We start from the raw sequence: 70,994 nt of genomic DNA on the forward strand, positions 1-70,994 counted from the left end.
AGCTGTGACGGTGATTTGTTTTGTCCTGTTTGTTTCAGACTGACAAATAACTCTGGGTTTTCTGACACCTGTAACCTTTCTCTCCCACAGAGGTGCTGTGTTCATTTTAATGCCATCCATCTTAGAACAGCCCTCTATACTTTTTGTGTCACACTGTTGCACTTGAATGATGTCAGCCTCTCCCTCCAGCAGATGTATAGTCAAACCCTAAAGCTCCCGCAGAAGAGCCACCATCACCGTCATCCAGATGAGTAAGATGACGAAGCTTCTGAGGAGACAGGCAGCGAGGGCGTGGGGAGATCTGAGACATTGGTAAGGATGGATGGGAGGGAGGGGGGAGTCCTGGGTGGGGGTCTGAGGCAGATAAAGGGAGGGAGAGAGTGTGGCTCTCCACTCTGAGGAGTTCAGGATCCCTTCATGACTGACTGTAGAGCTGACTGAGTTTGTGGGCGACTGTGAACAGCTGTTGATAAGCAGTAAAAGCTGTTGAAAGAGTCCAGTTGTCCTGTTGCTGTGATGAGCTTCAGGGCGGTGCTGCTGTCCTTCCTCCTGCTGTCTCTGAGCTGCTCCAGGGGAGCCGTCATCACAGGGGTGAGTCAAGGTTTCTGTCTCTGCTTTACGTCGTTACTTAACACTTCATCAGCTTATAGCCAGGTTTGGGGAGGGGTCCTTTTACTCATCCATAACTCTTTCTCTCTATCTCTTCTTTGATTCAGTTCCTGTGGGAGTTTATAGATCATATAAAATGTTCTTTTCCTCATCCTCTAATTGTTTTTCAATTTTTACTTTACTGTAACAAAGTGGTTACAGATGCCCTAAGGTGCCTGAAATGATGTCCGCTGTAAACTGTCTGTCTGTAAGCCATGCTAACTCTAAACTATTCCATTTATAAAAAGATAAAACAGGAAAAAGCAGAAAGTTGTAACACCTGAGACTGAAAGAAAGAAAATATTTGGATGTAATCTTTGCTAAATGACTTAAAAAAAAACACTTGACGTAAGGATCAGAATGTTAACAGTTTATTTCCTCACTAATCATGAGTGATCTGTGTTTTCTGTTCTCCACATATTGGGTGTTGACCATAACATTCATAACAAATAAAAGATATCACGTAAGCAGCAGTGATAAACTTTCAAATTTGATTAGTCATGACTGACAGGAGACCACATCCTCCTCCGCTTCAGGTCCGCTGGAAAACGAAAAGGAAATTATCCCAGTGGTTGATATTCATTTCTAAATGAATTAGAGAGATGATGAGTGGTGAATGAAATGGATTTGACTGTGCAACCACGAGAGGGTTTTTCTATTTGCATAAATAAAAACTGGTTTACTGAAATTAAAAGGCATCCCTACTTCTTCTTTTTAACCCTCTCTATCTCGTCTTCATTCTCCACCTTTCCTGCAGGCCTGTGAGAGAGACCTACAGTGTGGTTTTGGTCTTTGCTGTGCTGTCAGTCTGTGGCTAAGGGGTCTGAGGATGTGTGTCCCCAGAGGAGTTGAAGGGGATGAATGCCACCCGTTTAGTCACAAGGTAAAGAAAAATGTGATGTCACTTATCTCCCTGCGTCGTGCTCACACACACCACCACCACACGCACTTTCCCTTCTTTCGCCCACACTCTGCTTTAGTGGAAATCCAGATTGTATCAAGTGCTGGCAGGCTGGCTAAAGCTGTAGAAAAGCTGCTGATAACTGCAGAATCTATCGATCTTTTCCACAGTGAAGCAGCCAATCAGAGCCGTATATCACTTTGATTATCAGGGGATAGCAACAATTAGTTCTGCCAACACCAATCCTGCCTCTCACTTCAGACTTTTAAGACTCCACTTGTCAGCTGAGGAAGGATTTACACTGCTGGATTATTTCTGCTTTCTGTTTTTCCCACTAACAGGTGCCGTATCTAGGAAAGAGGCAACACCACACATGTCCCTGCCTGCCCCACTTGGTGTGCACCAGGTACGCTGAAAGCAAGTATAGATGTACAGAAGACTTCAAAAACATTGACTTTTAACAGACTCAGAGATGGGGCTGAGCACTGAGGGGAAATGCACATGTTATCCATACTGTAGTCTTCATTTGTGTACTCTATGCACTGTAATACAAAGTGTTCATTCTGTCAATCCACACTTCAGTGACAGAAAAAGAAATGCTTGGGTGATGTAACATGTTCAAAGAGCAGCAGCAGAAAGACAGTTTTGTTGGATCAAAGTTACGACATTTGTGAACAAATGGGATGTTTGCTGTTATCAGTGTGCACTTTATGTTAATTTATCTAGAGAAATGTGTAATTAAAATTGTCAATAAAAGGATAATATCAGTAATGTTCATGTATATGAGCTCTGTGGAGCATTTTTTCCATTCACTCGTGTGATTAAAGTTCCTTGGAGGATTTTGCTGCCGTTTACTCAACAGACTAAAACGTTGATGTTGTCACATGATTTATAGAAACAGGCTATAATAGAGTAATTTTTAATAATAAGGGAAAACAAATCACAAGACAAGTAAAGGTGATACCTATGAATGAAAAACAAAAGAAATATTCTACTTCTAAGTAAGTTTGATACCACAGGTAACTAACTGATGTTTGTTTACTGTATGTTGAGTGAAATAAAAGACTTTAACATGTATCACAGCACTTCTATAATTTGACATACCTGTTCAGAGAATCATATCCACCATATGCTAGAGGTAGTAAAAATGTGTCATAAAAAAGACTGAAGTAACGTATTTTGTAAAATAAAAGTTCACTCAAGCTTGTTTAGAAAATTGAATACAAAGGCCTCTATGGTAAAAAAAATTTAAAGCATGGATTTTATAACTGTGTTGTGAATTTATTTCAAGGCTAACACAGGCTAACATGACAACATGAATACAGGCTGTTCAGGGTCAGAGCACAAAGCAGGTCTATCACATACAGTGGGGAAAATAAGTATTGAACGTGTCAAATTTTTCTCACTACATTTGTTCTCAAAGCTGCGATTCAAACGAAATTTCTACCAGACATTGGTATTAACTCAAATAATCCACACATGAAAAGAAATCATGACATTCAAGTCCATAAATAATGATCATGTGGAATTAAGTACGATAACACAGGAAAAAAGTATTGAACACACCATGGAAAAGCTGTATACTTTGGCAAGGAAATGCCCCATACCACCTGAAATCTGTCTGGAATTATTACTCGAACTTCCAATTAGTGCAAACCAACATCAGCTGGGCTAGAGCAAATTGATGGTCCTATAAAAAAGGTTGTTTTTTCACCAAGCAGTTATACACAACACACCTCATGATGGGTAAAGGCAAAGAGCTCTCTGAAGACATTCACAACCTGATTGTTGCTCAGCATCAGAATGGAACTGGTTACAGACTTATATCAAAGCACCTGATTATTCCAGTCAGCACCGTTGGGGCCATTATTCACAAGTGGAAGAAGCACCACCTTACCATCAACAGGCCACGCATAGGAGCTCCTTGCAAGATTTCTGACCAGGGAGTCAGAAAGATAGTAAGGAGAGTACTCAACGAGCCAAGGACCACTCTGAAAGGCAGCAGGTACAATTGTTACAGAGAAAACAATGGGCAATGCACTCCACCACCATGGCCTCTATGGACGCTCAGCCCACACGACTCCATTCCTCAAGAAAAGGCATGTTGAAGCTGGTTTAAAGTTTGCTGAACAGCATCTTGACAAGCCTGTAGAATACTGGGAGAATGTTGTCTGGTCAGATGAGACCAAAATTGAACTTTGGACCTGAATGCTGTGATTTCTTTTCATGTGTGGATTATAAGAGTTAATACCAATGTCTGGTAGAAATTTTGTTTGAATTACATCTTTGGAAATAAATGTGATGAGAAAAAAGTTGACACGTTCAATAATTATTTTCCCCACTTTAGAATCAGTCAACCAGTCTTTATTTATATAAATCACAACAAATGATTTCTTAAGATGATTTCCAAAAACCTGCAAAACCCAACACTAAGACGAGCCTTGTGCACTTCAACCCAACACGAACAGCACACTTTGCTCTTAGCAAGTCACAAAGGCAATGGAAATTTTCTTTTAACACAGAAACTGTGCTCAAGAACAGAAAATAAAATTTTAAACCAAGTGTTCAAAAGTAGACTAATTTAGGAGACTTTTTAAAAAATCTTTTTTTCCCCAGGATTTAAAGGCAAAATTAGCAAGCTTGAACACATCACACAGCCATTTTAGTGTTTGTATATCTGATCAACACAATATCTCAGGGTTTTGAGAGGGGATTTCCTTTTAAATCATCATATTGTGTAAAGTGCAAAATAAGATGGGGCTCAATTTCCCCTTCCTTAAAATGGTATAACTCTGTTTCTACCCTGAATGATTATGAATGGCTTCAATGGCCAGAGGAAGAATCAGAATTAGAAATACTTTCACATGATACATTTAAGATGAATAGATCAATGAGATTACCACATCTTCACTCATCATCTTTAAGTCAAATCACAGTACATGATCCTGTCAATAATTCAGCTTGTTAAAGCTGACTGACCATTTGATAAAACTCACTCCCAAATATTCAGCTGTGTCCTTTGTTTCATGCTGTTATCAGATAATGCTGCTAACTTTCACTCTTGGAAAGCCACACAAAATCTCCAAGTCATCTCTTAAACTTCATGTCTGCACAAAAAGAGTGGTTTGCTTTTGTTAAACGCTGTTTTGTACTTAAAGATCTCTCAGATTATAAAAGGCATCGATTTCCTCAAGTCAGACCTGGAGCATCAGTTTCATTTATCTGTGGACTGTTAAGAGTTATGTCTGAGCTGAGACTACAAGCAGACCACCTCACCAGTATTTGCAGGGTCACTTTATAATGACCACGTTATGTTATCTGGGTGAGAATTTTTGGGACATGACCTTGTTGTGTGAGGTACAATGGTAAGACAGAAATTGATTCCTGTAAAGGGAAGTGATTGACACCCTGTTGCAGCACTTTATCTTTTCAGCTCCTGTAGCTTTCTGTCTTTCATAACAAAGCCCAAGCTGACTGTTTGAAAAGAGACATGCTCCTTCGTTTCTTTGACATTTCAAAGCTGAAAAGGATGAACTGTTTGAGGCTATCTCCATGTAAGACTCTGGAGAGGAAAGTCTAAATGCCACTTTGCTGTGAGCTGTCTCATCTCTGAAACCAGCACAAAGCTCAGAGGAGAGGGTACATCCTGGTTTACTCAGCTGAAACATGCTGGACTTCTGTCTGTGTGTGGGATCCCACTGATCAGGGGAAGACAGCCAAGCCAGACGAGCCCTGAAGAAGAGGGGCTCAAAAGAGGACGACAGAAAAAGCATCTCACAAACCTGACATCTTCACTGGCTCTAACCCAGTGGCTCATAATGATGTGACACATTTCAGGTTTAGTCCATCTTGTTGTCTCTGTGCATGGAACATGAATGTATTATATTTATCTTATAGCACAAATAAAATATATAACAATTCTAATTGGACACTAACAGCTGAAGACTTTGCCTCTTGAGCCCAGAAACTGCTGGGATCGCTTCAGTGTTTATAGTTGAATATTTGAACACATTGGTCAAAAATGATGAACTACATTTATTTCAGTTCAGTTTAAAAGTACAATTTAGTGATACCTCAATTCAGTTCTTGCCACTGTATTTATCTCTTGTTGATTCAGCTGCCATTGCTTTGGCCTTTTTTCACTAAGTAGACAACTATCATTTAGAAACCAAGGTTATGATAGTTAACTCAAACTAATAAAAACTGGAAAATAAAACAAAAATGATAAGTAAACTAAAACTGTATCTTGTGTTCACAAAACTAACTGAAACTAACTAAAATTATAGATAAAATGTCCTTAGTTATCGTTTTTGACAGTATTAATAGCCTTTAGGATTTAAATTAATCCGACACATTTTCCCAAACAATTTTTGGGAACAGTTTTAGGCAGTTGTCAGTGTCGCACAGCACCATCGTAGCGATGTACTGGCACATGCTTGTTTACTACACTGACTGGCTGTGCACTGTGCTGTGACAAAAAGTAGTGGAGCAATGAATCAGAGCATCTGTAATAGTTTAGTTTAATGTGAGTCTGAATAAAACACCATAAAACTAAATAAAAACTAGAATGCCCGCTGTAAAACTAAACTGTAATGGGAAAGAAATGTCAAAACTAACTAAAACTAAACTATAATGACAAATCCAAAACTATTATAACCTTGGTAGAAACAAGAAAGTGGTTGAACATTAAAAGGTCAGTTTTTGATACAGTTTAACTTCAGCTGATAGCTGCAACATTAGAGTGCTTGACACTAAGGCATATCTTGAATATTATCAAAACATATCTAATGAATTTAATAAATAAAAAAGTAATGCAAACTTTAATTGGCCTTGGTGTTTGAGTATGTTTTGCTTCTGATAAGTCTCAGGTAAATTGATGTGTTTAGTATTTATTTTGCCTGTTAGTTCTGATGACACGAAATAACTCTTATCTAAGAAAGAGTTTTCTTGTGTTCACCTATTTGACTGCTGAATAAGCTGGAATAAGACAAATGTGCAAATTCAAATCTTTTTCTTGAAAAACCAAGAACTGTTTAAGATATGGTCATAAAGCCCACCTCCTCCATGTTAACAAATGGCACAGGAACGTGGGAGCAAGTGTGTTATTCCAAGCTGTGGTTTGTCAGAGCAGCAGTATAAAATACATGGATGGGAGGCGACTGGCCAAACTGATGAAAAGAGCTGGAGCTGGGATTGAAACCAAGCTGGACTCACTGGGGACTGCGGAGGAGAGATACACACAGAAGAAGGCCTTTCTGAATTACACTGATCATCCACTTCACAACATCTTTGTGGACCGGAGAGAAACAGCAGCAGTGGAGTAATTGACATCAGGCTTCATAACTCTCAAGCCAGTGGGAGATGAGCTGATAGACAACTGAATTTCTTGTTTTATGTGTTTTTTTATGATTTCATCTGCCAGACACCAGAATTTTCCCTTTAGGGTTTAAAATCAGAAGTGATTTTCCCTTATCTATATCCACAAATCACCATCGCATGGGTGCTCTACCACAATACAATAACCAATGGCACTACAACCATTGGACTATCTACAAACATGAAAGTCTGCTGCAGATTGGCACAAGAATCTGTGTTTATGTGGACTGCACCATATCAGTATTATTATCTGTTTTATCAGTAAGCTGTGAGTAGGCTTTGGTTTATAAATTGGGAGTGGCACCGGTCCTTTGGTTCCACCATCCACATCACTTCTGCACATGCCTTAGTCACAAAATATGTCACATGTAAGTACTCATGCAGGCAGTTTTTGGCTTCACTTTTTTTTTTACAATGACAAAAGGTGGTCTTTCCATATCAGTGTCTATGGAAAATAAACACCAGTGTGACTTTATGTTTGTTCCAGATGTATTTTTTTGTGATATCCCTTAAATTCTCATTTGATGGAGAAATTATTGTCCCAGTAGTGAAATTAGTTTTTTCTTTTTAAATGGGAGATCAGCTTCTGTCCAAACAGAATGACTGAATTTCTGGTTGGTGGCGAGTTAAGTGTTGGGGTAACCATAACGTAAGGCACGATCAATTTATTTACACTTCAACAAGGCACGTGTCTGTGTTCTGTTAAACTATAACTGTCAGCTGTCCTCTGCCTCCAGATGTGAGCATCTCTGCAGCCAACCAGGTGTTAAAAAAGCCAGAGAGTGGCCTCCTTTATGGCTCACACACATCATGGGTTTGCCCTCAATACCTTCTCCTTTGACATCTTGACTGTTTGACAACACGATCAAGCCAAAATTGGTGGGAAAAAATGTGGACTGGTGGTGTACATTTCATTCGCTGTAACATTAAGTTGAATTTTGGCGTTTGTTTTATTTGGCTTTCTTAGCAACAGTGAGCCAGCTGTGCATTGGCTACTAGAGGTGCTGACAGCAACCAACACCCTGGACCAACCACATGGTTCACCTCTGCCAACAAAAGAGTACAGGCAGGAAGAAACACAAATAAGAATGCCTTAAACAAACTAATGTTCATCAGAGCTTCAAAGAATCCACCCTTTTCTGTTCTTCATGAACGTCTTTCCACCAGTGGTGTCATCAACAGCGTGAATGCCTGAACTGGAGCTCAAACCAACCAGTAAGAAAAAACTGAGTCATACCATCACCCATAGTGGATTTTTCCTGATTTTGAATAAACACACATTTGATGCTCTGACGTAAAAGCTCTTCAGTAAAAATAATTAAGCAGCACTCAGTTAGTTTCTTCAGCTGAAGACCTGTAAAACACCAATAAACAGAAAATCTGATGACTGCGCTGTATTCACCTGCACCTGCAGTTGTTTTTTAGGTCAGTTTTTCCCACTGCCACAGGAAAGTTTCCAACACCGTAATGAAGAGACCAGAAGAATGCATCTTTTGTTTCTTTTCCCTCAGCATGGAGCATCTACAGCTGCAACAGTAGCTCTGACCAGCTCTGGGTTCAGGGAGGAGGTGTACTGCCAGGGCCGCAACCAAACTTCCATGACGAGGCACTGACTTATATGTTCGGTTGAATAAAGAGCAGTGTTTTCCCCTGTCTATCGCCACAAATCATCATCATGTCTGTTTTTATTGCTATTGTGCTAAATCTGTGTGTTTATTTGTGCACTTTAAAAACAACACATTTCAATCACAACAGATTTTAGGTTTTTCATCAGCGTGTCCATCTGGAAACAACAGATTCTGTGCAGCACACATCCTCAGTCACATCAGATTCACACTAAAATGTCACAGGAATAAGAATCCATCAGATCTGATCGTTTATCTGCTCTTAAGAGAAACTTGACCTTTGGGAGACGATACAAAAAGAGTTGGCACCAGCTTTTGAGGAATAAAAGAAGAGAAGGCTGAGAATAGATTATTGAGCAGTTTGAGATAGCAAAAAGAGAGCTACGCTTGCTTTAGGGTCGTAACAAAACAGTGATGTAACAAAAGATAACCACAAAGAGGGGCATGTGGAGGCAGTCAAAGAAAAACAAGATTTGACACAATTTTTGTGTCTTTATTTAAAAGATAAAATGTTTTAAAGTGGAGATCTTCATTTCTTACATTGCATTAATATCTGGAAATAAAACATGCTGTTAGATATTTGTTAAAAAAAAACGTTTAGGGGGGTCTCGATAGACAGAATAGGTGAAATAAGACTTTAAAAGTCTGATTCTGATTCTGTGCAGTAAATGCCTTTCATTTCCCAGGCTAAGAGACACTAACACAATTCAATCAGACCTGAATGTTAATGGTGTACAGCTAGTGTTGAGTACTCCACCATCCCATTGTGCTCTGCCCTCCAGGTGGTGTCAGGGGCTCTTGATGTGATTTTGTGTGTCCTCAGATTTGCATACACCTCTGCTGGTTTCTGATGAGCTCTGAAGTCTACGGTGGTGTAGACAATGCCACTGTTGTCCTAAAGGGACGACAAACAAGAGACGGTGATCTGGAAGTTTTCAAGAATAAACACTTGAAAACAAGTGATGATGAATCACAGAGGCGTCAGGTTCCCTGTTTAGCACTCACCAAGGCCTCTTGTTTCAGTGACTCATGCTGAGTGTCTACAAAGAAAACAATAAGTCTTTGAGTGCAATGAAATAAACACAGCATCATGAATCATTGATGGGCATGCAGGTTTTTGTGGATTCAAGAAAAAAAGCTCACCTGACTGTTTTTGTTTTACCTTGACCTTGCAGAAAATGACACCAATGACTGAAGTGATCAGGATCATCGCTGTAATGGACACAACCACAGCCAACAGCAGGCTAAAACTCCAGGGAACTCTGCAGGGAAAAATACATGCTGCAGTCAGAGAGAGCTGTGAGGTTAGTGAGCAGAAGAAATTGAGTTATGTGCAGAGTGAAAACCTGGGACTGCCACTGTGATCCTGTGCCAGAACAGGCCCGGTGGATTCTGGGAGATTTGTGGTAGTATTTGGAGCTTTGATGGTAGTCACTGCTGAGAGCTGAGTCTGGCTGTGGTGGCGTGAAACCTCTGCAAAAAACACGAGTATTGTAAAAGTTTTCCAAGGTGAGGGCTTTTGAGTGCTTTAACAAATTTTGCTACTTTCTGAAGAACAAATTAGCATATTATTTAACAAGTTAACATTAAGATGAGGAATTTTCATTGATAACAACAAATTATTTAATCAATTAATAACAGGTTAATGATCACAGTTCTTACCAGATACCTCCACAAAGTAATCTCTGTAGATGTGGTTTTCAGTTCCAAGCACAATACATCTATAATATCCTCCGTCCTCTAACTGCACATTGGATATTTGAAACTCTATCCACCCATCATTCTCTGTTTTCGTGACTCTTCCTTTCAGTGAGTCGCAGCAGGTATATCCTGTACTGTCCAGCAGCTTGTAGCATCCCCCTGGATACAGTTTGCAGCACGACTTGTTGTAACTGTTGTAAAAAGACGGGAAGGGTAGCCTCAGCAGGATGTGTTCAAACTCCTTGATCCTCTGCTGTCCTCTCAGAGGAGGGATACCTGAAAATGAAAAACAGTTCTTATTAAAATGTCATTGCAGGGACAGAGCAGGTACTGTTGGATATGGAACAGACCTAATAATATGACCACAATGAGTAAAACCTTCATCTTCACTGTAATGCTCACCATGCTAATCATTTTGTTTTCCTATAGGTTTCGTCTTTTAGACAATGTGAGGCCCCTCCCTCCTCAAGAAAAAAGGAAGTGTAATTTCATCAGATGGAGGGTCAGGAAAGATGTCCCTCACGTGGCTGCAGGATCCTTGTGGGTTGCTGCGGCACATTCCTGGAATATTTATATGATGAACTTCTTCTTTTATGTCCACATTGCCTATTTTTATCAGGCTACCATACTGAGGGCAGACGAATGAGCAGCAAATCAGTGCAGCCCAATGCCACATCCCACCTACTCCTCTAAAACTGATGATGTTGTTAAGGGGTGCAAATCCTTGTTTTTAAAAAAAATAAAATTAAAGTAGCATCTTCCGGCAGAGAGATTCTGTTGTAATTGCTTTCTTTTGATTCTATCTTCTGCATTAAAATAGTAATAATTTTTCCAAACAGACAAATAAAAAAAATGGACAGAGATACACAAAGAGATTTATTTGGTGTCAGCTTTCAGCTTATCAAACATTTCCTATTCACCAAATCATCACCATTCTCCATCATGGAGCAGAAAACATAATCAAAAGATATGTACATATCGATGAATATTAAGTAAAAACAATAATGTGGCATTCACGTACTAACATACGTTATCACAGATCAGAAATAAACACTGCTCTTCCATTCATATCACCCCTTTCAAAAACTAATGGTCCTTTGGACACTTGGTATAGTTTCTGTTACATAATATAAGCCTTAAATTTTCATTTGATTTTACTGTACTGTAAATGGAGGCAGCTGAGGCACATAAACATGAACAATTATCATTGATAAAGGAAGAAACCAACCGTGCTCAAACTGCCTTGAGTGCACAGCCCCTATGATTAAGTTAGAAGCGATGGGTGCAATCTAGATTTACAAAAGACTTTCCGAACAGTGCAAAAGCAGGTGAAAATGTGAAGTAGAGAAAGTTTTTGTTCAGCTGAATGCATAAATAAGTTGAGGTCATTGTACTTGTGGTAGCTCATAGTGGTTTGTACTGGTATGATCAGAGAGTAGTCTATTCCCCCGTGAAGGTGATGACGTCGTAGTGGATGCCCTGCTGCTGCAGCTGCTGCAGTTGCTCCAGCTGTTCAGGTGTAGCTTCAGTGTAGACCGTCTGGGTCCGCGCCATGGCTGCATCTGCTACAGCTGCAAGAGTAAATATCACACACTGAGTTTAACTTGTTGACATAAAGCTCAGTGAATCGCCACGCCTATATATTTTTTTCTTCATAGAAAGGATAATGAACGGGCCATACAGCGCACAGACAAGCCGTACAGATGGTTTGGTTATTTTTAATAATGATACTGAAGGGGTCTAAAAATCAATCCTTGGATAGTGCGATCAAGTGTGCACATAAACCTGTTTTGTTTATGAGTCGGCCACTGCTGAGTAACATATTCATATCCAAAATGTCCCCTTTTTTCTAAAGCATGAAAATAAAAACAACAACAACAAACAAGGACCAGGGCCAACTCCTAAATAAATCACCAAACAGCATACAATTACTTTTTTGCTTTCACCTGAAAGATTTCAATAGCAACATGAAATGAATCTAACAGCTGGGAGATTCTTTATCATCATGTGAACTCCAAAACTGCTTCATGCACTATCAGCTTAGTTTGTGATGCATTTGGTTGATGAAAGTAATAATACACTGCACTTGAGGAGTAAAAATAACAAGATCTGTACTTCAAGACAGCCAACCTGTGACAGTAGAGTGTGCAGCAGCCTCCAGATCCTCAGCGTTCACCATCCGCTGCTCTGAGCTCACCGGCAGATACTGGATGTGACCGTCATGACTTACAGCAATCTGGACACATTTAGAAGACGGAGCAATAAGTTTTAATCAAAGTACAACTTTCACAATAAACAGTATTAGATTATCTGCCTTGCTTTGATTAATCCAGCTCAATCTCTAACTAACGACTGATATCTGCCTCACCTGTTGCTCCTGCAGGAAGGCTCCATCATTCTCGTACTGGATAATGTGCCCATCAGGCATCTGAAGCGCAAACAAAGGATGTTAAACAGAGATATCTTAAAAACATAAACATGTATCCAATAGTTCTCTCCTTAAGAGGTGGCACGCAAACCTGTATTTGTTGTCCTTCAGATACAACTACATATTCCTGAGGGATTAAGTGCTGCACTCCATCCTGTGAGATGATATACTGAACCTGAAAGACAACATGTGAAGAATTAACTGAAGGAGGAAGCTAGTAAAGAGAGAACAGATTTGAGAGCACATGTTTCACATTAGGAATGTGCAGACAAATATAAACAGAATTACCTCAGTCATTTGGTTGTCTCCTGTCATTAGGTGTTGAACAGTTTGTCCGTCTATGGTGGTTATCTGCTGGATGTATGGGCCATCCTCCTGATAATGAAAACATTCATATATTTAGTAGGGCTGTGACTTTAACGCGTTAATTAGATTAATTAATTACACCGCACATTAACGTGTTATAAAAATCAACGCAAGATTAACTCATTAGCTACCGGCCATTTTCAGAGCATATTGAATGATCTTTTAAGACCCAAATAATCTTGGTTTCTCTGACCATGTAAACACCAAAGTTACCTAAGAAGAGTGGACTCTCTTCTTTTATGTCTCTCTTCCTGTTTTTGGTCCAAAATACAGACAAATCAAACTTTTTTGATTGCTTTCATCTCGGGCGCTCCATCCTTTGATCCTCTCCATGATCTCCGTCGTCTTTTCTCACAATGGCGCCGCTCTTTCTCTCTGAGCTACAGCAACACATCCTCAGTTGGAGCGTGAGCTGCCTGAACTTTCCTGACTTGCAGCGTCTCTCTGTGTCTCTGTCATCTCACATTTCTCCTCATATCCATGCTGAGCTCTAGTCTAAAGAGCGCACCGCTGTCACCCACAGTAGTTTACAAGCAGGATTTTGATTGACAAGCTCCGCCAGACCCCACCTCCCTCCGCTGAAAAATATAATTTACTTCTATAGACGCGGTAAACAGTAATCGAATGTCAATGGCAGGGAACACGGACATTTTAATTAATATTGACCAGTTGAAAAAAAAATGTGATTAATAAGATCAATTAATTACAAATCCTGTACTTAATAATATTATTTTTTTAATCTCCTGACGGCACTATTTACCATATAACGGCTGATGAATGTACTTGACAGTAGTGTCCTCAAAAAAACATCTTCTAACCAAAATAAACAGGATTTTGTTGTTTAAACTTCCGTATGAGAATATTCAATGATTTAGTCTTCTACCAAAATCTGTTTAGCTTGAAAAGTGTTGCTTCTGATGTTGAATATTGATGTGATTAAAATGTGATTAATTACGATTAATTAATTACAAATGGCATAATTAATTTGATTATTTTTTTTAATCAAGTCCCACCACTAATATTTAGTTATCAAACCTGAGATGTTTTCAAAGTGATGGCAAAAATAATCTATGTGTAAGTGTTTTTTTTTGTTTTTTTTTAGTTCCAGGTATGTCCAGTATCATCATATCTTGGCTACCTGGTCTGATAGAGCCTGTTCTTGAGCGACGATGATGTGCTCCTGACCCAAGGCCTGCAAACGCTCTGGAGTGATCACTGCCTGATGTCCCTGCAGAGCTGACAAACACACAAATATTTACATTATATTTTACACTGAATACAACCAAGATTTATTGTGTTGTATGTTTAGCTTTGCTGCGATCCTTACATTGTAGCGTGGCCAGCGCCTCCTCATCGCTGTTCACTATGATGGTCTGCTGAGCTGTGGGGGTTCGGCTCTTCCAGTTGGGATGTTCCAGACTGTGAAGTCGCTCCATGTGAAACTTCAAATGGCCATTGCGGTTAAACCTAAAATATTGAGCACGGGAAACAGCAACGTTGACCTGACAGCTCATTGCTCCCACTTCGCAGTCTTGTGCTACAGTTAAGCTGCATTAAAAAGTTTGGTTATGATTGTAATCATTCCCTCGTACCTTTGACCACAAAGGTTGCAAGCGAATGGTTTCTCATTGGTGTGTGTCATCATGTGCCTGCGCAGGTCTTTCTTGTTCTTTGAGGCAAAGCTGCAGCTCTGGCACTTGTGAGGGCGAAGATAGGAGTGCAGCTCCATATGAACCTACAAAACAGACATAGATTGGGTTCAAGGTGACATGAAGTTATGAAGAGAAATATCTGAAGACATATGAGCTGGCTAAACCTCTCTGTTTCTCTCTATTAGATGAGCTGAAAAATCTCAATAGAAAAACTTGGGTCTTGTTGCAGCACAGGATCTCACGCTCTGATCACTTTATGTGCCTTTTTAACAGAAATCAAAACTTTATTGAAGATTTTTGTTGAATTGTGCAAAGACTACTGCACAAATAAGTTGCTCACCTTAACCTCAGGCCAGGAATTCGATGTAAAGTCACAATCAGGACACTTAAAGGTGCTGGGATCCAAGTGTGCTCTCTTGTGGTTCTCCATGTCTGAGCGTCCGTGGAAAGACTCCATGCATATTCTGCAGGAAAACCTCTTGGTGCTCAGACTGGGCGAGCTCACAGACGAGGGGGAGGCTGAGGCTTCGCTGCTCAGCTAAAAGATGAGAAAAAATCTGTCAAAACATGAACACTCTAAGGATTTATTAGGGAGGTATCACAATCAGTCAGATTTATCACCAAGTAGTTTTTACATCACACAGAATTTGCCTTGGTCTGTTGGTTTAAACAGTTAAAAAGTAGAAAAGCATAGAGAAAATATTAAGAATACAAAAAGAGAAGTGTGTGCTTGCTGAAAGTGGAAAGAGAAATTGTACACAAATATTTACCCTAAGATAAGATGGGATAAACATTTGTGAAGAATAAGTGTTTGCGGTTATTAAGGCTGAATTAGGGATTTGAAGATCCACTGAGCTCATGACACAAGACGATACATGATACTGGGTTCATGAGAAAGAGACAAAAGGATGTCTTATCACTACTCTAAAAAAACTTCAATGGATGAGATATAAGATAGGACAAATTAAATTCTCAAAAAACAAAAACATGCAGGTCCACTTTGAAATGTTTGATCTTGTCATCATCTTTTTTTATAATTGTGTAATCATTCACATTGAAGTCCTAAGGATTTATAAAGAAGTACAAACTGTGATAGAGATCACATTTGAATTATCTTGCCCACAAATACATGTTAATTTTTTGACACAGTTACCAGTAGCAATTCCCTCGCCCGTGGTATAATTAATACAGTCTATGCAGGAAACGTTTTGCTTTTCCTTTTTTTGGGGCAGTTTTGGCTTAACTTTATTGGATGCATTAGACCTATTTTCAAAGAGTGCTACCAGCACATTGACATGATGCAAATTCTTCTCATTCTGTTCTCTGCAAATGTTGTCCTCCATGAAAAAATATTCAGGCTGTGTTGAGAGCCAGAGGCAGTACAGGAGTAAGGCCAAGGTGGGTATCACATAGTTTAACAAACCTTGTTATGTACTGATCTCACTGGACAGCTTTTTACCTCAACAAGAAATACTTGACGACCAGGAGTTCTGACAGGGTATATGCTGAAATCCTGAGGTTAAATTCAATACCTTTTTAAGACTTTTTAAAAAACCTTTCAAAAAGTATAAGACCTTTAAGCTGCTGTTAGCAACCAATCTTTGATGATTGTAGTTTTCATTTTAACATAAATTAGGTAAGCTGAGAAGGAATAAAGCTTGAAAGTATAAATGAAACTACATGCAGGTTAATTGACATTCCTATTACCACAACATATAACAGTTATTTAAGGCCAACTTGCATAAAATACATACAGATGGCTACTAAACTACTGTACGAACTGAGTTTGTTGTCACATTAGCCTACGGATATGTTGGGCTGCTAACGATACATATAGCCCACGGCTCACAAAATTACAACTTTTCTTGTTGTCACGTCTCAAACAACAGTGCTACGTAACTGTATTGATAAATACCTTATCTCATCACGTAGTATCCAGTAAAAAGATTATTTCAACAAAGAAAATTTGTTCCCAAACATCTGAGATCAGGGGAACCTGGGGGAAGCCTTCTCTAAAATCATAAGAATCCAAAATCCCAGGTCCTCAAAAGTCCGAGAAATTTTCTCAGGAGGCTTGAGAAACTCTAATGATCTAGAGTGAAACATTTTGAGACGCTAAAGCTTTTTCTAGATCCTCACGCTGGTCTGTGATGAATGTGACGAGCAGAATGATCGTCCAATCATCAGGCGTGGTTATTTTTGAAGGTTCAGACCCTGAAAACATTTTCAAAACAGATGGACTATTTCTGTGGCGGATATATGGAATTGTCTGTCTGGCGTGTCAGGTTAGTTTGTAACAGTCGCTAGGAGGAAAATAATTATTCATGGATACTTTTAGGGTCAAAGCTTGAATACCAATAAAATTTAATACCTCATAACATCACGATTAAGACTTTTTAATACTTTTTAAGGGCCTTAATTTTCCCACATATGATTTATCAACTTTTAATACTTTTAAAGACACCCTGTCTGATGTCATGATATCTTGTGACATCTCTAATTATGATGCAGAACTCATTTTTCTCTTCAGCAGTTACCTCCACCTGCTGCAGAACACCATCAGGTAGGGCTGAGGAAAGGTAGAACTTGTCACTTTTCAGGCTCTCTGATCCAGATACTTCTGCAGCCTGAGATGGACTGCTCTCGACATTACTGCAAAGACACAAGAAAAATCATAGAAAAAAAATACAACATTCAATCTCGTCATAGTTCTTGCTTTTCCTGCCTCAAACAACAGTCACACTGTGTGCTCACTTACCTGTATTCAGGGCTTTGATTCTCTTCAGAGGACTGTTCCACTACGCTGAACTCTCCTCCACCTTCATAGCCTTCGATGGCGATCTGGGTGAGCTCTCCTGATTCAGAGGTGGCTGCCTCATAGGCTTCTTGCAGCACAGTCTCGCCATTCTCTGATACATGGAAGGTCACAACCTTCTGGGTCTGGCCTGGTGCTGACGTCACTGTGCTCCACACGCCCTTTTCCAAAACTTTACCTTCAGACTTCAGGACTGCCACCTGAGAAGTCAGACAATTTTTGACACACAGAAATTTTAGTGCCTACTAGAATTTTTTTTTCTTGTTGCCAAATACGAGCACACTTTACATTGATATGTATGTGAAAGGTAAATTCCTAAGAAGCACAACAAACCTGTAAGCCATTTCCAACCAACTCCCGGGCATTGCTCATGTTCAGCAGTAGGTCGAGGGCATTCTGGGCTGACATGTCACTCGATTCAGCTGAGGAGCACAAGCAGAACAAAATCAACACCACAGACACACACCAATAAAATACTGAAAAGTGTCTCTTAAAGACATCAAGACTGACCTTGTTCATAAATGATGGTGGTATTTCCTAATGCATCCTGGGCGACGGATGCATTTTCCATACCATGCATGGCCTGTAGTGTTGCAGAATCAACTGCAACCTGATGAAAATGAAAAAAAAAAGATTCAGATCATGTCTTGATGCAAGAGACAAAGCTTACTAGTAAGAAAGAAGTTCTGGATCAGGGTTCGGAAACCTTCTAAAACACTCACAATAGTGTTCTGCAAGCCCTGAGAGTCTTCATGCTGCTGCTGTTGTTGTTTGAGCTCCTCAATCTGTTGCAGGGTGAAAAAGGGTCTGCGTCTCCTCCTGATGGGCTCCTCAGGGTGAGACAGTGACCACTCCTCAAAAGCCTCAGGGTGACGACACTGCACATGAAGGCGCAAGTTTTTCCTGTGCTTGGTCGTGAAGTGGCACATTTCACAAGAAAAAGGCTTCTCTCCTGTGTAGATTACAAACAAACATCACACTGAGTCGTAAATAATTAACAATAAAGCAGATGTGATTGGATTGCTCAGGTAGGATGAACGCTGTGAAACCTGTGTGTTTGATTGCCAGGTGGGAAACGAGGAACTCTTCTTTTGAAGTGGAGTATTTACAGTAGTCACACTTGAAGGGACGGTCGTTGGTGTGTGAAAGCTGATGGTTCAGCAGCAGCTTCTTGTTGTCGCAAGTGTAGTCGCAAAACTCGCATTTGAACCTATGAGGAAGCACATCCAGAGGTTAGAGTGATGATACTTAGAAACAAGCTTCCTGTTTGGTCATTCCTGTTTGTGATGTGAAACTCTGTTACAACCATGTGCTTTAAATGCGCACTGTCAGAATTAAAGAGGTAAAATAAACAGTTGATACTGACTTGCTGTCTCCAAGACTCTGGATGTGGGTTAGTAGGTGCATCTTGAATGTGTAGCGTTTCTTGAAGGATTTGCCGCACTGCAAAGATAGAAAGATGTCCTAAACGTCCATAGACCTCTGAAGACTTGAAAACTGTATGTTATTTGACTTCTCTGTAAGAACTGAACATTTATACACAAAAACTTTTATATGAGGTTTCTACATAGAAGCTTTTTCTCTACCACTTCCCAGAAATAAGTTGCCTTGAACAATCAAAATACAGATTTGTATCTCAGACCTTGTCGCACATGTGTGGCTTCTCTGAGCTGTGAGTCTTCATGTGCTGGGTCAGTCTCTTTTGCATGGGATAAACCCTGTGGCAAACGGGGCAGAGGAATTCTGACACCTTTGGTACCTGCGAGATAAATTAAAATGCACCAGTCACGATGTTAAACAGTTCACTACAAAAGTGATAAACTGCCAAACAGAAACGGACAACAAAACTGATGCTACAAAGTCTTACGCAGAAAAAATGTCTTACCGTTTCTGTCTTTTTTTTCCTGGGAAATGACAGAGAAAGAGAAGTGAAAATACTTTTAACACCTGTAAAAAGTGTTGTTAATCTTTGATACTTTCTGATAAGCTCACTTGTCTTTGTTGTGGACTGCTGAGTGGCGAATGACATCTTTCTTGTAAACACTTGTGTAGTCACACTCCTCACACTTGAAAGGCTTAGTGCCCTCGTGATTGAACATGTGTTCCTGCCAAAAAAAGCCAAATTCTTTAGGAAACTGAATAAAGATGGGACTGCTTGCTCTGACTATTCTTGTTGTACTGACCTTGAGTGACGACCAGCGCTTGCAGCGATAGTTGCACTGGAGGCACTTGAAGAGCTCGGGGTCGCTACCTTCATGGGAATCCACATGGAAGCGCAAATCTTCCTGTGTGAGGAAGCGTGAGCCGCAGATCCAGCAGTTGTGAGGTCTCAGGAGTGGTTTAAGGGATCTGTAGTACCGGCTGCAAGATTAGGAAGAAGCAATTAAAATTTTGTGAAGGTAATGTCATTCTGTTTGTGACACATTTTCACTTGGAGGTGACACCTACTTTCGGTTTATGTATTTCTTATACTTCTTGCGAAGAAAGCGCTTAGAAGGCCGGCCACGCTTCTTTGGGTAGAACTCCTCTTCTGGCTGTGAGTTGGATGAAGGGTCTTTGTTCTCAGAGTCTGATTGGCTTATTGCTGCCTCAGCTGTGTCTCCATCAGTTTCCATTACAGGACTATTATTTAGCCCAGAAGAGCTTGCCTCGTTAGGTACACTAACATCAGAGCTTAACCTCGGCTTCTTAGCGAGACTCTCTGCCTCTGAAATAATCATTTAAAAAAGAAATAAAAACACTGACATGAAGTGTAAATATGGTGATTAAAGCAGCACTCCTGTGCAGTCTGTCCTCTCACCTTTTCCATTGTAGCCTTCCTCTAAAAGACTGTACTTCCTGGGACGAGCGACCTTACGTCGAGGACGCCCTTGGGTTGAGGAAGATATTGGAGGTGTAGGTTTCTTCAGAGCCACAGGTGGTCTCCTGTTGCTGTCCTCATCTGCTGGGTTGTAATCACTATCCTCTGAGGATGTACAGGGGATTGTTTCAATGACTTATTATCCTTTGACAGATTCTTTTGATGAGAAAATAAAAATGTTCATTTACAACCCTCTTCCCTAACCTTCAAGGTCATCAATAGCACCAGCATCCACAAGATCATCATCCTCTTCCTCTGCCTGTTGAGGCTCAGGAGTCTTCACCTTTGCTGCCCTCTTCTCTTGTGCCTCCTTCTTCTCTGCATTGCGGCGAGCCAACGTCTCACTTTTAGGAGGTCTTCCACGTTTGCGCTTCTTCGGCATCTCCCCTGAAACCAGAGATTTAGCACAAAATTAATACTTCAGAAAGAGAGGAAAGAGTTAGTGGTGTCTTTCTCATACATAACCAACTGTATAACTGTGCTTTACCTGCAGGTTTGAAATGTTTGTCTCTCATGTGGTTGATAAGTGTGTCTTTGGAAGCACTCTTGTATGGACACATTTTACACTTGAACTGGTGCACAATCACAACTTCCATCATCTCTTCCAGCTCAGCCAGGTTTGGTGCTCTATCACCAGAACCTTCATCTACAGTTGATGTCTCCATCTCCCTGACCATTCTAGCTTCATCCTGAGGCCCCTGGGAGCCTTGAGGTTCCTCTTGGCTGGGTGAGCACTGGTGGGCTAGCTCAGGCTCTGGATTTGAGGTGTAGGTCCCGCTGCTGCTAATGAAGGGCCCAGGCTGGCTCTCGCTGCACTCCAGCGCCTCAGGCAGACCACCTGAACCTGCCGTGTCTGCCAGAGGGAGATCTGAGGAGGAGCTGTCGTCATTGTAGAGGGAGGCTTCAGGGCCGTTGCTGCGTTCCATGTAACATGAGTGCTGGGGCTGCTGTTGAGAGTGCTGCGGCTGATCTGGATCCTGGTTCTGCTCATCGTCGTCATCATCTTCATCATCATCATCTCTCGCTCCATACTGAGAACAACCTGGCTGCTCAGAATCTGCAGCTGCAACACACTCCCCCCTGTATTCAGCCCCGTACTGACGACTTGTCTGAGTCCTGTGGTCTGCACTGCTGTCAATGTAACTGCGCGAGTGATGCGGTTGCTCTCCATCATCTACTGCACACTCTAGATAGCCAGCACTGCACTCTACCACATAGTGCCCCCTGCTAATAGGGTTCGAGTCTGCCCCACTACATTCCACATACCCAGGCAGGTCCTGGTCACTGTTATCACCACTGTAGTCAGGAAAACTTGACCTTGAGCGAGTCTGGTCGGGTTCCTCACTTGAACACTCTACATAGGAAGATGAGGATTCTCCTGTCTGGTCTGGACCATCTGCACTGCAGTCTAAGTACTGTGAGGGGTGAGAGTGTTGAGGCTGGTCGGGGTGACTGCTGCTGTCCTCTGGGTACCCAGAGTGACCAGGTTGATCATCAGGCTGGTCGGGATCAAGGCTGCTCTGAAGGTCTCCCTGGTCCAGACATGTGGATGTGGGGCCTTCTGCAAGAGCCTCTATGGCGATTCGATCAGAGAGGGCTGAAGATGACATCTGGGCTACCATAGGAGCACCTTTGACAAATAAATAAATTCAGGTTGAATCAGTTCAGTTGAAAAGAGACTCTCATCACCTGAAATAATCTCAATAAATTCAATGCAAACTAAAATTCAGAAACTGTTTTACTTCACTTCAGTTGTCATTGAATTCCAACTGTTTGTCCTGAGTATAAGTACAGTGTGTATTCAGTTTATTCTTTATATTGAGCACAAACTCCCACACACTTACCGTCATCTGGTCCTTGTAATATCAGATACTGGGTTGTTTCTGCCCCTCCATCCTCTGCACTGGTCACAGCTATACAGCCTTACAGAGCAACAGCAGACAGAATCACAGATCTGCTAGTTTATGTGTAAATGTATTAACCAAATTCAACACTTGTGTTTTTCTGAAGATACACTGCAAAAAACTGAAATCTTATCAAGTGTTTTTGTCTTTTTTTAAGTAAAAATCGTTTTATTATACTCGATATGAGCCACTTTCAGCGTATCAACCCAGAAAAATGTCTTGTTTCAAGTTATCAGAGTACAAAAATGAAGTTTGAATCGCTGGTAACCAGTAAAAAATCTGCCAATGGAACAAGAAAAAATTGCTTGAAAATTTCCTTGAGACTAGAACAATGTCTTAATACAAGTAACTTTTCTCTTGTTCCATTGGCAGATTTTTTTTACTGGTTACGAGCAATTCAGATCTCATTTTTGTCCTTAAATAACTTTAAACAAGACATTTTTCTGGATTGGTCATGTGAATTTGGCTCATATTGAGTCTAAAAAGGAATTTTCTAATGAAAATAAGACAAAAACACTTGATAAGATTTCAGTTTTTGCAGTATATGATGAAAAGAAAAAGGCAGTGTCACTGGAAATACCATTCATGATGTCAGGGCCGATGGTCGACTCTATGATCTTGTCAATGGCAGAACCCAGGTCTGACGAGGTAGAGGCGGTTGAGTCAGAAACCATCATGGCTCCCTCAGAAGCGGCACTGGAGTGGACCAAGACTTGGGCTGACTCAGACACCAACACTGACTGAGTCACTGTGGAGACGCTGGACACACTGGTGGACTGGGCCACTGAGGAGGAGTCTGGGAGGTGGATAGATGAAACTCTGACGTCTGTGCTTGAGCTGGTTTCTGGGATGAACACCTTGACAGAGAGGAGCACACACACACTTAACACCACTTAACTTGAAGATTGTTTTTTTAGTTTCATTTTTTGTCAAATAAAGCCCAAAAAACAACTTTTTAATTGAAGTAAATAAACAAAAACAAACCACAAGTCCTTCTGAGCTCTGTCCCACGTGGCAGTCAGACTCTGGGGTGTGTGTATGGGAGGCAGCAGCATCACTGCTATCTGCAGACATGGCCTCAGATGACTCCATTCCCATGCCACTTTCAGATGGCTCCTCCATCCCTGAAGGACCTGCATCACTGCTGCTCTCTACCTCATTCTCCTCAGAATCCATAACTATCTCCAAAAACAAAACATAAGCTTAGTATCAAAGTTTCAGACAGACATTTCTTCTGGAAATAAGCTTTGTTTTCACAAGTAGCCTGAAAGATATACTGTGATAACTGTGTGCCCTGACATCAGCCATATCTTTTGGAAATAAATTTTGTTTTTCCAAGTAGCCCTGAAAGATAAACACAACTGGTGTCCAGTTCCTTGAAATCTTGCAATAGGGCAGATCTGATTGTTGTTACTTGAAAGATTGTTGGCATTTTCAAGGTATTTTTAGTTCAAGCTAACATGTCACAAGAGGAATGACTTCACATGAGGTATATTCGACTAGCAGACATCCGGAAAAGAGGAACACTGGTATATCATGACTCTGTCTCGTGAGGAAGCCATAATATAAAAAGCTAACACAAGTCAGGTGAAGTGTGTTTGTGTGCACGTATTAATAACAAAAAGCATGAAACAGCCCTCTGGCAATTGACCCTGGAGTTTTGGGATCTAGTTTAAATGTTTTTCAGTCTTCTTGATTTATTTAGTTCACTTTAAATGTGGCCTGGCATTTATGGATTTAAATTATTTGGTCATAAGGATTATATCATGAGAGATTTTAATTTCTGTTGCAAAAAATAAACAAAACAGGAAAATTCAAAACAATCTAAGCCAGAGATAAAAAATAAAAATAAGAAAAGTTGCAATTTGTACCTACTATATAATCTGTCATGCTAACTCTCTAACTTCAAACCACTTTGGACGCACTGGAATATATTGATCTGTTTTACCCCCTACTTATTTCTGCTAAATATTATGTGTGGGTTGGTGGGTAGGAAGATGTGTCTGTACTTGATTACGAGTCATTTGCACCTTTTGTAATACACTTCAGACAATATGCATTACACAAAGGTGTTTGGTTACCTACAATTCACAGGAAAATGTAGGAGATCAAGTCAGACTAAGCATTTAGCCAGTAACGTGTGCGTTGGCTAAAGATGAAGCTTCTTATGTCTTGGCTGTGCTCAGGGATTTCACCAAGGCTCGTGAATATTAGTGTTTATGGATATTTGTGCCGTACATATTGGCCTTGAAAGAAGTGGGAAGATGACAATACAGGTGGGACCAAATAAACGGCAACACTTCAGTCACAACGCGAAGCAGAGTTTTAGCAACAGCTTGTATTGGTTAAAATGTAACAAGTTAGCAACAGCAGCTAATGCTAGCTAAAAGCTGCCTGGCTACCGTTTTCAGCCAACGAAACAGAGGCGATAAACCTGCTAAATCTGTTAACGCTTTTGAGTTGTTGAAATGGGTAATGTTGACGAAAAAACACATGTCAATGGCACAGCATTGTGAACACAGCAGGCAAAGCACCATCCAGCACAGTGTGTGTTTAGGTTTGCGGTGTTGTAACAGGCCTAGCTGCCCTTCATCCTGCCTGCTCGGCGGAGCCATTTTACAGCAGGCGAGCTACTTTTCCACTCAGGCGTTCTCGAAGCTCTACTGGGGACCTCGAGGGCCTGAGCTGCGGCAGACCGCCCTCAATCTCTCCCTGAAGAAAATTAAAACTATTTCCCTCCTTAGCAACAGAATCTCCAAATTTTTTTCTTACCGTGTATTTTCGAATAGGACGGTATCCTTTGGTGTAGATGCGCTAAATCGAAGGGAAATTAGCAGCCGATAATTGTTGCCTCATTCTAGTCGGGCGCCATGAGATTCTCCTTGTTTCCTGTCCGTACAACCGGATCTTATTTATTGTAAAAATTAAAAATGAAGTGTGTTGCGTCAAAAAATCAGTATAATTTTCTGGAATGTATTGTTCAATGTGAAAGAGATATCAACGCTTTTTGATTCCTTTGGATGATTTGTAAATACGGTGTTTAAATTCGCTAGGTGGACTACTGTTTTTGGAGGAAGACGCATTACACACTGGGTGCGGAGTAATCTGTGTTAACGTGAGCTTTCCATGTTCGTTTAGTCGACTGCACAGAAAATAATAAACTTTAGTTACTAAAACCAATGAATTGACTTTGTTTTTCTTTACATGTCATGACCTCCAAGGAACGAAGGACTTAATGGAGTAATTGACTGAGTATGGTTGTATTGAGTAACTCGTGTGTGTTATTTTTGATGATTGAGTCAGATGACAGCAGCAAGTAATTGTCATGAATGTTTATTGCATTTAAATTTAAGATATTAATACAAAATATACGTCTAATAAATAATTTCAGTGAAGGAGACAAGCAATTGTCTTCCAGTGCAAATAACGGGCTCTTTATGCCATCAGAGAAATAACACAGTCTTTTACAAAACAAACAAGCTTCAGGACAAAAAAGAGATATTGTTATAAATACCCAAAAAATAATCCAATACTGTTGACCGTCTGAACCAGTCAGACTTTAAAAAAAAAAAAGAAAAGAAAAGAAAGAAAAAAAAAAATCACCTGGAATGTGATCCAGGTAGCTTTTGAGGATATTTCATATGAATTTCTAATGAGACCACCATGGTCGGTTCACAGATTTCTCCTACATAGGGAAGGGCAATGCTGAAGATCTTAATTTGCTTTCTTTGGGGCCTTTACCTTTGTACTGAAGGCAAATGTTGTATTTGATAGAATAGGCCAAAATAAATATAAAGGCCAATTATTTGCATCCCAAATAGCACACACACATCATACAACAGCTGCTGTACACAAATACTGCATCACATTCTCCTTGACCCCTGCGCAGAAGAAAAAGAAGGTGCTACAAATTTACAGATTATTTTCAGCTCTTCCCCCTGTGAGTTGTTCTTCTCAGTAGTGAGTTACTGAGTGGTCTGTGCACTTGAGAAGGTCGTATTTTACATAGCCAACACGATCCACTTGTCTGCGGGAGTTCATACGCCAGTAGAAGCGGTCCCGGCAGAAGTAGATGTGACCTAAAAAATCATAGTAAGATTAATACAATGTTATTCAAAATAAAAACCCAGTCATACAATATTCTAATTTTGTTCAGTGAACAAAAGGACTTGTCTGCATACCTTTGTACAGGAACACATCATGAGCATCATTGGGGACACCACCAAAAACAGCATCTGTGTATCTGGGGTAACCTTTGTCTATTTTCTGAGCCTTTACATCAAGCCTGTGTAAAGCAAGTGCAAAAACATACCAGAAAATGTTAGTAAAAGTTACTGACTATGTTAAGTTGCTTCTTAAAGCTTTAGGTGAGAATCAAAAATTCAAAAACAGATGGGATGGCTAAAAATCTTCCCGTAAAAGACATGCTAAATGTAGCAGAGCCAAAACTTTAACTTACCTCCAGAAGTTCTCTCCACTGAAGAGCAGCACTTTGCCTCTGCCTCTCTGCAGAGCTCCCTCCACCTTCTGAATACTGTTGGGGAGGCCAAGCTTTTCAACGCTGCGGGGACCCAAAACATTATTTGCGGTGTACACCCAGAATCTGTTTCCTGTAGAAAGATAACAATCAGTATGTGTGCACCTTGAGCTTAAATGGTGAGACTCAGCTATCTCATTTTATTACCTGAGAAGAAATACAATTTCCTGGTCATAACATCCTCAAAGGCAGAATCGATAACTGCTGGAAGAGCTGGCCACCTCTCAGAAATAGAGTATGGTCCCTTGGGTCCTCCCTCATTTCTGCTGGACATCTTCCAGTAATATCTGTTCAAAAGAACGCACGGGTCAAACACTTCCACATACATATACATTTACATATACATATACACTGTGTTTATTCCTGTTATTACAAGAAGTTTAGGCTAATTTTCTCACCCATCTTTGAAGAAATGGAGTTCTCCGCCAATAGTGGTGATGGTGTCAAATTTGGTGATCTTGCAGGCATCTTTGGTGGGGTCTACAGGTGGTGTGATGGTGGTGATGGAGGGTTCAGTGGGTTCAGGTTTATCTGTGGGGTACTGGGTGGTAGTGGGGATGTCAGGCTTAGGTGGAGTGGGATCAGGGCCTGTTTTGCGTCCTGAAAAACAAAAGAGAAACAACAAAATCTTGTTGAGCTGTTAACTGTTAACAGGGCGGTGTTTACATAATGAATTAGGTTGGTTCGATCGTACCGTAGAGATATTGAATGCCTTCAATGTCATCTTCGTGCAGGGAGAAGTCTTTCACATAGCTGTATGTGGGGAACATTAGAGCCTCCCTGATGTTCGAGTGATCCAGGCCGAGGGCGTGGCCAAACTCATGGGCTGCCACCAAGAACAGACTGTAGCCTGTAACATAGCCAGTAATGTACGTTATTAGCAACTCCCAAGGGTTGAAATGGCATTTTACCTTGTCTGCTTTGTCTTACATGTACTCACCCTTGTCGGGACAGAATCCCCATTTCTTGTCGTCATCATAGCTATCAGTAGTACCGCACCACAGCTTGCCATCACTCCGTCCCTCACTAGTGCAGGAATTGTATTCTTTACCCAGGAATTCAAAGGGGAAGTGGCAGGGTTCTCCCTCAGAGTTTCCACCAATCACAGCAGTGTCTGGTCAAAACAAAAACATAAAATCAACAGTAGGAAAACAAACCATTGTGACAGCAGTACACAACATCTATTCATTGTGGTTCCTGTCACTTACCACGGCTGGGGCAGAATCCATATTTTACGTCCCTGTCAAAGTTGGCTGTGGTGGAACACCAGCGGTAGCCATCACTGCGGCCCTCTGTAGTGCAACTGTCATACTCTTTACCCTGGAAGATGAAGGGGAATACACACTCTGCTCCGTTGGCGTTTCCTCCAAATGTGTACAGAACTGTCAGGATGAAAATTGAGACATATGAGCTGAAGCTACTCAAAAAAATTAAAACAAATTTAATCTCAATGGCTTTCAACCTTTAGTGTCCCTCGCAGAATAGATTGTTAAGCTTACGTTCACTTGGGCAGAAACCATATTTCTTGTCTCTGTCGTAGTCATCTGTGGTGGCACACCATGGAAGGTCATCAGAACGACCCTCGGTGGTACATGTGGTGTAAGACTTGCCCTCAAAAGTGAAAGGGAAGTTGCACATTGCCCCATCTGAATTCCCATAGCGAGTCTTCACAGCTGAAGGAAAAAACAAGATATACTGCAATCTATAAATTGACCACTAGAGGGAGACAGCCTCACAAATATAAACTATGCTGGCGTCACTTCACTGGTGTATGTGATTACCTGGTCCTGTTCCCAAAGTCCAGTACTCATCATCATCAAAGTGGGCATCACCCTGCATCCCCTCACCAGGAGGATAAGCATGGGCCAGAAGACCATCCTTACCATCAAATGGGTAAGGGTCTCCGTGGTCTGGACAGGAAATTAAACACATGTCAATAACTCTTTGTGTGCGTGTGGAGCAAAATCATGTGTGACCACAAAATAACTAAAACAAACAAACCAGCTTTTCCGAATGAGATCATGATGTCAGCTGTCCCATCTTGGAGCCGGGTGAATGTCAGAGGGGTCACATCACTCCACACCTTAAAAGCTCGGGCAAAGGCGTCATCGATCAGAGAGCTGTCCATGTCAGGGGAGTAATTGATGACCCTGTGGGGAAGAACAGAATGACACTGCTTTCAAACTTCCTAATGACTCCTCAGGTGGAGGTATGGTGGTGATACATCTCAATTAAAGACTTATTAGAAACTGTTTGTATGTGGTGCCTTGAATCACTATACAAGCACCAAAACATCATTAGCTCTAATAGACATTGTTTTTCTCCACTCACCTATAAGTGACATCATGATGGTCCCATTTAAGATCTCCATCAAAGGTTTTGTAGTTGGCCACATCAGGAACCCCACAGCGAGGCTGCTTCATGGCCTCAATGGTTGCTTTGTCCAGCTCTCCTGTCTCCTCCAAACCCATCTGCCTCTGCATCCTCTTCAAAGCCTTGGAGGTGGAAACCATTGACTGGAAGCCACTGCGCTGCAGGTTGTCTTGTATGTAGCCAAACTTCTTCAAATATTTCTGGCAGGAGAACAAAAAACACACATGAATGAGTCTGCACAGGTGATGATGAGTGGATACTTGTTCAGTGAAGTTCAGTTTGGAAATCAAATGCAAGTGTTTTTGTGCCTCCTATAGCTTGAATATAGCAGAAACTGTTTTTCTCTCTCTTCATTAACATGATGGGAATGATTTCTGTGTGAAAAATGACTTCCCCACACAGCTTGATGGCACACTGTTTGGGGAATCTCAGTGTATCTAGACAAAATGAACCATCTGCTACTCACTTCTGCCAGCTCGGTATCAGTCACGTTTTTGATGATGTCTCCTGGGAAGCTTACGAAAACAGACTTGAGTGGGAGGCTCCATCCGACCTGCGTGCTTATCCCCAAAATTAAGCACACCGTAAAAGCAGAGCATCTCATGATGAGAGCTACTGTAGACTGCCGAAATGGAAAAAAAAGTATTGATAGGCTTGCTGCAAACAGTCTCTCAGATAGACAAGTCTTTCAAAGCTTCTCCTCTGAAAGTCAACAGTGTTTCTCCCTCAGTGTTGTCTTCCGTCTGTGTTTTGACTGCAAGCTCTTGTCTTCGCTCTGTGCCCTCTGTTGGGGTTGTGGATCTTGTTTTTATACATCATGCAGTCTTAGTCACCTAACCTCGCCCCCCTGCCTACAAACCTCAACCCTCCCACTTACCCTGACAGGGTATGTTTCTTGAACAGACATGGGGAATTTCCAACATATCCACTTTTAGACTTAGTTAACAGCTAATAGTTAACTAGTTGCCTTTTTATGGGCATGTTTTGAGCTCAAATAAGTGCTTTTGAGGGGGTTCAAATGAAATGATTGTTTCTTATTATGGCTGCATGTATAGCATTTTGAGTGGGTGTCATTCTTCCTTAATAAGAGCCACATTAACTGTTAAGAATTTCCTTAGAAAGTTTAGAGAGTTTTACTTAATTTAAGCGTTAACATGGCAGACACAGGTCAGAAAAACTAAAAGGAACTCTAAAGACAGCATAAGCACAGTGTTAGGAAGTCATTGTCATCAAAAAGACCAAGGATTGATGCTCCTTTTCCCCAAAAAAACTTGTCATGGGATCCAGTTAGACACTGTTATTTTTATGCTCTAAGTTATGATATAAAAAGTTTGGTTCCTTATTTGTCCCAAATAGAAACAAACTTCCTCAAGTGGACACAATAAATTGGGTCAAGGAAGAAAATTGTAAGGAAAGGTTGGAAAAATGTGCAATGGTTGAAATGTTTCTATGGATTTTCACTATTATTGTCTCTGTTTCTTTAATAAATCAATTAAATCTGACCGGCGATGCAAAAGATGCTGAAATCCCCATGTCTTCAGATTGTATGTCTTGCAACATTACAGTGTTTTTGTTGGCCACAAATTTAGGGAACTACCTGCTTCATCATCATAATACACTGCTGATGCAACATCTGCTTTGGCTTCATCCCCTGGATGTGTCAACTCATTAGCCCTGACTGATTCATCTTGTTTGGTAATTACCATGACACCAAATGCTCAGAAGAACAGGATCTTACAACTCACACCTCTGTTATTTAATACTCCCAGTCAAAAGCTACAAAGATACATTACATCCCTTTTGTTTTGTTTTTTTAACAACAGCCCATTTGATTGCTAGTCTGTAGCTCTGAGAATAACAACTGTGTATCATGGAGCGTGTCTGTTTGTTTTTGTTATTATTTTGAGGTTTAGTGATATCAAGGTGTTGTGGGCAGGGATGTGTCTCAGCCAGCATGTGAGTCACTGTAATCCCACATGAATGGCCAAAGCTGCATATGAGGGGCTTTTTTTTTGTTGTTTTTGCTGATGGCACAACTGACATCTTTAATTCCTGTGCAAACATGTTTTTCTTTTAGTTGATATGCTGCATTTCTAGACTCAAGAAAATAAACAACTTTCTCGAAAAAAAGTCAAAATATATATAAATTTAAGGTACGATTACATGTAATTGCAACAATTGTTATTTATGTTGAAAGTTATTATGAAGCCATAGCACATCCGTTCTCACAGACTGATTTGCCTTTTATGGTTAAGAAATCTTGTACCTATCAATGTCTTAATGAAGAGGAGGTGTAACGTTTCAGACCTGTGGTTTTTATGTGGAAGCTGCTGTTCCTCATTTTTGAGTTGGTGGTTGACTGATGTGGTTGATGCTTGTCACATTTGACACTTGCATCATTATGACCTAAGTTCTCATCCAGTAATTCTTCTCTGTGCTGAAATTTGTTTTGCCTTTCCCACACAGAGCAGCAGCAGTGATGACGCTTATGATTTGCATGGATGGATGAAGACGTGCAGAGGAACTCCAGACAAGTTTCAGGCTGGTTGGAACAAAGAAGGAAGGTTTTCTTTTTAATTTAATTTTTTTGTATGATACTTTTCATACATTTGTTGTTGTTTGGAGAAAATAGTGAATATAACTGCACAAGAACAAAACAGTCTCTTGTTAACAACACACATTGGCCAACACATCCAGAACACCTCAGCCTCAGTGCAGAAACCTTGCATGGGTTACGTTTTATCCAGACCTATGCTGTTCCATTCAGCTTCAAATGCACTCCTTTACTTTCTAGTGCTGCTTTTCAAGCTCATTCAGACACATTCAGGGGGTTATTTTTGTTCATATGTGGCTCCTCTGAGGATCCCCAGGCATCCTGTGAAAACATCTGCCTCTGATTTTACATGGCGTCAAAGGTTTAATGAATGCGGCTCCATGCATTTTAACAAATGCCACAATTCATTTGGTTTTGCCACTTTGCTTCTAAAAATACGACTGGCACAGAACCTCGCAAAATACACATTTTGTGTGGCGTTTTCCCCAAAATTGGCCTTAATCACAGAACAGGCTGTTGGCATACACCATACAGCCTGCTGTAAGACAGAAAACTGCGTCACCAGAGAGCTGGATAATGTCAGTGTAAGGCAGAGAGACCTTTAGCTAATGTTAGGCAGGATTGTTTTGACTATGTTAAACCTGCAGCAACAGAGTCATGAACTGAAATACCAGAGAAACATAGTTTGTGACTACTTTCTGTTTTTTGTGTAGCTACTAAATATTCAGCCAAAAAACAGACAGCCAGAGCTCAAAACTCTGTCAGAGTGAGAGATCTTCACACATGAAGAAGAGTCTTTATCAAGACACTCTGTGGCACCATCTCCATCTGCTTCAGCTAGTCTGGATACAGTGTTTACAGCTTTGTGCTGCATCGTTATGCAACTCAGTCCCAAATTGTGACATGCCCGCTTTGGTTTCCAGCGGCCTTGTTAAAGCAAACTGTTTATGTCCTATGATATGTTTCTCGCGGGCAGTTATAAATACAGAAATAGCTTCCTGTCTGCCAAGGTTGATGTGGTTCTTTGGCTCTCTTCCTTGCTCAGCTGCGCTGAGTTTTACGACAGCTGGTTTGTTGACTTTGTGGTGGGACATAGTGGCTGTGAAACACATGGAGCCCTCACTATGTTTGATGTGAGGGCAACTTTACCCCAATGCCACATCCAGGTACTTTACCCATGGCCTGCTGAGTCTGCTGAGATCTGTAAATATTCTGGGACTAGTTTTGTTTTTATACCCCACTAAACTCTTAAAGACACTTTATGTTGGCTTTCCAAGAAGTTTTCCCCTGTGTTTCTTGGTTTTTCATTAGACAATTCTGTGAAATTGGCTTCATGATCAAGATAAAAATGTAACCCAACTGAAATGAACAGTGTATCCTTTCCTGGTTGTAAAGACATCTTTCCACACTTGTGGCTCAAATTGGAATTCAGAGATCCTAAGTGAACATCAAGAAAAACAAATGACTCAACCAAAACAAAAACTGATCAAAACAAGCAAGTGCCGGGGCGGAAACCATGTTCAACCCTCCAAACCATTGAGTGCCACTCAAAAAGCAGCTTGTCTGTAATGAGTCATAAGTCAGGGCGATAGGTCTTGCAAAAATAATTCCATGAACAAGCTTTAAACAGTAGCCATAAAGTCATATGACGGAGGCTTGAAGAGCATGAAAGGCCACAGCTTTGACTCATGATTTCCCAGCGCAGCAGACAGGAGTGTTACTTCTGCTTCACAAAACTCTTTATCAGGATCTAGATTATTACTCACCTCAGGGATTTTTTTTTTCCCAACGTCTGCCAACACTCTCATTCATCACTTTAGTCAAACAATCATCAGCCGTAAGGACGTAAACTGAGACAAAACGACTCCAGGACTGCTTTGTGCATAATGATGCTCTGAGATGTTGAAAAACAATGTTACTGACAAAGGTTATCCTCAAAGTGGTGCTGTATTCTTCTGAACTGTAAAAATAGTTGGTTTGGCTGAGTTATGGTGCTGTCGCTTCTAATATGCAGATGAACCCAAATAAACAAGCAAAAATTACATAAACACAGGAGTGGTGTTTAGGTAATACTCTTACAGCCTTGGCTTAGTCTGAAGACATCATGTGGCTCACATTAGCAACCACAAACTTTTCTCAATCTGATACATGGGAGTGAATTTCCTCCACACTGCCAGGAACCAAAGCAAAGCCCGGTGACATGTCAAGGATAAAAGCTTTTAAAGGGTGCACACCATGTAAACCATTACTGCTTATCTCTGCTTTCTTTCCTGTTTATTCTGGTGCCGACTCCTAATGGGTGACCATAGGCCTTAAAAAATGCACACTTCCTCTGTGTCCATGCAGGTACTCTACAGGGTTGGGACACTTTGTTGCAGGTGATTGTACAGGATATGACAGAGTTTCTAAACCAGATGGATGCATGTGTTGCAAACATTTCTCAACGACATTGTATGGAAAGATAGAGGAGTATAGCAATCTTGGTGACTGATTGATTCATTCATGGCTTCATGAGAACCAAACCTAATTTTGAACCCAAGGAGCACGGGAGTCATTATGACTAATGATAAAAGGAAGTGCAGAGAATGGAAAATTTTAATGAAAGTAGTAATTGAGTGCTTCTGTATACCTAATAATGACAGTAGAAATGAGAAGGTTAAAAGACGGGGATTACGTGCAGTGTATTCCCAACCTGAAATAAACTGGGGGAGTTGTGGTTCCAAGTCGGCGCCCTTAACCCTCAAGCCACCAGGCCACCCCAGGGAGACATAACTGGGAATGACACTGTAGACACTTTGTATGAGTTCAACTTATTATATAATCTTACTAAAGAGCAGCAGGCGGGTCTGGCAAGGAGCCATGCATGAGGGTAGACTGCATCTACCAAGGCGTGGGCGGGTGCTGCACAGCAAGTCCATGCAGACAAAGTGGTGTTGACTTTATGGACAACCATCTTTCACCACCACTGTTAAAAGCTAATTACTACCAGTCATAAGCAGCGGGGCCTTCAGGGGCGTTCCATCCTCCGCCATACAAAGCACAGCCACAAGGAGTGACAGCATGGGCCATGATGGGATCCCCAAGCGTACCAAAACTTATTGTAGCTTATCTAACTCTATCTGGAGCAACGCCTCTGCCACTTTTTCAGAGTTGTTTTCAAAATTTGCCACAAGCAGATGAGCGCCTGTAAACCCAAACAAGAAAAGTGCTTTGATTCAGAGAAGAAGCATCTTGTGTGACTCCTCAAATGGAGTATAATAAGGCTGTCAAGTTTGTTAAATTCCACAAGTCAGGTTGTAAAAACCACTCCTTCAGAAAACAGGGGACTTGGATGGGAATTTCCCCTCCTTGATAAAGGACAAGCAGCTGATAGCAAGCGGGAAGTGAGTCAGGCTCAGCACTTCAGCTGCCTCTGCACACTCTGGCACAGACTTGTTGAGGCAGGCAGTTATTCCTCCTTTTGATGTGTGCTTGCTGGGCTTTTAGCTCTGTGGTGCTGTGTTTGGGGGTTGACAGAGTCTGAACTCCTGTGGCCTAAGATAAATGCAACGTTTTGCCCCAGGACCAAAACCTGGGAAGGGCATATCTGTGTCATCTTCCAGTAATGTTGCAAAACTGGTGAAACCCTAACATTACTGTTAGTGGTCATATACATATGTGCTCATGACTCTTATCTAGAGTGTAAATTTTCAACTTTGTTTGAAAAGTCGCAGGAATGAGGCGACAAAAAGATCCCTAATTCAGTCTGAATCTATTCCTCCTGTTCACAAAATTTACTTCATGAGACTGAGGACATTACGACCTGGTGGCTCTGTGTGGGTAGTCTTTTGTTTATACGGGCACATTTTCTTGTACGTGCTTTTGGAATCTCTGTGAGATTATCAACAACTTCAAACAACTACTTCATGTTCACGAATCTGAAAGGATAAAAAAAAATCCTGTTTTTGATTAAAAATGATGACAAACTATCTTGAGAATTCCACTACACTTTCAAGACGTTACAAGACAGAACAAAGAGAGAAGGCTCAACCCCATTTCATTACCGCAGTTTCTTTTTCCAGTGACTACTGGTTCTTAAAATGTGATGCGTAAACAGCCACTTGGTTACTTTCCAGAGACAGATGATAGAAATTCATATCCTTCTGTTTCCGAGCAAAATGTACCAAGTGGCTGAACTGTCTTCTAAATCCAATTTGCAAATGCACAAATAGTTTTTTTTTCTGTTTGAGCCCTTTATCCCCATTCCAACATATAATTATGGTGTCTTGAGGATATTAATTAGTACAGCCAGTCTTTGGATCTGCCATCTGAAGATCTTAGTATAATAGTCTTTGGATAATGATCTGGGCATTAGCACCTGTGGGAGAAGCCTAATGAAGGAGGCAGATGTGACCCCTTCACCCCCTGACAGTGCACCAGACACAAGGAGACTGCTTGCCACTTTGCAGTTTTAATCTCAAACTAAGTATTCTTGACCAGCAGGTGGCAGTCTCCCATAGTGACTACTACTTGGCTAGGAGAGAGAGAGAGGGAGCTCTGTGCTGAGAATTAGTGTCAAGGAAAAAAAAATGCAGCACCAAGCTGTAAGAGCCTGCATTGAATAAGGAATAGATCTCATTTAAACGAGCAGGTAAATTATGCTACTAAACATAGCGTGAAGCCATAATGTGCCTGCTAATAACTTGGCTTTAAATAAAATCCTTAAAACCATTTAATGTCTTTTCTCTTTTTCTACATTTAAAAACCTTTTATAAAAGCCGTGTTTTCAGAAATACCTCCTCAGGCAGAGATTTGATCAAAATAAAAGGGAGATCAAATATTGATGTTGTTCTAATTTCGTAAGCCTGTTTGGTGAATAATTGATTGCAAGGGGAGAGGGGTTTGTTATATTTGCAAGACCCTATGCTGCTTTATTGAAGGCTTTCCATGCCACGAGACGTGTGATGCTTGTCCTCAAAGGCTTAGTCAGTGGGATGAAGTTCCCCCTGAAGGACCATGAAAAACAACTGATAGCATATTATTTTCCTGTCACTGCACCTTTACTCTGAATTCACAGCCAACAGTAATAGAAGATAATACGTGATGCATTGCTTAATCACAACTGTTTACCCAAAATATGATACATTTCATTGCATTTTGATGTGTCGCATTCACTTGTTAGTGGATGCAAATTTTCCATCTGCTGCATATTTTCATTCAACCCCTTTTTTTTCCTGCTTATTTCTATGCTCATCAGTTCGGTTGCTGCATCTCATCAGCTGCGAGCCAACTAGGAGCTGATGTTTACACACTGCTGTGTCACAACACAGATGAGTCTGACACAGATGCTTTATCAACAAAGGCTCTGCCGGCCTTGTTTTTATGACTGATTGCTTCCCTGTGAAATCACACATGTGAAACAATGCCAACTTTGTACTGTATGCGATGGTGAATACTGAGCTTTACTGTATAACACCATCCCACTATGAGAGCATGTAGTACCTCTTTTATACACTCATTCTCCTTGCTTTATTTCTCAAAGGCTTGCGTTGGAGCCATGTTACAGCTGTCCACTAAGACAGATGTTGTGAGAGTCTATAAAGTGTTCTGACAAGAAGCCTTGTTTCCTGTTGTGCAGCAGCAGCACCGGGGGCACAACATGCTTGCTTATTCATGACAGATCAGGGCCTAGGTAGATCAAACTGCTTCTCTATTTTTAATGGGAAAAAGCTCTTTACTGGGACACATTTATCAAGCTGAGCCTTTTCCATCAGCCTGACCTGCAGGTGCAGGAACAAGAAGCCTTCAGGGGATAAGAAGGTCAGTGTCCGTCAGAGGTTTGGCCCAATGTACAGAGCAATGCATTGACCTGAAACATAGTCGACAAAAGAAAAAAAACATCCTTTGAAAATATTGATCCAAACAGGGGCATTAAAAATGAGTGAAGATACAACCATGAACACACCACATTTCCTGAACCCCCTATGACCATAAACAAAATGATTGACACTGGTATCTCATGAATTCAAAGGTAAGCACAGATTCAACCTGAGCGGATTCCTCCATGGGATGCGAATATTTTGTCAGTCACCTTCTCTTAGGGTTTGTGGATAGCATTCCATATTAGCCTCAAGGGTAGGAGGTGGCTGAAAGTAAAGGTCACCTCTGCTGCTCTACTGAAATATAGACCTTCAGTTTGTATTTACCTTTATTTTCTAATCTTGATCTAAGTCTCTATCCTCCTGATCCTTACCCCAAACTCAAAAAATATCCCTAGAATCAAGCCCATAAGACAAGTACAGCATCCAATACCTGAGTGTAATAACACATGTATAAAATTCTGAATCATAAATCAGACTATTGATTGATCTAATTTGCCATTTGACCTTTACTGCATGGCATCAAATCATGTATATATTCACCCTCTTTCTTCCCTATGTGTGAAAGAGGCAACAGAGGTGATTCTGATTATAACTCTGTTGACTTGTAGATAACACAGGAGTGAGCAGCTCTTACATGGACTAAATCTTTCCTGATTCAATATGGAGCCAAATATCAAAGGAGTTCTCGGAAAGAAGAAATAGGTTGTTGGAGCTGTGACAACTCCCGTTATCTCATGGTGGTAATGAGACGTCTGACAGCCCCGCTGAGCTGCAGGAAGGTACCCAAAGAAAAAGCTGAGATGTCTGCAGCTTCATGTGTTCAGTGCTCGAGAAACGCTGAGTCGTTAAGAGGACTGAAAAATCACCAATTTATTATTCCTTTTTAGAAATACCTGAAGTAATGTTCCTTGTTGATGGGTATACCAAAATGTGTCCTCAGTTAGCCTGAAAGAGGTATAGAGTTTATATCACAAAGAAAGCATTTTAGAGATGCTGCACCTTTTTCTTCGACCACATGGGGACAGCAGGGTTGTAAACACTAATTGATTTATCACTGTTTAAAGATGAGGTAGGCAACTTTTGGGCAACCTTCAATATTACCGAAAATGAAAAAATAAATTTCCCCTAAAAACTTCTCTGAGACCACTTTGCCATAGTTGCATCAAATCCTATGTCTTTGCTACTTTTGCGTGATGAGCTGTCCACTGGTGGAAACATTTTTCCACATTGTTTGATTTGTAAATACAAACACATCTTGTTATAAAATACTGATGCAACTGATCTCGCACCCTAGCGCAAAGCTTTTATTGCACTATCTAGCAGACACATACAGTAGTATCAACATTCATTTGAAGCCACTAGATAAGCAAATATTCTCACTTTACTATCTAACTAAGGTCTCAGCTGGTAAACAGTCATGAATTACCACTTGCTAATCAAGCTTGCTACCTGATAGCTCCATGCTAATGCTACAAATCCACCTGCTTTTGAATTATTCCTAAAATGTTGCCCAGGGGACCGAAACCGAGCTTTAAGATTCAATAAACCACAGAGCGGAGGGATGTATTTTAGAGGGTGTAGCAACTCTTGTAATATACAAGTCGTCATTTGATCTGTTGTTGGTTTTAAAGTATTGATTTTAGCCTCTTTAAAATAAATGGAAGAGTGAACGGAGAATTTGTATTGCATTGCGACAATGTCTCCTAAATTGGTTTCCTAATTACATTGTGAAGAGGAATATAACAGCCACCTGGGTTATTTTTAGTCATCTCATCAGAGTACATTGAGCAATACATTTATCTAAGAAGTTGTAGAAATATGGTTAGAGGGGGTTGGCCTGTTAAACCCAGCCCTCAGATATCACAGTTTGGGTTTCACAGATTAGGGTACAGAAATCAGTTTGCATTAAGTAGTTTTTTTCATTTAATGAAAACCATGATTTGCCCTGCCTTAAACCATTAAACTGACTGAATATGTATTTGTATTAGATCCTCTGAAACATCTATCAAAAATTTCCTACTAATTTGCATCAAACAGGTGGCAGAAGGTTTCATTCAAAATACTGCTGATGCAATTTTATCAGAGAAATAAATTTAATTTCTGAGAGACAGGATTGAACTTTGTGCTCATTGATCACATTTGTGCTGGGAAAAATTAAATGAGCTATAAATTACACTGAACAGATATATTACAAATCTCTGCAATCAGCAGAATTGTAAACCTCAGTTGGAACACTGTCATTTGTTGAAAGCACATTATGTTCTCATTTCTTGGTCTGCTCTGTGTTTTTTGTTTTTTTGAACAGTCCTTGTGGCTGATCCACTTTACAGTAGTCATAAACATTGTGCTTCCATGAGTTTCAGATAATACTGCTCCCTATAGCACAGCATTTGTTCACAGCTTTCTCCTGCTGGAAAACGTCAATCAAGATAGATAGAAAAAGCCCTGACCTGTGTAACAGATTGTCATTTATGAGTCAGAGTTTTTACAGGAAATAAAACAGAAAAACTACATTCTCATACATTTATGTCAGTGGCTTGAACATAGTTTAATTACTACTCTACAGATGTCTCAGCTTTTTATACTGCATGAAATTGAGCTTACATTGTATGAGAGATACTCACAATCTTCAGCTTGTTTTTTTTTTATGTTCAGCCCGTACTACTGGACTACAAATGATTGAATAAGGCCATGGAAGTCACTGTATCTAGTGGTAAGATATGAGAAGGTTATAATCAGTTTATGTGGTTAAAAAAATGGAAAACCCCATTCCCCATCCCTAGCTGGGATAGAGGCTGGATAAACATGAGCTTTAAGTGCATCTTGTCTTTCTCCCACATGAGTAGCTGTCGTCTTGCAGCCACGAGTCTCCTGCAGGCGGCTTCTAAAAAGGTTAAAACCTTCTGTTCCCTCCAGCTGCCTGTGTCTTATCCCTGTCCATCTTGTCTGTAATGGATCGGCGCTGCTGGATCACTGAGTGGGACTGAGCTCCAGTGGAGAGGAGTTAGGGGATTACAAAACCCTTCTTTTAGTTTACACCTCCTCTCTGCAAGAAAATCTCCAGTAGTGCTGCTTGCTCTACCGCTGTTGTGCGATTAAGACCCTGAATAAGAGGTTCACAAAGTCACTTATTTACATCATGATTACATTCATGTTCCTTAGTCACGGTCAGTTTACACGTACACACAGAGTTCTACAGCTGTAAGATGAACCTGCTCTAATGAACAAAATTACTTTCACTCTATGATGATCCAACACTGACCAACCACAAAAACTAATTTGTACCATTTGCAACATTCACACCAATCGACCATGGTGAAAAATAAAAAACATTAAAGCTGAAGTCTTCAGTCTGTTACTAAGATTGACAACTACTGTCAAAAAGACCTCCATTATTGCAAGTTAATAGATACCCTTTTGCCATGTTTTATCAAAACTCCCAGTAAATCCACTCCTCTAGCAGTCACAGAAAACATCTTCCAGTGCTTGAGATTTCTGATCCACGTCTACTCAGTCTCCTCAGCATTGTAGCACCTCATGCTCCCCATTGGACAACATTCAATAGAGGAGAGAACCAATGCTCCTGGAACGATTATCACTTCCCCAGCCAGCGATCATCTGCTTTCCTCAGCTACACTGTGTGCTGCTCCAAGGAGGGAGGGTGTTCTTTAGGTTCCTGAGGAGGTTCTGTTTTCTGGTCCGGACTCTGCTCAGATGGAGGCGGCAGCTGTTGAGGAAGATCTGGTTTTAACAAGTCTTTCTGCGGGGGCACCACGGGCTGTGGATCTGGATTAGGCATCTCTTTCCTGTCACTGGGCTGAATCTCCAGAGCTGGTGTGTCCTTGCAGCAGAAGTACTGCTGCCAAATTTTCCTGAAGGCCGTGCGGAATTTCTTGATGCGGAAAGCGTAGATGATGGGGTTGACAGCAGAGTTGCCATGGGTTAGCAGGATGGCAATGTAGAGGAGGACAATAGGCTTTTCACACTCAGGGCAGAAGAGGGTGATGCAGTTGATGATGTGGAGGGGGAGCCAGCTGATGGCAAAGAGGAAAAGCACCAAAGCCAAAGATTTTGCGAGGTTCAGCTCCTTGTCGTAGTACTTGTTTGGGTCTGTGTGACTGCTGGTCAGCTTCTTGCTGGTCAGCTGCTTGTGGATCATGTAGAAGATCTCTGCATAGATAACCAGCATGAGCACCAGTGGTGGCAGCACCCAGCCAAAGAAGTTGAAATAAACCATGTAGTCCATGCTGATGACGTTTTCAAACTGGCAGGTGATGATGAGGTCAGAGCTGATGGAGCCGTTTTGCTGGAGGCGGCGAAGGTTGTTCCAGCCTAACATGGGTGTCAGGCCAACAATAAATGCAACAGTCCAGCAGATCACCACCGCCAGCCCTGCTCGCCGAGGGGTCACCACCCGCTTGTACCTGCAGGAGGACACAACACACGTCAGCAATTTTTCTCAGCTTTCACAGGGCATGTGTGCTCTCCATTCACCTTTTTTTTTCATCATTCTACCCGAGTGTTGTGACCGACAAACAGTGCAAAGCAGCTTGCAGCACAGTGTCTTTAATCTTTATCACCCGCACTCCTCAGCTCTGCTTTTTTATGATTTTTAGCACAGGACAAAACTTATGTCTCAATATTGACTTTTTTTTTTCTTTTTAACACCAGCAGTGTGGACACAAGCTGCAATAGTCGGCATGTAGCAAACTTGCGTCACAGCTTTGTTGTTTTTTTATTGTTTATGGTGTTTTATGGATAAGAAACAGGAGCAAATGGTGCAAGGTGCAAGGAACTCTGAAATCTTATCATATCTGTCCTGTGACACAGAAATGACACATAAGCACTCAGCCTGAGGTGGAAGTGAAATGGGATCCTGCTCATGTTGAAAAGCTAGCCGATCAATGATTGGCTGGTTTTGGATTACTTATGGCCTGTAATTTCTCACATGTTAAAAGAAAGAGCGAGGATGTTACAGTTAAAGTCATGCACCATGTGATGATTTAAATTCTTAGGACAAACATGACGCTCCAAATTAGTCTGTCACACGTAACATGTCTTAGATTAGTATTGATTAGGACTGTATGTGTTAAATCATGTCTGTGACTGGAACAGAAAGAGGAGATTGTTATTCACACTCTGAGCCTGGGAGCTGGGCAGCTCAGAGGAGAACAGATACTGATCCATGAACAGCCAGGGCGGGGAGAGCAGTGAGGAAATCAACACTTTTTATTATTTCTGTACAGGAAAAATACAAAGCTCATAATCATGAAGTAGAAATATCCTGTTTTTGTGCAGCTGAATTTGTATTTAAACTTGTTTCGCTCTAATCAAATGTAAGTTCTGGGAAGGGAGAGGCCGTAGTATTTCCCCAGTGAGCCCATTTCTGATTTGAATGATGAATCACTAATGTTCTGTGAAGCACTATGGCAGTGAGCTCTGATTGCTTATTTGTTTGATAGGAGGATATCAGAATTCAAAATAAAGTGTTGTCATAACCTGTAAGACTAAGTGGATTGATTGTCTGGAGATTAAAATATGGAGCCATGATACACAATATTGTCATACAATGTATTCTTCCCTATGAGGCTTTTTTCTGCTTTTCAGCAACATTGCTGGGTATTTTGATTTAGCCTTGCAAGACAAAACCCTGGTGATCCTGTACAGGAAGGGAGATGTAACACAGCTGACAGCAACTGTGACCTCTTTTATGCCCTCCAGAAACACTGAAAAGCATCCTCCTGTGCTAAACCCCGCCCTTTAAATAGACTGTTTCTGTCACAGTGATACTGTTTAACAATCTGCAAGACATGCAAAGGAGCTAATTAAATCTGTTTGTTGATTAGCCATGCTCTGGTTAGCTGTCATGTCTGTAATAGTGAGTCAGAGACATCCTGTGAAGTGAAACAAGACCCATGAGGACACAGTGCCCAGAAACACAGAGCTGGAGCTGTGGTGACTTCAGCAGAGTGAGAGTGAGGAGGCTTTTCTGGGAAATAAAAAAATAAAAATAAAAAACATAATCATCTTATATCATTTAAGACCCCATTACCTGGTCGGGATCTTGACCCTGAGATAGCGGTCAATTGCAATAGCCAGCAGAGCCAGGATTGAACTTTGCGTCAGCACCAACACCGTGCACGCGACCAGGAGGCAGCTGTAAAAGTGAGTTTGGAGTCCGATGCTGATGGTGATGGCCAGAGGGATGACGAGGGCTCCCACTGCAATATCCGCCAGGGCCAAGGAGACGATGAAGCAGAACGTGGTATCTCGCAACGACTTATTAATTTTCACCGCCCAAACCACCATCACATTCCCGATTACTGACGCGACCGCAATCAGCACCTCCATCCCTATGTAGAGCGACTGCGTTGAGAGAAATGCTCCGGGCATGCTTGCAGATAATTGTGTCCTTGATGAGGAAATAGTGATTTGAGTAAAAAGCCAGCAGAGTCGTCCTAGTTAAGATTTTGTTGTCACCACAGTATTCCTCTAGTGCTGCGCGTCCAGCAGGTTCACAGTGCCCAGATTCTCCTCCTAACACGCACAACTTGCAAAGAAAAACCCACTTATTCTGACTGTAAGAAGCGTGCTGTCCGGGGGCATGTCTGAAGATGGGGTGCTTTCCTTTGAAGCAGGTGTTGTTGTGGTCCAGCGTTTGTCGTGCGTCGCTCCTGCTCTGTGCCCTGCGCCTCCACTTGGCTGACTACACCTGCTCCTAGTGAGAGCAGCATCTTTTCCATGCGCTCCGTTTCACCTAAGAGGGCGCTTCCCCCAACGCTCCTCTGACGTGTTTTTATTCATTTCTCTTGAAAAGGTAAAGCAGGTTGTTACAGAGCAAAGAATAAACTATCTTTTGGGTGAGGGCGCGCACATGTGCAGCTCATGCGCATTGAGCGGGTGCTCCATGCCCCTGTCTCCCTCACTGCATGCCTCCTCTGAGAGCAGTATCTGAGTATCTGAGCTGCCAATAAGGCGTATTGGGATTTATTTTTTCTCGCTTTTTTGTCTTGATGTCTTTTTTTGTCTGTTTCATTGTCAGGAGCAGGAGGACACACACACACACACACACACACACACACACACACACACACACACACACACACACACACACACACACACACACACACACACACACACACACACACAGCTGCAGCCCTCTGTTCTGTGGGACAGTCCCAAAGAAGTCAGGTAGCGCAGAGGTGCTCTGAACTCTCCACTAAAACGCCCACGCAGTACTTTCATTTGCGCCTTTTCAAGTGCTAATGGACTTTGCTCTGCTACCCTTTGTTCTGATAAGAGGTGAGGCTCTGAACTGCTACTCCTGTCGAGGAAACAGCTCAGGAAAAGCAGATGGAAATAGTATAGATCAATGCAGCATGTATACAATTCTCAAAGTGAGACAGGACAGAGTGAACAGAAGCACATGATGTTTTCCTTTTTTTAGTGTTTCCCTACAAACTACATTTTTGTGACTTTTAAATTTCCTCTATAACAGAATTATAATTTTCAATATAAAATTATAATCATGATGTATCCTTGTGACTGGACTTGGAAGACCTCCACTCCAAGCCTGAGGCTGGCTCTATGCTCCAACTAATTTTATACTGGCAGCCCTTGAAGCCTTATCACTGTTTCATATTTATTGATCAGACTTTTTAAAACTCATCAACTGCTTCCCAAGAGGTCGGTGAAAATGATATTTCCTACAACCCATACTGTCACAATAACCTCTCCTGTCGCTTTCTGAGAAACACACAATAAACCTTGAGCTGTGGAGGACCGAAGCGCAGTACTGAGGGCATGTCGAACACCATTGCAATGGTTCAAAGGTCAACAGCGAGCAGCAGTCACATGCAACTATAGCTTTCTGACCCTGGGAGAAGCTCATCATTCTCATCCAGGCAGCAATGATGGTGCGGGCTGCATACAAAGGTTTCACAGATGGCATACATAGCTCAGTCACTGTGAAGGCTGACAGCAGATGTGTGATTCAGTGAAATAACACAACCCCAAAGGAAGATAACACTGTAGTTGGTGTTCACACCCCGAGCCCTTGTGTGATGGTATGGAGCTACACCGGAGACAGTTTCCATCTGTGACTAGCATCATGAGGTATAGAGGTCAGCCAACAGACATGCAGGAGGGGGCAGCCATATGGCCTGCTTTGGGTGATTGGCGTTAGACACACTTGCCACACATAAATGGGCATAATCGCTGTGGTAAAGCATGAAAAATCAGTTTCTATGGAGCAAAAGGTGTGAAATAACAAGCTTAGGCAAATTTGATTGACTCTGACAGCGACTCTGAGTGTTTCACCTGCAAACCTCCGATCAAGTTTGCATTTCCTGCACATTCCCATTCAAATGTGTTTCACTGTTACAGTCCAGAGTCGCAGACGAAAGGGAGGCTTATTTCCATCATTTGAAGCTGCTGTCTTCCCATTGTGCGTCTCCTTTGAGCGGCTTAGAGACTCAGAGCAGGCGACACAGTCGTGCTCAACACGGCCAACACCGACCTCATAATGCAGCATGTGCTTGTTCACAGTCTGTGTTTTCACCGACGTTGTCACTGCCAGCAGACAGACTCGAGGAATAAAAGCGTCACTCCAGCTTCCTGATAGAGCTATTTCTCCTTTTACAGATTGGGTCAAGTTTCACTACAGCGATGTACTTCCATGATCAAAATCCAGTCATGCTCACTCTGCACAGAGTGAAGGAATGAGAAATGCTCCAGTAAACATGTCAGATTTTGCCATGTGGGGGTGTGTGACCACTGAAGTGCAGTTTGCTTCACATTTCTGGGATAGACTGTGGCTCAATGATTTTTTTGCAGAGTATTAATTTTTTTTTGTCTGGTCAAAGAAAGCTTTTCAGTTCTGAGGTTGACTCCTTTTAACAAACTGCTTTATCAAACGCAGCTCTTCCTGATCCCGTCCCTATTAGATGACAGAAAGACCCACTAATGGGCACAGGAACAGCGTATAGCTCTGACACCCTGTGAAACACATCAGCCTTTTCTTCTGACGCAGCATAATTTATCTGAAGGCTTCAACTTACTGGTTGAAGAACCAAGCACTGAGCCATGTCCAAATTCAAATGAGTTCCTTCCTCCCCTGTGTCTCTTCTGCTGATCTGGACTCAATAACAATATTCCTCGATCATTAAGGAAATAACTGGAGGAAGAACTGCATTGGTGCTTTCAGCAGTACCTGCTGGCAACAGTGTTAGACATGAGACTTGTTCTTATTAGCCAGGACTCCCTCCAGGAAAACTGTTTAGCCATAACAAACCAGGCTGAAGCCATGGAGGAATACATTTGCAGCAATATTACAAGGGCCACTAAAGAAAAAAAAAACCTTATGAGATGGATAGCCTCAGCTCTGTCACCCATAAGACCTTCACTGAAAATCCCTGATAGGAGGCAATATGAGACCACTCAGGCACTCTTGTGTATCCCCCAGACAATTCAACAAGCTCCCGGATAGCATTTAAGCTATTACAGCCGCTGGGAATAGATGTGGCCCTCTGTAATTTACATGGAAATTCTCCAGGAGAGGAGAAATACACAAAAGAGCAGATGTACGCATGTGCTCACTTATCTCTTCCATAGGAATTATTTGTTTTCACATAAACAGCCGTTGACTTGGCTCGTTTCATTGATTAGTAGAAGTCATAAAAATTCAGAGTTGAAAGAAGGGTCAGAGTGAACACAAAAAAAGTTAGGAGATGTATAAGTGCATTAAGTGGACATGTGACTTGATTGAAAAAGCAGACCAATGTTGTATTTGGCATCATCAAATTTCCCATTGTCCTCATGACCCAGATCTGGTCATTTTTCAAATACCACAGTTAAGCTTTTTGGAACACTGACCTCAATGTGGCCTGTCAGGGGTACATAATCACAAATAGTACAATGAAAGCACTTTTTTGGTGGAAACAGCAGCCTGAATGCACTGACTTGGCTGGGCCAGCTGGCTGCTGATGCTGTGTGACCTACATGTGACCACAGGGCGCCTGAGAATTTAACCACCGCAGGGCGGTGCTGAGCCGAAAAGGTGAAAATGAAAAATGTCAACAGCAAGACAGGATGCTGAAAGTTGGGTGTAATAACAAAAAAAGCTGGATGGATGGAACAAGTTGGGTCCTATCACAAGGTTTAGGGCAGAAATTACCCCTACAGCAGTGTTTTTGTGCAGCAGAGGCCCAGAGCGCTCGCACCAAACACCCCCTCCCTGCTCATCAGACGGTTTCCTCTGCACTCAGACGGGGCCATATTTTACTTGACCAAAAACACAAATAAACGGACTCCCACCGAAAAAATCTGGTATCGGTCTGCATTCACGCTTTATTTAACAGCCACATAGTTCCATGCTCAAGTTTCCCATCTCGGAAGAAGACAAGTCTAAGTGGCTAGAGTTCATTTATCAAGGAAATGTGCCAGCTACACTCAGTAAAACTGTGCATGTGTGTGCTAGTCACTTCACGGCTGACTGCTTTTCCAACTTTGGACAGTACAACAGAGGGCTAGTGAATAGACTGGTCCTGAATCCAGGCGCATTACCAACCATCCACCAACAAACCTCAGACCCTGGAAATGTGAGTATTTTAAATGCTGTGTGCTGTGGAGCAGATGTAAGAGCTTTTCCTCAGTGTCCCCCCTGTCTCTGTGTTAGCTTCAGGATGCTAACTTTAGCCGCAGTTAGCCTGTTGTTTTAGCCTGTAATGTTATCGAGTTATCGAGCTTCGCTGTTTTCTGAACATTGTGCACTCAGAGCTTGTGGCGCCGCTCTCAGTGACATGGAAGAGCGGGGTGGTATCAGCGGTGGCTCATTTACATATGAAGGTCACGCCCACTAAATCAGAGCGTTCTGAACAGAGGGGCTATGAGAGCCTGGAAACAATGCTGCCGTGCTTGATTTATTGGCTTTTTGGACCAAGACATGTTTCTACCATTTCATGAAGACATCAATGATCCATATTAAACTGCAGAAAAGGAGCATGATATGGGACCTTTAAAGAGTATTTGCCACAGAAACACTTTTTTTTTTTCGTTAAATGATCCCTTATAAAGATACTACTAGATGTGGCTTGTTATTAACTAAACAAGAGACTGAACGATCCAACAAAACTCTCAGTAAGACCACCAAAAGGGCTGGTTCTGCGCCTGCTAGAGCAGAGTAATTACGACTGTGTGTTTGGAGGTAGATGCTCTTCTGCTTCATCCTGTGATTTCACAGTATTTGGGGCATAATAATTCCCCACAGTGTTTTTCTCTCTGTATGTGTATGACAGTTTGTTTGTTTGTGCACTGAATGTGAAGAGGAGATCCACTCCAACAGAGAATCTGGACTCAAACCACCAGCTCCCTAATGCATCTCCGCTGGGAGAGAGCCTTCACGTCATCCAACACCATCTCCAAATAAGATTACTGTGCAGAAAATACTGAATCTCCTACAGCTCTTAACTCAATCCCCTCTGTCCTTACACAGACAGCAGCAGCAGAGTGCCACTCTCTGCTGCACAAATATATCTGGGTTAAATCACTAATTCACACCTTGGATGGTGACACTTCTGAAATTCAACGGACTTCACCCCCACAAGGCTCAATAATGAGCAGTTGGTGTGGGTGAAAACGTTTAAGCTGTCCCCACGGGCAGCTTGTGAAGGTTTTTTTTTTTTTCCCTGCAGCCTACACAGCAGTCATGGGGTTATACTGATAGGTTTGCAGACAAAAATAAAAAATAAAACAAAGTGAGAAAACCCACATCCTGCTTTCATGAATGTGGGTGAGCTGGCTTCAATTTGTGTTTCTATTTTTGATATCCTTTAAATTGGCCCCCAAGAGACCAGTTTAACCAAGGTGTAAAGAAGCTTTATGATTAGCCCCAAGTTTTCTATCAAAAGGCCTTCAGATAATGAGGGAGGACCTTCGATGTCCTTTTCCCTGACATGTGCTCCTATTACTGTTACACAATAATAATTGGTGCTCTTTGACAGCAGCGTGTACCAGGCCTCCCATGATCACAGCTTGTACATGAAATAATGATCCTCTGTGATATCATCCATTGACTGCAATTTTCCAATTTATCAACAAAATCTGGTAATTACAGGAGTGAAATGCAAAATAGCAAGCTGTGAATATGGTCTATACACACTATACAATTAGATCAGTGCATTTCAGGGGGAAGTGAGAGGTGTACAGCCAGAGACTAATAATAACTGCTTTCAAAACTCATGTCAGCACTTCCTTTTGAAAATTTTTCCTTTCTTGTTTGCCTCCTCAATACTGAATTCTTCTCAGCACAGCACATAAAGGAAACAGAGCAAACAGGGTAGAGAGCCGGTGAAAAAGGGAGCGAGTATAATTAGATGGAGGAGCAGAGGAGAGGTATCAGTTAGGGTTTCTGTGCAGTAACAAGGAGAGAAGAGGATGAAAGCAAATGCAGGCAGAAGGCAAAAAAAATAAATAAAATACTGTGTTTTGTTGACAAAACTCTGAACCTAATCTTTATTAGAGCAGCGGTCAATCCTCAAATCAAAGGATATGATATGGCCTCTTGTGCATTTGTTCCTTTGGATTTATCTTTTAACGCTCAGCTCCTGTCAGAACACTTGGCTGTGATGCTCCTTTGAGGAGACACTATGGATGAGCCAGTCCTGTTGTGCAAATGAAAAGTGGGTCAAACGTGTGATTTTGGCTCTCTGTGGAAGCTGACGGGCTCTGGTCTCAGTCCCTTTGATGTGAGAATTTGGAGGCTGTCAGGAGCCTGTGCTGTTACAGCAGGAATTAATAATCAAGTCTTATTCTGCTGAAGGATGTGCCGGGAAGTTCCATTATTCAGAGAGCAGAGTACAGACTAAATACACAGTACAGTAATATTTAGTAGAACTGGGACTCTGATCTTGATTTATCATTCACAGTTGCATGGATGCCAGTGATCAAACTATGTATGATGCATCATTCCCTTAAGTATGTCAAACATATTCGAGATGCTGCTGATTGGCTGCGTTGAAGGTTGGAGGCACTTTATCTCCTAATTAATTGTCTATCGCTGACATGCCTGCATCAGTGTTTGTGTAATTGCTCATAGCTGGGGTTGTGCATGATGCCCCTCCTTGCTGTGTTCTATTAATACTCAAAACTGCATTGATTAGCTGAAGGCAAGAAGCGATGTGTTTGCTAAATGAGTTCACGCTTTTAGTATAGGGTGTGTGTGTGTGTGTGTGTGTGTGTGTGTGTAGGAAACATACTATAGCGACAAATGAATCAATTGCACATGCATGCTATTTATATTCTAATGATCTGTGTAAGATCATGCCACTTGAAAGAAGACACCCCATGGACAGCTCCCTGAAGTAAGTATTCTGGCACCCACAAGGTGCACTGAACATGAGAAATGAAGGATTCTTATTTCTCAGCTCTGCATCAATCCCTTGAATGGTTCTTTCATTTTCTCCTTGGATACTGTGCACAATCCCAGACGTATCCTCCAGCTGTCTTTTAGACAACCCTCTGACTGACCAGATACTCCTGAGCGATACCTGGGTCAAATGGATGGATGGATGGATTTGTGAGGAAGATATGTGGCTCAGTCTCCATAAAACAAATCCCAACAACTAACAGCCTTGGAGATTTGTTGAGGTACAGAAGACCAACCGTAGGGCCGGCAGCTGCTCCTCCCCCAGAATAAATGAGGCAGGATTTCGCCTCACTGCTGTATTCACACGGCATGTCAGCCTGCATAGCTTGCTGCTGAGTTTTTACTCTTCATCACCTCTTAGTTGTATAATCCTTCAACTACAATGCTGTCTGCAAAGCAGAGCATGGTAGCCTTCAGCAGTTTTTGAAACACTGAGCACAAGGTGTTAATACTGTGGGCAAAACAACAGCATCTTTGCACCGTTCCTGCCTCCAGCAATGACATATCTCTATGAATAAAACTCAGTTTCATGCAAGAAGAAGTACATCTGTGTTGTTCTAACATCCAGATAAAACCACAACATAAAAAATAACTGCATTGTAAAGATGCCTGTTGGTCATACTGAAAAATACCCAAGAGTTTTACCTCAGCATAGCTGTCACAGTTAACATGTTGGCACTTTAGAAACCAATTATCTCTTTGGCCTCTCTAATAATATTAGATGCCCTTAGGGGAGAAAATATGAGTACCTTCAATTTATGAACACAAACAACTAGTGACAGAGAAGCAGAAAGACACATCCTACCTATTTTTTTCCCTCTTTGAAGCATGTGTACCATCTTTCTGATGCCTGAAAGCATTTTTTGAAAGTTGTTTTGAAATTGTTTTGAAAGATCCTCTGCCTCTAGCACTGCTAGTTGTTTTGCAACCACACTAGGTCTGCAAGGAGGCATGATAGTTAATTGACGAGACAAATTATTCAAAAAGAAGGAAAGTTGAATTTTGAAATTAAAAGATGCCATTTGGAGGGTGCTGGTTGTTTGTTTACACAAAAGAGAGGGCTGAAAATGGGAGCAAAAACTGGAAATAATTAGAGCAATCTTAAATCCCTTTTCTTTGCCTGCGTGTGGATGCAGCAAAGCGCACAGCAATAAAAGGAGTTGTGCTACGTGGGCGCTTCTGTCACTGGGTGAGGGGGAAAAATCCCACTGAGATATGAGGATGCATTATTAACATTCAAGAGAGAATGAGCAAAGGCACCGTTTTAGTCTGTCATTTGAATTGTCATGATTAAATTATAAAGGCAGTCATCAATATATAGTGCTCTGTGCCCTGCATCTTTAAAATAGCCTTCACTTGGTCTGGATTTGATTGATTAAACATTGGACAATTCTCAGGAGCTAATCAATCACTGAGGATCTTAACTGGAGATATTAGTAATGAATGACGTTTGATTTAAAAGACAGGAGTGTAATTTCAGATTCAATGATACAAACAATTGTGAAGTCTGCCTGTCTTCAACTTTCTATCCATCTTTTCATCAACAACTCATCAAATATCTGTTGATCCATCCACCTGCCCTTCCATCCATCTCAAGGTCCTCGTTTCTACTAAGAGTCACTCCATCATGCATCTGGTTTTTCATCCATCTATCCCTCTAATGATCTTTAATGCCAGTAATCTGCTCATATTTCTTAAATCCATCCATCCATCCATCCATCACTGTATTGGTAAAGTAAAATTCTTGGATGTTATGAGACACTTAGTGGAGGGTCATGAGTTGCCTTTTAAAAATAATGAAATTAAGTTATTTTAAATAGTATTTTTTTCACTGTCATACCAATATATACAAATATTACGACAGCGTATTAGGACCACTAGAAGAAACCCAAAAATTAAATTTTCGAAAAATTAAACTTGAAATTTTCGAGTTTGTGAAGTCACAAGTTTACGACTTATTGAACTCAAAAACGTTTTAATATATAAAGTCGCAATTCTACGACTTTATAGACCAGTAAATTCCAATTTCTCAAGAATTTGTATGTGGCTTCGAATGTGAAAGTTTTTATGTACTTCACTGCAAGATGGACTGAATTGACAGCCTCATCAGATTGTACTCTCGAGTTGGTCTCAGCAATAAGGAGATACTACTGGTTTCAGCCCAGAGTCATCGCATTCTTATAAGCAGTCTCTGAAAAGACGTTGTGCCATGGGGCTGTTCAGAAGAAAGCAGCACACTGAACTTGATGAGGTGTTTGCGTTTTTCTGACAAGAAGTTCAACGCAGCAGGCAGATGCAGGGATATAGATGGTTACATCTCCGAGCTTTACAGATGGGGTGTGGTTCTATCTCCCATATCTGTCACAAAACAACCTACAATTTTACAATTTTATTTTTTTTAGTTTTTTTTTTCAGCTTTGCTTTTTTTTAGCTTTTCACATCTGTATCTCTCAAGTGTGGCATCCCCTGTGCATCAGCTGTGCATCAACCAACATCCAGGACTTGTGACTTCATAAACCAGTAAATTTACGACTTTACAAGGTTGTAAATGTGTGACTTCATTAACTCACAAATTTACTAGCTTATTAAGTCGTCAATTTTCCACTCTATGAAATTGCACATTTTTGAGTTTCTGAAGTCGTAAATTTGTGACTTTAGAACCTTGAAAATTTGTTGTTTTTTTTCTTGAAAATTTATTTATTTATTTATTTATTTATTTATTTATTTTTTTTTTTTTAAGTAGCCCTAATACGCCATCCTACAAATATATTGGTGATTTCTGAAAAAATAATAATAATAATTCAATCTCACCAATTGTCTTCAACTGTCCTACAACATTCCTAGATGGCTACTTCATTCCCTTCCCTTGAATTCTGACCTGTATGAATAAACAAACTACCGTATGTCCTCACATGACTTCACAACAATAGATGATGTGTCCACAGTGGTTCATAGGCTGCAGTAATGACACAATTCTCAAAATGTAGATCCTAGCTTTTGTAACACTGAAAAAAAAAGAAATCTTTCCAAGTGTTTTTGCCTTATTTTCAGCAGAAAATGCCTTTTTAGACTTAATATGAGCCACATTCACCTGACCAGTCCAGAAAAATGTCTTATTTCAAGTTATTTAAAGACAAAGATGAGGTTATAAATGCTTGTAGGATTAAAAAATGCCAGAGAAAAGTTACTTGTATTAAGAAATGTTTTCTAGTTTTAAGCATATTTTCGAGCATTTTTTTCTTGTTCCACAGGGTGATTCTTTTTTACTGGTTACAAGCGATATAGACCTCCTTTTTGTCTTTAAGCAACTTAAAACAAGACAGTTTTCTGGACTGACCCATTGAACGTGGCTTATATCAAGTGTAACAAGACAATTTTTACTTAAAATAAAACAAAATACTTGACGCAATTTCCTCCTTTTTTCCAGTGAACATGTGTTTTCTCATCCTTTTTTTATGACATTGTAAACATCACTGCAGTTCAAAACAGCCCTCTCCTATATACCACTAAATCACATGATCCCAGATCCCACTCTGTGTGCAATGAATATAGGTATCATCATTATTAAAGGCTCCTTGTATATGTGCATGAGAAGCTTGAAAGTGATTACTGCAAATGCATTTAGAGATGTACATCTAGGTGAGAGCAGCTGTGATAAGAGCTGTCCATTAGGGGTAAAGATAGCATCACATTGTGACTCCAGTTTTGCGTGCTCACACCACTCATTGTTCTTATTTTGGTCCTCTGAGAGTCTCCTCTTCATATTGTCTTTTTTTTTCCTGATGCTGCACTCATGTAACTGAAAAAGGCTCAAAAGATGACACAGTGGGAATTCTTGTATTTATTCAGCTGTTTCAAACAAACCATCCACCCGTCCGCCCAGCAATTTTTTTTCCAAAAAATCAATCAGAGTGTAAACTCACAATACACCCTTCTATCCATCCTTTATCAATTGTTAGAGATTGGAATCGATGTCATTGATCCCTGCTGCTTTGTTTTCAGATAAGGACAAACTTATTGTCAGCTGTGAAAGATATTCCCTGCTGAATCATTACCCTGCCATGAACATTTACCAACGCGCTTGACACCTGGTCAGAGATTTGAGTATGCATACACTATGTGTTGTCTTTTTCGCATGTTCTATCTCTGTATACAGATTGGTTCGTGGCTTTGCATGTTGATAAGAAATTTTGTATGATTACATCCTGACCCAGTGACCTCCTCAGTGCAAGTGAAAACCATGCAAAAGCTCTTGATTAAATGCTCTGTGGAGCCAAATGCATTTACTGATGTATGCACGCTTCAGCATCCTCTATTCCTCCATAGGGGAATTCATTTTTGTTTCTATGGCAACAGATACAGGAAATAATGTTTCAGTGAACATTTGCAGTGTTTAGTAATATTCTAACAAACACACACCCAAAGTCACACACATACACACTAATCTCTTATTAATTGAGGTGAAGTCAAGCTTAATGTTTTAGTTTGCAGCGGTGAAAGGACAGGGGAGGTAAAAGCCATGAAAACAGATGAGACTGCTTTTACCAAAACACTCTGTGAGCATTTCTCCCCTCATTTCCCTCCAATCCTTTTAGTCCCAGGCATCTGGACCATGGCTGCAAACAACTTAAATGTTTTACGATTGAGCAATGCAAGTCCACCAACAAAGCAGTGGAGAGACTGTATGAAGCGTATGAAAACAATTACAGTGGGTCCTGACTGAGTGGTCATGGTTGGTGTCGGAAAGGATGCCAGGCCAGTGGGTTGATTGGAGGACCAATATGAACATAAATAAGACACAAAACTTCTAAAAATTTACAAAAAACTGATGTTACTGAATTCAGAAAACCCGAGAAAGATTGATTTATTTGTTGAACCTTTCATCTGTAGTTTCCTTTTTTGTTTACTTTTTGGCTTGTATTTCTGAGATGTTATCCACACTCCATGTTTAGGCTGAATGAAAATCTGTGGGCATTTGTTGGACCTACTGCTCATTTGATTGAGGCATTTTTTACCCGAGGGTGCTCTTTTTGTCTCACTCTCATCTGTTCTCTCAGTTCATCTTTGGCCCTTGAGACACATAATTTGGGGGAAAGATGTTAGTGTGAGGGGAAAAGATGAATATTATCAGTAGAGGGCAGATGAATAAAAATATAACATTTTTTTTTGTTGTTGTTGCTTTTTTCCCTTTTCAGGACTCTGGCTTGTGATCCACTAGGCTTGGTAGAGAGCAAAGCTAAACAACAGCTGGTGAGTAATCTTGGGTTCAGTATCTTGCTCTAGGACACTTCAGCATGACAGCAGGAGTTGGGGTCAAACCCTCGACCTTCCAGTGAAGACGAAGCCGGGTGATTATTTCATGCACCCCATGAGGCTAATAGCCCTGAGGTGGTTTGCCCAGAGGGAATCTGACTCCTGATCTATCCACTATCCTGTCAACTCTGAATAAAGGTATAAAAAGCCAGAAAACAATAACTGAATCTAAACCCAGAGAGGTTCATCAGGACCAATGGAGCCCACTGCTTGTCAAAAAAAACAACTGTACAGTTTCACCACTGGTACTCTGGCACCATGTGTGTCAGACCCCTGAGAAGAGGAGGTGATTTTAAATAACCTCCTACTCCAGAAAGTTTTATTTTTTTAATTCCTTCTCCAGACAGAAAGCACTGAAAGTTTTATCAAAATTATATAAAAAAAAAACAAAAAACAAAAAAAAACGTAAACCTTAAAATATTTACATGCACATAAGAGAAATGATTTAAGTACCTAAAGAAAATAAAACTTCAAAAGATGCTGTAAGGTTGTGTGGTTAAAAAAATAAATAAATACTTTTGGGGACTTTTTTTTGCCTTTTGTTGATTAGTAAGCTTCAGGGGGACTTGAAATGCAGCTTAGAGTGAGGGAATGACCAAATCAGTCTTATCTTCTCTTGTCTTGATGTTGGGCTTCTGTTAATAGAATTGTATTAACATTAATGGGTCTAGACCTGTTAATCTTTTTGGAAAGTGTCATTAGATAACATGTGTTATGATTTGGCGCTATACAAATAAAGACTGATTGATTGATTGATTGATTGATCAAGTTGGGTCTGGGGATTTGCAGAATATAGCCAGTGAAGTGGGGGCACTCTTATAAATAACTGACTGGAGCTGGTGTCCCCTGTGAGGAGGTTTCCACTTGTTTTAAAATAGTCTTACTCTCATTCTGATGCCTATCCATGACCTACAAAATATAATGGGATTATGATGCAGTGGCTTGTTTGGTCATATTTTTATGATTTAAAAAAAAACAGAGCGTGTGTTTGTGGGATTTTCAGAAAAATAAATCAAAATGATTTGTCCTGTATCTGGAGTTGGCTTTGTTTAAAACTTCACAGGTTAGTTAGAAAGCAGGAAGAGATTTTACTGCTTTATGTCTTTTTCACTAATGCCTTATTCTCATAGCTGATACTGGAGTAAGACTAACAAAAGATATACTTCTCATGTTGAACTATTGTTTCTCTACAGCAAGGTTTTTCCCGGTCAATGAGCAAAGTGGCTTTGTGCCAGCATGAGTACTTTACTGCTCTCACAGGACAAAAGATTTAAAATGTCTGCATATATATGTGTCATTCTTGCATTTAACGAGACAGCAGCACACGTACTATGACACCGGTTAAAGCTGAAAAATAATAAACCAGAGTTTACTGATTTTTTTATTTATTTATACAATACAATAAAAGGTTTGACATAGCTGCAAATTAATAAATTACCCCTTCACTCTGCGGTGTAGAAAAACAAAAAGTGTCATAAATAGTATCATGTAATAATATAATATAATATAATATAATATAATATAATATAATATAATATAATATAATATAATATAATATAATATTATATAATAATATAATATAATATAATATGATATAATATAATATAATAATATAATATAAAATAATATGATATAATATAATATAATATAATATAATATAATATAATATAATATAATATAATATAATATAATATAATATAATATAATATAATTCATATAATTCATATAATATAATAATAAAAGAGGATCTGTATATCATTAATTTATCTCCACAACGAATGAACATTTTGACAAGAGCAACATCACAGTTGGTAATTTTGCACATAGGAAATGAAGTCTTAACCTTAAGGAAAAAAATAAGAACTAAAAAAAAAAAAAGAAGAAGAAGAAAAGCAGGCCAATTGAAATTCAACAAGGTCACCTGATTAAGTAAAACATGAAAACTGTTCATAGTGCCTTTTAAAAAATGATAAATTAGTATTGGTCTATCCTCTGTTGAGACAGGCAGTATTAATACATGGAGGTATGTAGGAATAAATTCACTCTCCTCTGTTTAAGCCTGGACGCACGGCTCTATACATGAAAAATACTTTGAAGTAGTGTAAAGAAATATTATCTAAAGGATGCATACATCAGTAAATGCATTTGGCTCAACAGAAGATTAAATCAAGAGCTTTTGCGTGGTTGTCACATGCACTGTGCAGGTCACTGGGTCAAGAAGTAATTATACAGAATTTCTTATTAATATGCAAATCCATGAAGCAATCTGCATACAGGGGTTTAACATAAAGAAGTCTTTTCAAATCAGAATGGATTTATGTCATACTGCATATTTTAGTTGTTCTATCCAAACGTCAAAATAGTTTACCTGTATGTTCTGTATTACAGCTTTGCCATTGTATTTGTAATGTATTAGGATAATATGTGCGGTGATACAAAATTAGAATGAACAGAATTGTGATAAATAAAATGTAGACGTGGTCATTACATCATTATAACTCCAACTCCTAGAATTCTGCAGTATTTAAGGATGCTGTCAAACTATGTGTTCTTACTGCTTTGACTTAGAGTTCAATTATAACAAAGGTTTTGTATGAATAATAAGACAATTAAACGTGCACAAAAACATGAATAAAAAGGGAAAACAGTATATTTTCTAGGAGCAAGGAAGTTCTGGATAAAGCTAAGTTTGATGTTTTTTTCATGCAGAGGGAGATGTATTTTTATTGGCATGCCAGCAAAGTGTTTGGCTTCTTGAATGAATAATGCAAACACAAGATGTATCTGTGAAGCGATGTGGAAAGAAGGAAAAGTGTTTAACAATTCTTGATTGAACCCAAAAAAACCCATCCCTGTGAAGAACAACTTTGATATTTCATTAAATTGACGGTTGTATTTCCGGTGGCTATTGAAGCACTCACACTTCATTACACAGACAGACAAGGAGGGGGAGAGAGTTTTTCAGTAACTACAAAGATCTGCTGGAATGCATTAAGGACACGGTTGGACTCCAAACCAATCACTGTCAACGCTGGCAGCGGACAAACTGCTGACTGACTCAGAGTTTCTAAAGCTGAGGTGTTACAGGACTGCGAAACAGCCCGTGGCATCTTCTTCCTCCATTAGCATATTCATGTGCAAGAATGAATTCCATCAGTTACAACTCAAACAAGAGCTTAAACTACAACCTCAGGCTTTGTGCTTCCTCAAGTGAGTTTTCCCAAATAAACAAGACGATATGTTGATTACCTCAATTTTACCTTGAAAAACGCAGTTTATAAAAGGAGAAATGCAATTACATTAAAAAAAAAAAGTGAGTTATACCAGCTTTTTTTTTTGTAGTTAAAATACTTCTATGAATACATATCCAAGGAACCAAGCAATCCAGTGAGCTCATGCTAGTATTCACATCTGGTTCAGGTCAGGTAAACATGGGGCTGCTTTAGGTACTGTAGGGCTATTTGTAAACAATAATAACAATGCAGACACACACTCCCGTCTGATCCTATTCTACCAAGTAAAGACAAAATACTGCCTCAAATGAGCGAAGTCATACAGCACTGGTGACCTACTTTGGAGAAAAGACATGCAGAAGTTAATGATAAAAGCGGAACAGATTCTTCAAAGTAACTGAAACTCAAATGAATCTTGTGATGTGTTTTTTTTTTTCTCTAACCATTCTTCTCTCTCCTCAGCTCATCCAGAAAGATTGTTGCACTGACCTCTTTTTAACAGTCAATCTTTTCATTTTTAAAACTAAATGACAAATTAATTTGATGCATTTTCAATTTGTTTCACTGAAGGAGGTGGGCCTTAAGCCTGCACAGCAGACAGTCACCAGGGGGAGCTCTAAAATGTTTGGGCATCACTCTAGACAGTTCAATCTATGCTAGTATACTGTATCTGGTTAAGGTAACTGTGGGCTTTTTACTTCAAAGGTCCAATATTATGCAAAAATCTTTGTCTGTAAGTCTTTGGCTTTCCTCCCAACCCACAAAATATGATATTTAATGACAAAACCTGAACTTAGTAGTGCTTGTAAATGTGCAATCCTGACCTAAAATGAGCTGTTTGGAATTTCTGGGGTTCGCCGACGTCAGCGATTTCCTTTTTTGACCAATCAGGAGCAAGTCCGACCTGATTGGTCCACTGGAGCAGATACCCCTGAACCCCCTCCCAGCCCACTCCTCTCCCAGCTGCTGGAGATTTCTCTCCAGCAGCTGGGAGAGGAGTGTGGCTGTTTTTGGCTGTAAACAGCCGCATAGTTCCATGCACAAGCTTTCCAAGACAAGACTAAGTGGCTAGAGTTCATTTATGAGGGAAATGTGCCAGCTACACTCAGTAAAACTGTGCATGTGTGTGCTAGTCACTGCATGGCCGACTGCTTTTCTAACTTTGGACAGTACAACAGAGGGCTAGTGAATACACTGGTCCTGAATCCAGGCGCATTACCAACCATCCCCCAACAAACCTCAGACCCTGGAAATGTGAGTATTTTAAATGCTGTGTGCTGTGGAGCAGATGTAAAAGCTTTTCCTCAGTGTCCCCCCTGTCTCTGTGTTAGCTTCAGGATGCTAACTGCAGCTGCGGTTAGCCTGTTGTTTTGGCCTGTAATGTTACGGTAAACGAGCTTCGCTGTTTTCTAAACATTGTGCACTCGGAGCTTGTGGCGCCGCTCTCAGTGACGCGGAAGAGTGGGGCAGTATTAGCGGTGGCTCATTTACATATGAAGGCCACGCCCACTAAATCAGAGCGTTCTGAACAGAGGGGCTATGAGAGCCTGGAAACAATGCTGCTGTGCCTGATTTATTGGCTTTTTGGACCAAAACATGTTACTACCATTTCATGAAGACATCAATGATCCATATTAAACTGCAGAAAAGGAGCAGAATATGGGACCTTTAAAACTATTTTAACTAAATCCGTTTGTTAAAGGGAATGAAAGGGTCATTTATCCTTAAATAAGCACTATTAACAAAGGGAAACGCTTGTGTTAAATACAAGATGAGTGCTGTCAATTCTGTACAGTCCAATGCAGCAAAACAAGACACTGAGTACAGCGAAAAAGGAAAACCAGAAGCAAATCAATAGAAAGAATTAGCAGAGCTGACATGCTGTAAAAAAATGCAAGCACTGCTGTAACCTTGTCCACAAAATTGTTTGCACCTTAAAAAATCAGCACAGCCTAAAACGCAGAATACAAAAACCTATCTTATCTGAGTGGAACAGAGTTCCTTTGTTAGAAAAATCACACAGAGCAGAATAAGTAGCTGTGTCCACAGCCAGCCAACAAATAAGCAAATAAAAAGTAAACAAACCAAATCCCAATGAAAGAAAATAAAGGCAGGACAAAATTTATGCAAAACTGCAGCTAGGGCAGGCAAACCTCAGAGCAGACATAGTGGCCAAATCCCAAATGCATGTTAAACAGCAAAATAAAGGCCGTTCTGCAACTAGAGACACAAGGCAGAGTGAAATATAAACAAAACACAGCTGTGTGACCTGGGCTTCACTTAGAGGCAATCTCTGAGCCTAAATCTCTGAATGTCTTAGACAATCAGCTTAAGGTATGCAAACAAACACCCCCAGCAACACAACTGTGGCCAAAGTCTGGTTATGAAACATAAAGCTCATGGAGGCAGAAAGCAGAAAATAGGGCCTGGAGGAATAATTCATACTCTGAACATGATGAGGGGAACCAGGTTTATGTTTGGACCATCAGGAGACACATTAGGGATTGTGCCCTGTCCATTTAGATCAGACAGTCATGAGATTCTTCAGAGATCACAGTGAACAATCAGCGTAATATCTCTTTTTAAATCTATTTATTAATCCAATTTTGAAGTGAGCTGTGTATAACCATGCTGTGATTATTCTTTTATCTTCAGTCAGCCCTTCACATTCTGGTCATGTAAGGACAAACTTGCCCTGCATTGTATTCGTGTCAGTCCTATTTTTACTGAGAAAATTCACTCTAATAACATGTGAATTAATCACAGCTGATGTTTACCCAACGCTCTGAAACTCATTTCATGTGGAATAGTGCAAGTCACAGCAGTTCAACATGATACAAGGAAAGTAAGCAAATCCTGTTTTGACTTTGTTTTTATTTCATTTCATGCGTATTATTTGGAAGGAAAAACTCTGGTTTTCATATTTTCTTTTCTGAACCATGATCACAAATTAGCATAAATGAAGGAAAATATATTTATAAAACATCGATCCATCTCACTGACAGTTTGTTATGAATTAAAAAACAGTACAGTGCAGGTGTCATACAAATCCACAGTGCATTCATAACGTGCGGCTCCTCTGTGCCTGCAGGGCACATGAAAGAGGAAAATGTAGCCTGAACAAGAGGCTTTTTGTCCACACTCTGCTTGCTCTTTCATTTCAAACATATACTATGGGATGATTCAGCCCCTGTGATGAACACATAGCCGCTTCTACAATCAGACTACGTCCTGCTAGATCTTAAAGAAAATGAAACCTCTTTATTCTCAGAGCTACTATTAATGTCTCTTACCATCAAAGCTTGATTTTTATTTATAGATTGTTTAATATTATGTCCTTTCTGTAATGTAAGCTTTTGTATTTATTTATCTTTATTTTATATTTAATTTGATTTTCATTATTCTTATTTAATTTTTTTTATTTTTTATTTTTGCTGTCTACCACCTTGACCTGAGTGTTGAAAAGTGAAAAATTCCTTATTCACTTTTTGGTTAAGTTTGCTTTGCATTTGTGATCTGAGGCCCAAAAGAGGATGTGATATCACAATTTACAGCTTTGTTTACAAATGACGCTCCTGCAGTCAAACAATAAAGAGAAAAAACATAAAAGATCCGTGACCGTACTTTTCAAATCAACACAACCATATGTCCTGACTGTGCTGGCCTGAAGAATCCCTAAAGATCCATCTGACATTAAAAGTCTGCACTGGTTTGGTGTATTGTCACTCGCCCCTGCCATGCCATCACTTTCACTTTCACTTCTGTTTATATCTTGGCTCAACTAGAGCAATATGTCAGCACCAATTAAAACGTACTTCTCTTCTCACAGCAGCAGGAGAAGAAGGTGCGTTGCCTAAATTAACTTACCTTGAGTGGTCAGAACGCTCTTATCTATGTTTCAATTAATTTGTGGAGATAAGGATAAAATGTAGCTGCCCCTGCATACTCCTCAGCTCCTGCTCTTGGGTTGGAGTTGACAGCTAATAAACACATTTGTGCTCCCAGAGGATGATCACTTTAATTCATTCTGAGGCTCTGAGCCACACACGACCTACTCTCAGGTGAAATTCAGCTCATCACTGACAGATGTGTTTTTCCCCTCTCTTTTTTTTTCTCTCGTGAGATACAGCTTGTTGTGATTTGACACTTTATAAATACAGGTTGATTTTTTTTAATTTTACTTTTTTTTATCGTGTCTTGGCTCTTTAAAACAAAAGGATATCACACACTGTTCTTTGATTCGCTATACTCTATTAATCCCACTCAATAACACTTATCTTTAAAACTGTATTAGTCTCATTTAAATTGGAGATACTTTTGACCTGCTTCGGTTTCTTCAACAGAAAAACAAATCAGCCTTGGTGAGCCATCAGTCAGGCTTTACTCTCCTTGGGATGAATGCTCTTTGTGATGTTGACCTATGTGTCATCTCTTACATTCAAACTATAAATGTTTCTAAAGGTACTTTGGAGTCATATATCTTCCAAACATAGAAAATGATGATAAATTTTGATTTATAGATGTCTGTCAATCTCTACAGAAGCATATAAACCAGCACTGTGATATGTACTACATTTATATGTTTTATTATTATCACTCATAAAATCTTCAGCACTTAACAAGGCCAAGTGAGAAGGAACAAGATAGTCACGGTTTGATTCAGGTTGGTATCAGGACGAATGCGGTCACAGATTAAAACACACACTCACACATTAAGGAATACACACTCACACTGACAGATGTTGTGATGCTGTGATCTGGATAATCCCAGTGTCCTTGAGGTGTCTGCTGAAAGTCTTTGATGTCGCTAAGTCTTTCCGAGCTGTCTCAACCTCGAGACAAGTGACCGAATATTTAGACCTCTGGTTTCTTCAGATTTCTGCAGTCATATTAATGTGCGTCTTTTACAGCAACATGGTGAGTATGTTTTGTTTTGGAAGAGCTTTTCATTGCCTTGCTGTGAAGACACATGAATAAAACATGCTGCGGTCAAGGTCTTCTATCAATTCCCCTTAAAGGATCCACTAAAGTGTCCGGGTCCTTACCCAAGGGCAGGACAGGTTGCTGGTGCTCCTGTGCATACTGATTGTTACAGAAAATAACCTCTCACAAAGAAGGCCAGGCACAGCAAACACTTCAACCACATAACAACAGGCTGTTTTTGGATGATTGGTGTTTGTTGTTGTTGTTGCTGATTTCTGTTTGCTTTTTTTTCCACACATAAATAAATAAATAAATAAATTAATAAATAAATATATATATATATATATATAAGGATTTAAAAAGGCTGGGTTTAAAAAAAGGTTGAAGAATTGTTTTTATTCTAATGATGAGACACCATCCCATAAAAAACCTATTCGATAACCCCTTCCCCAGGGATTCTCCTTGTCTTACCAAACCAGCCTTTGCACAAGAAGCTGTTCCACAGACAGCACAAACAAGTCTCTCATTCCACTAAGGTTATCACCTAGCTTCTTACATGGCCAAAAAAATGAGGTTACATTAGTGCCAAAAATATGTCCATGACTTTAAAGACGTATCATTTGTGTCAAAAATATGTCGTCACGTGAACTGTCTGTCTAATGTGCATGTGACATGACATTTGTCTATGTCTTTTGAATGTTGAACTGTCCTTGTGTCATTTGAATTTGTCATAACATCATGTCTTCATGATGTGTCATTTGACAAAGTGTTTTTATGATGTGTCGTTTGACAATGTCGTTGCTATGCGTCGTTATCATAGACTATTAAAAAAATGGATGTCCGCTTGCTCGGTTCGAAGTGAGGGCTCCTTAAAAACTGCTCCCCCTGGTGGCTGGCTGCAGTATAGGTTAAAAAATCCATCTTTCCAGCCATTCCAGATGAAACGTGGTCAAACTTTAAAAAATTAATACACCTTGTAGAAATGTTTCTCACATCCGATCATTGGGGTGATTTGAAGATACCATTTGGCTGTCTTGCAGTCAAGTCCTCTTTTTTCTGAAAAGTTTCATTTTCATTAGTTATACGAGGTTAAAAACGAGGCTTTACGTAAGGTTTATCGATGATTGAAAGCTGCCGTTCTCATGTATTTTTTCCGCGGATTGTAAAATATGTCAGAAGGTAGAGTTAAGAAGTGATTAGACTCCCGAAAGAAAAAAATAATGATTATTTTTGTCACCTAGCTCCACTCAGATTCTCCCAGAATCCCTAATCGACTCTGGCTGCAACTGCTACAATGGCTTTGCGTGTGACGGCAGTATTTTGGCTTCAAAACCGTACAATGATAAACGGCGGAGCCACGCTGTCCCCTCTATATACAGTCTATGGTCATTACCTTGTGTTGTTAAGCTGTTATGCTTTGCGACCGCACGTCCTGTCACGACTACCAATAACTTTACAAAATTTACATAACTTTAATTATAATTTTATTGAAGTATTAACTTCTTTATCTAAGGGCATAGCAACTACATTGTCTAACGACACATATAAACAATGCATGGTAACGAAGTTGTCAAACAACACATTATAATGACATTGTCAAAGTACACATCAAGACAACACACAATAACAAACATGACACTGTTAAACAACACATCGTAACAACACTTAATCAAATGACATATGATGAAACGATGTAATGACAAAGTCAAATGACAATGACAGTTCAACATTCAATAGACGTAGACAAATGTCATGTCGCATGCACAGTAGATATAGACACACATGAAGACATGTTTTTGGCACAAATGGAACCCCATTAAAAAAGGGCTGTTGCAACTTTCATTTGCACAGTTACATGTCTGTACAGGGTTGTTAAAGGTCTGGCAAGTGTTAGCATGCTAACAGACCAGAGCATTTCTGCTGTTATGATACACATTCAGACATTTGAAGAGTTATCCAGTTTGTTACAATCCTAGACACAATTCAACAGGATCACAATTTTCCTCAGCCAATTTGTTTTCTGCTCTAAGCCAACACATCGTAGCATTTTTAGAACAGAGGAGCTGTAATGGATTGGTTTTAGAAGGCAGTGCCATGCAGTGAAAGCTTATACGTGTAATCCTGGAGGGAAATTACAGACACTGACTCGTTGTAAACATGGCACAAAGCAGGGCAGAGAGAGTTAATTGCTTACAGACCAGATGTCAAGTCATTTTATACAAAATAAACTCTGTCATAGCAGGGCCAGACAGTATTTAACATTTAACCTCTGTGGGTGCTTCTGTGTATCAAGATCAGTTAATCCATCTGCATTAACCCTTTTACGTCAGGGTTAAACATAAATCTTTCTTGCCGGGTTGCTCTTTTATCTTTTCTGTTTCTTTCCTTTTCTTGTTGTTTGTTTCCTCTCCAGATCTGTCCATGACACACATTTTCCATCCAGAAGAATCTGATGTTTTTCCATCAAACACAAAGGTTTTCCTTAGATACTCAAAGGTAAGCTGGAGTTAACCCCCCTCTCCACAAAAAGCTGAAAGAAACACCTGATCTCAAATCAAATCAACAGCCTTTGACGGGCTGGTTCATGTTTGTACCACACACAGGAGGCTAGAGAAAGTGCCCTCATGCTCTGAGGTAGGCAACGCTACAGGACAAAAGTGCTCAATTATAGATGACTTGAACAAATGAAAGTGAAAGTTCTCTTAATGGGGAACATTGAGAGCAATACACAGATGAGTGAGGGAGAAAGAGAAAGAGAAAGCTGGTTTAAAAAAGTGTTAGTGTGTACTGCAGGGCAGAGAGGTGGGTTAGGAATGAATATTTCATCCCCCTCCGTCCACTCACCCTCTCTTTCTTTATCTCTCTCTCTGTTTCTGACATGACAAGTTCTGCTCGAGCAGAGTGTCCGCCTTTTTGCTGAGGCGTTACGTGGCCTTGGCCGCAGCCTGAATCTCAGCCCCCTCGCTCCCACCGAGACCAATCACAGGTCACGCCTGCCTTCAAGTCATGGCAGCTCTGAGCTGTCAGGCAGCCAGCTGAATTTCAGATTTGGCACGGTGGAGATATCTCTTACCATCCAGTCTCACTCTTTTCTTTTATCACGCATGTGCATTCTCTTGCCTCTTTATTCCATCTTATTGTTTTCTTGTCTCACCTGCGCAGCTGTTGGCTGTTTCTTGCATGTTTCTGCTTCAGATCTCAACTTCACCATTGATAATTCTTCTTCTTCTGCAGCCTTTTTATTATTATTTTCACGCTAATCCTCTATACAGTTCCCCACCTCCCACACCAGCCTCCCACAGACACACTTTTTTTTTGCACTCTTGTAAGTCTGTGTTTTATATTTTAGCAGCTTCTGCCTTACAGCCTATGCATTATGCCCACACTGACATGAGGGCATTGTCGATTAGAGGGGGGCTGTAATCTAAAACCCTGGGGTGTGCTAGCTGCAGGAGGCTAAGCGGCATTTCAATCAGCATGCAATCAGAGATGACACTTAGCCAAGGCAAGAATCTGACAGCTAATCCCTGACATGTCAGCGTGGAAATGCCGTTGTTAAGTTGATGGAATTTCCTCCCTGCATCTTTTCCCTTTCTTGTAACTGCATATTTTGTGTGCTGTGATGGTCTGTGAGTGAATAAGAATGTGTTTTCATTTCCCCCATGCCAACATTGTCATGTCCATCATGTCATGTCACTTGCTAATGGGCACATGCTAACAGCCTCAGCCCTGACACGATGGCAGGTGTAACAAGCAGCACTATTCCTCAGAGAGCCGTTCCTGTCTTGTATCCACCACTAACAACCGCACGAGTCACATGGTTTGCTCCATCGAGCACTTGTTTCTCTAACCATGCGAAAACTTGTGTTACAAACCTGCCGATATCTCTCCAGAGAAAGCCGATTGGATGCTGTTGACTCATTATGTTGCTTTTTGCTCCTGTTGCAGGTTTTCTGCTGCAGGATGAGACAACCAGAAAGTTTGGATGCTTAAAAGTAGTGCAGGGGGAATGAAAATGCTGCAAATCAAGCAGAATCTTCAAATTAAAAAATAAAGAAAAAGGATCATAAAGAAAAAAGAAGCAGCTTGAGTGAGGAGTCAAATCTGCTTTCCATATTTTATAATCACCACAAAATCAGACATATGTTGCAAAGCCACAAACATAAAAAATCTATATCCATAAAATACATACGTACAGAGAGTACTCGAGATCACATGAATAATGAATTGCCACTCATGCTGCTCTCAAAATAGTACACTGTCAACACGGCATGACAGTAAAGGGGATACTGAATATTGGATTGCATCTCTTATTTCTGCAATCAATAGCTGGCAGGTCAACGTCTCTGACTCTAAGGATCTAAATAAAAATGATATTCAAGGTTACAGCCATTAACTGCAGATGTAAACCACACTTAAAGTGATAACTCAGAGGCTTAATGTTGGGGAAAAGGAAAAGAAAGGATGAGTGAGGAAAGGGGAAATAAAAAAGAGACGAAGACAAAAAGGCTTTTTTGCAGACCTCAGGGTTTCTGCTCCCCTCCAGCATTTACGCACAATGAGGAAGTCTGGCCTCGAGGAAAACATTAAAGCACATTTCTGAGTAAGTCCATTGGCAGTCCTCCCTTGCGGCCTAGCCTTCGTGTGACATTAACTGCACAAGCACCTTTTAATGAGTCAAATGGTGTAAGGGTAGATTTGGGACTGTGGGAGTTTGTTTGGCATCTTATTTATAACTGCTGCTCCCTCTTTGCAAAAGCCACTGGATAAAGTATGATAGAGGAAAGGGGGAAATCAGTCCCTTCAGGAGGTTATGAAAGTAAGGCATCACTGCTGCACACTTCAACATCAAGTAATCAGTTCAGAGCTGAAACACTGAACACCTTCCACTCCCACAAACTACTCTATCTGTTACCCCTGTACAGCATAACGCTTGACCTCACTGGCATAATAAATGCAGGAGTGAATTTCAAACACTCTGCTGACACTTTCAGGCACAGAGATACGGAAAACAGCCTTTAGAAAGTGCTGAGGTTTAGCAGCAATCATTTACCCCCTGTCTTTCCCTCTCTGAACAAAGAGCTTATCTTTTCCTGCAAGATGAACAAGCACTCCTCCCTGAAAATAATACCCTGGAAGTTGCTGATAATTTGTCAAGAATATCACCGGCAAGAGTATTTCTACCAGTGTTCATAATTCATCTGCGTACACAACATAATAACACTAGCCCTTCGCTAACCTGAGACTGAATAATAATGGGATGCAGCATCGCACTGTACCAAGATAGCCTAATTAAAAAACATCCTCCCTTGTTGATATCCAGCTTTAACAAGGAGGAAATATTGAGGTGCTACTTTTGAAATGGGCTCAGGTTTGCACTTGTATTGATTTGTTCTGCAGCAATCGATAGAAACTTCTGAGGACCTTCTTGCCTTTATATCTTGAGAGGGATTACGTGGGTTTCAAAACGAAAGGTTTGGCTTAATGGAAATAAATGCACATAAAAAGAGAGGTGCATTCGAATAATTGGAAATAATCTGCCCCCTTTTGATTCTGAGCTTTCCTCAGGTCCGCAGGAGACATCCCAGCTCCACAGTCTGAGCTCTGGACACTCAGTGCTGCAGTCCCAGCCTGAGAAGATACTAATAATATCTGGGGCAAAAGTCTGAATCCCGTTTTAAGTTAATTCACTCCAACAGAGTTCTAGGCGTACAGCACTCTGCCAAACACTCTCTGCCAACTGGGCCTCATAAAATGGTAATGAGAGCACTGCCGTCTGCTGACAATGAGATAGACGCAGCTAGCACAGCTAGCGCTGGCAGCAGATCCGGATGGGCTGCTCATTCTGACGTTTGGAAAGTGCTGCACACTGGAAAAAAAGAATAAGCTTGGAAAATATATTCATGATAGTTTTGTCTCTTTGTCTCTTTTGCTCACTGTCTGTCAGGCAGAAAAACTGTTTTTGCAGAACCTAGCCATTTCCTCTGCAGACACTCAAGTCTGGAATATGATCCCCACCAGTTTCCCTTGTCATCAATCTGTGGAGTGTTTCGCATTTGACGGACGCAAACTCCAAACAGTCAATTAATCTATCATAACCTGTCTACTTTGGGAAATAACTATAAAACTTAGGAGAAAGTGCAATGTTAGCAGAATACCAGCTTTTTGTTCTTATCATGCTGCTCAGGGGTAGTCTCTGGTGAGTAGCAGACATCTTTGTTAACACTTGCAGCTCAGTGTTCGACCTCGGCTCTCTGGGGGCTTCTGATTGTATTAATATTTCACTCCATGACCATCTAACTGACACAGAGTGTTAAAAGGTTAGCTAACACAACAGCTGGAAAGACATGAACCTTCTATCTCAGGGAAGAAAAATATGGAAATCTCCTTCTCTTCTCGCAAGAGCAAAAGTAGAAAGAGAAGAAGATGGAAAAGGAAAGAGATGGCTCCAAACATCTGAGCCATCGAGTCAGGATGCTGCGGTGTCTGAGTTGAGTGAAT

The 70,994-nt window shown here is 40.6% G+C and overlaps 4 protein-coding genes and 1 long non-coding RNA gene across 5 annotated transcripts; 1 reads left to right on the plus strand and 4 right to left on the minus strand.

Annotated features, from left to right (window-relative positions):
• The first annotated feature begins 356 nt into the window (after window positions 1-356).
• prok1 (prokineticin 1) lies at window positions 357-2,419 on the plus strand. Its single transcript, XM_074682117.1, has 3 exons — window positions 357-591; window positions 1,406-1,531; window positions 1,891-2,419. Exons 1-3 carry the CDS (start codon window positions 517-519, stop codon window positions 2,008-2,010), a joined length of 321 nt encoding a protein of 106 aa, XP_074538218.1. The 5' UTR covers window positions 357-516; the 3' UTR covers window positions 2,011-2,419.
• Window positions 2,420-9,343: 6,924 nt separating this feature from the next.
• On the minus strand, window positions 9,344-9,769 carry LOC141798900 (uncharacterized). The gene is made up of 3 exons (XR_012599207.1): window positions 9,694-9,769; window positions 9,556-9,590; window positions 9,344-9,445 (listed from the first exon to the last, which is right to left on the minus strand). It is a non-coding gene; the product is annotated as an uncharacterized LOC141798900 (long non-coding RNA).
• A 1,345-nt stretch (window positions 9,770-11,114) lies between these two features.
• Window positions 11,115-25,280, minus strand: LOC141798898 (zinc finger protein 335-like). The gene is made up of 28 exons (XM_074680822.1): window positions 25,049-25,280; window positions 23,261-23,454; window positions 22,857-23,133; window positions 22,217-22,294; window positions 20,860-22,002; window positions 20,577-20,759; window positions 20,313-20,477; window positions 19,961-20,219; window positions 19,696-19,873; window positions 19,505-19,617; window positions 19,398-19,416; window positions 19,155-19,271; window positions 18,879-18,955; window positions 18,562-18,722; window positions 18,235-18,464; window positions 18,023-18,122; window positions 17,846-17,934; window positions 17,456-17,712; window positions 17,235-17,349; window positions 15,038-15,235; window positions 14,638-14,780; window positions 14,373-14,512; window positions 14,184-14,281; window positions 12,968-13,054; window positions 12,771-12,854; window positions 12,620-12,679; window positions 12,382-12,487; window positions 11,115-11,822 (listed from the first exon to the last, which is right to left on the minus strand). Exons 2-28 carry the CDS (start codon window positions 23,450-23,452, stop codon window positions 11,692-11,694), a joined length of 4,800 nt encoding a protein of 1,599 aa, XP_074536923.1. The 5' UTR covers window positions 23,453-23,454; window positions 25,049-25,280; the 3' UTR covers window positions 11,115-11,691.
• Window positions 25,281-25,614: 334 nt separating this feature from the next.
• On the minus strand, window positions 25,615-30,031 carry mmp9 (matrix metallopeptidase 9). The gene is made up of 13 exons (XM_074680823.1): window positions 29,653-30,031; window positions 29,145-29,386; window positions 28,815-28,963; window positions 28,595-28,723; window positions 28,313-28,486; window positions 28,022-28,195; window positions 27,754-27,927; window positions 27,508-27,663; window positions 27,212-27,413; window positions 26,961-27,100; window positions 26,736-26,886; window positions 26,458-26,561; window positions 25,615-26,355 (listed from the first exon to the last, which is right to left on the minus strand). The coding sequence occupies exons 1-13, from the start codon at window positions 29,788-29,790 to the stop codon at window positions 26,231-26,233; spliced, it is 2,058 nt and encodes a 685-aa protein (XP_074536924.1). The 5' UTR covers window positions 29,791-30,031; the 3' UTR covers window positions 25,615-26,230.
• Window positions 30,032-31,479: 1,448 nt separating this feature from the next.
• adora1b (adenosine A1 receptor b) lies at window positions 31,480-44,501 on the minus strand. Its single transcript, XM_074681765.1, has 2 exons — window positions 43,654-44,501; window positions 31,480-42,025 (listed from the first exon to the last, which is right to left on the minus strand). The coding sequence occupies exons 1-2, from the start codon at window positions 43,992-43,994 to the stop codon at window positions 41,233-41,235; spliced, it is 1,134 nt and encodes a 377-aa protein (XP_074537866.1). The 5' UTR covers window positions 43,995-44,501; the 3' UTR covers window positions 31,480-41,232.
• Between the last annotated feature and the right edge of the window lie 26,493 nt (window positions 44,502-70,994).

Source organism: Halichoeres trimaculatus, unplaced genomic scaffold, assembly GCF_033239565.1.
Source record: "Halichoeres trimaculatus isolate MK-OKI-2021-1 unplaced genomic scaffold, fHalTri1.1 fHalTri1_scaffold_11, whole genome shotgun sequence".
NCBI lineage: Eukaryota > Metazoa > Chordata > Actinopteri > Labriformes > Labridae > Halichoeres > Halichoeres trimaculatus.

Excerpts from the sequence above, each read along its gene's own strand:
- LOC141798898 (XM_074680822.1), bottom strand. The coding sequence starts at position 23,452 with ATGGATTCTGAGGAGAATGAGGTAGAGAGCAGCAGTGATGCAGGTCCT. Across the intron at positions 18,956-19,154 it reads AGCCACACATGTGCGACAAG|TGCGGCAAATCCTTCAAGAA; the intron begins GTCTGAGATACA and ends CTATCTTTGCAG. Across the intron at positions 18,465-18,561 it reads CCTGGCAATCAAACACACAG|GAGAGAAGCCTTTTTCTTGT; the intron begins GTTTCACAGCGT and ends TAATCTACACAG.
- prok1 (XM_074682117.1), top strand. The coding sequence starts at position 517 with ATGAGCTTCAGGGCGGTGCTGCTGTCCTTCCTCCTGCTGTCTCTGAGC. Across the intron at positions 592-1,405 it reads GGGGAGCCGTCATCACAGGG|GCCTGTGAGAGAGACCTACA; the intron begins GTGAGTCAAGGT and ends CCTTTCCTGCAG. Across the intron at positions 1,532-1,890 it reads GCCACCCGTTTAGTCACAAG|GTGCCGTATCTAGGAAAGAG; the intron begins GTAAAGAAAAAT and ends TCCCACTAACAG.
- adora1b (XM_074681765.1), bottom strand. The coding sequence starts at position 43,994 with ATGCCCGGAGCATTTCTCTCAACGCAGTCGCTCTACATAGGGATGGAG. Across the intron at positions 42,026-43,653 it reads AGGGTCAAGATCCCGACCAG|GTACAAGCGGGTGGTGACCC; the intron begins GTAATGGGGTCT and ends GTCCTCCTGCAG.
- mmp9 (XM_074680823.1), bottom strand. The coding sequence starts at position 29,790 with ATGAGATGCTCTGCTTTTACGGTGTGCTTAATTTTGGGGATAAGCACG. Across the intron at positions 27,928-28,021 it reads TGGATTCTGCCCCAGCCGTG|ACACTGCTGTGATTGGTGGA; the intron begins GTAAGTGACAGG and ends TGTTTTGACCAG. Across the intron at positions 26,356-26,457 it reads TGATGTGTTCCTGTACAAAG|GTCACATCTACTTCTGCCGG; the intron begins GTATGCAGACAA and ends ATGATTTTTTAG.